Source organism: Pinus tabuliformis, chromosome J (genome assembly GCF_031772625.1).
Source record: "Pinus tabuliformis cultivar Carrire ecotype Pingquan chromosome J, CPIR1, whole genome shotgun sequence".
Taxonomy (NCBI): domain Eukaryota; kingdom Viridiplantae; phylum Streptophyta; class Pinopsida; order Pinales; family Pinaceae; genus Pinus; species Pinus tabuliformis.
The window spans coordinates 1,122,138,672-1,122,210,760 of NC_142295.1; positions in this window are offsets into that span (position 1 = coordinate 1,122,138,672).

The window sequence follows — 72,089 nt, forward strand, 5'->3', positions numbered from 1 at the left end:
CCGTCCCTGTTACCCCTCACCTGTACACTAGAGGACTCATTCAGGGACCTGTGAGAAGTGACATTACATGAAACCATTTGCATTATATTCCTCTGAGTATGAGCTTCATTTGCCCTGAGGACATCTCCTGCAAAATACTCATGAAAACAGCTCTTTTTGCATTAGCGCGGGTCCACAGTTCACTGCCCGTGCCAATGAGGGAAATCCTCTAAAAAGGGCGTGCCATTGGCGCTCTGTCCCAGAGTCGCACTCGCGCCAACCGAATTGAGTAAAGTTTTTAACCAACAAACTCCCGAAGGTTCTCTACAACCCATTCACCAACTGAATCTATGTTGAGCTAGGATGGTTTGGCTTCGAATCTCCATAGAAAGGAAAGTGGTTTGCCACCTTTCATGGAAGTTTCCAAGTGATAAAGCCAATCCCATGAATAATTTGGTTGATCCTATCTCTTTCCTCTCTATCTATAAAAGCTTGCCTCTATGCCTTGAGCAAGCTAGTTACAATAGTGATAGTCACAATAGTCAGTAGTTCCAGGAGTTCAAGAGTTTGAAGCTGCAAGAGCCTTCTTTGCACCCATAAGGCCAAATCTAAGTAAGGAGATTCTTGTCACCCAAAGAGAGAGAGGCTTGTTCCTCATCCCAACAAGCTTTGCAAGACTTGTGTAGCTAAATACCCAGCCAAAGGAGGATTTGACGTCAGAACAATGGTTTTATTCTTCTTTGTTATTCATTAATAATAGATGACTATCATTATGGTTCCACTCTCATTGTCTTATGTTTTATGTTGAGTTATATCTTTTCTGACTGGTATATAATTGCATCTACTGGATTTTATGCTTGTTTTCGTGTTGTTCTTTGCATGTGCAGGTATCTAATCACGGAGATCGTGTGGATCGTGACCGGCCAAAGCAAAGGAACGAAGGCGACATCTCTTCGACGAACACTAGCGTTGGAATCCAAGTAGGTTCTCACCATCTACTTTTATTTTCAATTAGGAACTTCCGTGATAGCATTGTGTGATTGTTGCTAGACCCGGTCTGGGTTAGTAGGGATCGTCTCTGTCCGCAGAGAGGATTTACCTCCACAACAATTTGGCGACTCCACTGGGGAAATCTTGTTGTTTGATTTGTAAACTTTAGATGGAGCCTGAAGTACGGCCAGGTAGCCTTCGAAACGCTATTGCTTTGCATTAGCGGAGTAGATCAACGCCACTTCAGTCAATCTCTGGTTTGGTTTATGGACTAAACAACTTGGAGTTTGTCTTGTCTCTTTGGTTTTTTCTCACTTTGATTGCTTAGATAGCTTTTTGGGTCGAACTTCTTGCTGTTTCTTGCTTCCTGGTTTGCTTAGATACTGTTCTCAAGCCCTGGGTCGCTTGCTTTTGTTTTTGATTTAGTTAACTTGATTAGCGCGCTTTTTAGCCTTACAGTCGCGCTATTGGCACAAGTTGCTCAAAGACAACCCGCGCCAATCCTATAAAGGCGCGAGTTGCAGCCTGATAGTCACGCCAGGCCTGTCAACTTTTCAAGTTCGCTTGTCTTTAAGCCCTTTGAGCTTGGATTTGTGTCTTGCTGTGTCTTTTTCAATTACTGGAGTGTGTTTGATCTTGGTTTGACTGGTTTTAGACCTTCATCATTCGGGTGTTTGCCTTTTTCTATCGATTTCACATTTTAGCCCTAGGGCATCTAGTGGCTTCGTGTGTCAAGCCTCCCGGAGCTGTTTTGTGTTCTTTGATCATCCGGTCAACATTGTGATTATTCTTTTGCATTCGCTCAGTAGTTGTCAAATTTTTTTCTTGTTATTCAAGTGATTTGCTTCTTTTCGCTTGGGTTTCACTTGGCTTCGTTTGAGCTTGGATCACATAGCTCATAAGAGGTCTTTGTGCTTTTTTCTTGGTTTGAAGGAATGTTTTGGTGTTTTTGGGATTCGATTGTGTTCTCATTGAGTGAAATTGATCTTTTGCTCGGTGTTACTGTCTCTCAAAATTTGTTTAGTGCACTTTGCCATTAAAAAGAAAAACGAATAATCTCTTTTGCATTGCATTAGTTAATTGGAATTAGAAGCTTTTCATTGATTAAGTGATTTAAAACAAAAGAAAAGTTTCGTTTATTTGTCATTAGCTGCATCAAAGTGATTCGTGCTTGTTTGTGGTCATTTTGTTTGAAAAATCCTTAACTCTCTCGTAGTTAGCATTCATCGAACGAAATGATATTCTTTGGCATATAGTTTGCATTTAGGAAATTGTGAGAGATTACATACGGTAGGACCTGAAACTGAAACTTAACTGAAGATCAACCATAAAATGAACTGAATGAACTTAAAAACGCATTGGAACATAACGCTCACTAATTAGAGGTCTAGGCTAGAGACGTGCTCCGGCGTCGTTAAACCTAGTCACTGTTGTTTCACACTACGGTTGGGTGATTCCTCCTTTTGTGACTCGATAGTGGTCTAGCACGGACTTGAGCTCCCACGTACCGTCGCGTATATAGGGGAGACCCCACTAGGTTATCATCCTTTATCCACAGGAAGCCGTGTCTGCCGCCTTACAAGCCGTAACGCACCGAACACAGCATTCGGGAAGATTGACTGCCGTACGGGAAGTCCTTGGTTTTCATATGACGGCCAAGGTGTATATGCAGTTTTAAGGATTTGTTTGGTAAACCCTTTTGCCTAGTTCTCCAGAGTAGTCACTTTTGATCCTTTTCAGACTCCTTAAAAGAAAAGGCTCACTTGAGCATTTTGTCACTTCGGGCTCACAAAACATTCGAAGGCGACTAGAGTCACCTTTTTGTCCTTTTCTCGACTCTTAAAACATGAAAAGGGCAAGTTGTGTCCTTGCGTCTTAAAATTTATTTGGCCGCGATTAACATTACCTGGTTAGATCTTGTTTGTGTTAGCTTGAGTAGGCTTCTTTTCGTTCTCTATGGCAACTTTTTCGGGGTTCACCAACCCAGGGATCCCCTCTGACGGGAACCCTGGTCATTTCGCTCCTTTTGGAAATGTTGGTGCTCCTTATATGGCAACGTTGTCCCTCCCAGGGTTAACTGTTGGGTTGCCGGTTTGGTTGTTCTCAACCTCTTTGGTCCCTGCCGTCTCGTTGTCTAGTCAATCCGTCCCTCCACCTGAACAACATCATGTCGAGTCTAAAGTGGACCTCTCCCCTTCTACACCCACTTCTACATCCTCATCTTCTACTTCACCTGGTGAAAGTCTCGATTCAAGTAACCAGGTGGCTAAGAAGAAGAAGAAGAAGACGAAGAAGAAGAAGGTTCCTAAGGGAGAGGTTACAAGTGCAGCTACCCCCTCAAGTACACCTGAAGTCGGGCCCCCTTCCGCTCCTCCGTGGAAGGTCAAGTTTCCTTGTTGATTATGCAAGGAGGACCATCTTCTTCGCGATTGTCCTGGCATTCCCAGGGTACTAGAAGTATGGTCTTGCGATCCGGCCCGCCCCTCATCATCCTCTGAAGCTCACGGTGATGCTACCTTGTCAGTTGGGAATGGTAAGGGAAAAGGGAAGATTCGAATCCCCTGTAGAATTTGTGAAGGCAATCATCCCCTCCACCTTTGTCCACTCATGGATAAAGCCTCCCTTGTCTTGGAAAGTCTTCCAGCTCCTTCACCCCAACTTCCCGCTGGTTATCAACGTCTCTCTTTAGCTTCAGATTGTTCCCCTGCTGACAAAGAGATTGATTCATATTCTTCTCTTGTCCAGCCTCCTCTTCCCGAACCTGGTTGTGCCCAGCCTGTTCCAGACCAACCATTGGTCAAAAAGAGTGTCGACTCGAGTTCACCACTGTCGATCACTCTGTTTCGGAAGAGAATCACGCCCATGTTCTTCTCGTCTCTTCAGATTCTCCTGAGTCCCGAAATGACTCTCCTAACCCAGCTGCTCCAGAAGGTTCTCCTTCGGTTCCTTTAGCACATGGGGGCAATCATTCGATTCCCCCACGAAGTAGTCTGGTCACTTCCTTTGATTGGAATCGCCTGATCGCCGGTCGCCTTCCATCCCATATGCCTTTCCAGATCACAGTACATGCCTGTGCTAAGGTAGTACCTGGCACTGTTTTGGATGAAGGGGCGTCTGTCAGTCTTATGCCGTACATGACTTGGAAAGCTTTGGGTTCCCCGCAGCTTGGGCCAGTCACTCAGAATCTGTTGGCCTTCGACGGAGGAGCCTATCCATCTCTAGGAGTTCTCCCGAAGTTCCCTATTACTTTGGGAGGCAAAACCGTCTATATCGACGTCTTGGTTACCCAAGGTGTTTTAGACTATAGTCTTCTCCTTGGTCGCGACTATGTTTACGCCATGGGGGCCCTCGTCTCTTCAGTTTTCCGTGTGGTTTGCTTTCCGCATGATGGAAGAATTGTGACTATCGATCAAGTGTCATTCGTTAGTCCCCCGATGCCTCCTATGCCGTTTTCGTCCCCTCCTAGTTTTCATCCACCAGTTGCATCTGCCCCATCACAGATCAACTACATGGCCACCTATCCCGTGCCTGGATCCAGTGATGTCGCCGTCGTGCATAGTGTCCTGGAGGCATTGGGCCCTGACTTCCAAGATGTTGGCCTGCCATCAGGAGTGGCAATCTTGGAAGCCCCGACTTTCTATTCATTTTGATGAAGTTCGGGTGGAGCATGGTTCCTTTCCTATGTCAAGATCCTTAAAAAATGAAACTAGGCTTGGTCGGAGCATAGTTCCTGATCTTGTTGCGACCTCGTTAAAAAACGAAACAATGTGTCTCGAGGATAGTTCTGATCTTGTGTCAACCTCGTTAAAAAACGAAACAAGGGGTCGAGCATAGTTCCTGATCTTGTGTCAAGCTCAATGAAACAAGGGTTATGAGGATAGTTCTTTTACTATGTCAACCTCATTAAAAAATGAAACAACTCCTCCTTTTCCAAATCGAGTCTTTGATTAAGATCTCGTAAAATATAAGTCGAGTCTTTCATAGATCTCGAGAGTGAACCTTCATTCCATCCACTTTGTTGAATGCAATGAAGCTTGGGGGGCATGTACCTCGTTTTGCGTCATTATGCCTGGGGGCATGCGAACTGATAATAAGCATAGTTTTTCGTTTCAAGCTTGTGTAAACATGAAACCGAATCCAAGCAGAGTTCTCCATGGTTCAAGCTTGTGTAAAAATGAACCCATACCTGATTTACATCTCGTGATTGTTTTTATCTATTGAATTCTGCTAGATGAGCCTTGGTTGTTTCATTCCATTGCCACCATCTCTTTGGCCGATCATATGCTTTCACTTGGTTGTTTTTCCTTTCCTGAGGAACCGCAGCGATGAGTGGTTTTCTTAGCTAGCCTCTTGACCATTACATGTTTTGAGTAGTTCCACCATTGCTGGAACCAGTTGCTACCCTTTATACCACTCGTTCCTCTAGGATGAGTCTCCTTTAAGCTCTTTTCTGACTTGTAAAAGATGAAAAGATTGTTGAGTTCCCTCTTGACTCGTTAAACGTAAATAAGAGGCGGTCGTCTTTAAACTCTTTTCCGACCATGTAAAAAACGAAAAGATGGTCGGACCCTTGTCGTTTCAGGTTCGTTAATGGTTACGAAACGACGTGATGTTGATCGCTTTTTTACTTTTTCAGATCGGTGTCACTAACATGAAAAGTACTCCTCGATCGAAATGGTCGGGCGATTCTTTCGAGCATTGTTTTATACTTTTTCAGGCTCGAGAGACACAACTTTACGAAAAAGGACCCCCCTAGAGTTTTTCTTTTCTGCTGTCTTTTCAGACTCTCTAAACAGGAAAAGGCGCCGAGTTCTTCCTTTGTCAGACTCGTTAAAACTTAATGACATCGGATTCCGTCGAAATGATGCTCACAAGCATATGCTATCCCCGTCAAGCTTGCTAAAAATAACTGGGGTACTCGCCAGAAATGGTGGGGAGAATGGATCCATAATTGTCGTCGTGTCGGCAGTATGTCGCTCTTGAACATGGCACTAGTCTGCGTTCGTGTCGGGGTGGGGACATCTCATCTTGTTTTACACTAGCCTCCGTGGGTTTGGGTTATCCTATTTGACCTCTCATCTGCTCATTTCCTTGTCACCATGACCTCTGCTCATTTGATGTCAAATACTGCCAAATCCACTGTGGCGCCGCCGATATGTTCAAGAGAAGTTGACCTCTACAGCAATACCACCTCCTCTGATACCTCACATAATTTTGCATCACCACAACATCTTTCCTCTGTCTCGTGTCAATGATGTGGGAAACACTATGGCCCACCTTTGATCAAGATCACTTCCTGTCGACTTCAACTCATTATCCAAGAAGCTGATCTAGAGACTCCCTTCCGGTGCCTTGGAGCCTGCATGCCTCAATGGCAGGTTCTTCGTGTTCGACGAGAGGTTTTCATCATTGGCCTCCGATCGAATGATTCTACGGGTGTTCGACACCAGCTCATTGATTCACATGCCGTAGATTGTACCTATAGTACCTTGAGGGCCATTGTCATTATTGGTGGTACCTCTCGCGTCTGTTAACAGTTTTCTTCATTGACTGGTAATCAGACGATGTTCATGCATGTTCGACTTCAACTCATGCATTCGCATGCTTGAACTTGTACTTTGTTCGGGTCGAGAAGGAGTGCAAGACCCTGGATTTTGTTTATTGGAATCCAGGCTGTGATTTGTGGATTATTATGATTATTACATGACTCATTCACTGGATGGCTGTGACCATGCCTGAGTCTATTTATCGATCTTCTCTGGATGGCTGCGCCCATACCTTGGATCTAGATTATTATGTACTCTATTATGGATGGCTGCGCCCATACCACTTATATCATGTACTTGAGATATCAGTTGTACTTCTTACGCAGGTTCTCCGGCAGCCGTGTTTTTAGTCACGCATGTTCTTGTAAAGCATTTCACCCCTCTCTCTCTCTCGGGCCTCATGCTTTAGGGGGCATCTGTTACACAGCAATTTGTCACTGTTTGTCACCGTCCCTGTTACCCCTCACCTATACACTGGAGGACTCATTCCGGGACCTGTGAGAAGTGACATGACCTGAAACCACTTGCATTATATTCCTCTGAGTATGAGCTTCATTTTCCCTGAAGACATCTCCTGCAAAATACTCATGAAAACAACTCTTTTTGCATTAGCGCGGGTCCACAGTTCACTGCCCGTGCCAATGAAGGAAATCCTCTAAAAAGGGTGCGCCTTTGGCGCTCTGTCCCAGAGTCGCACTCGCGCCAACCGAATTGAGTAAAGTTTTTAACCAACAAACTCCCGAAGGTTCTCTACAACCCATTCACCAACTGAATCTATGTTGAGCTAGGATGGTTTGGCTTCGAATCTCCATAGAAAGGAAAGTGGTTTGCCACCTTTCATGGAAGTTTCCAAGTGATAAAGCCAATCCCATGAATAATGTGGTTGATCCTATCTCTTTCCTCTCTATCTATAAAAGCTTGCCTCTATGCCTTGAGCAAGCTAGTTACAATAGTGATAGTCACAATAGTCAATAGTTCCAGGAGTTCAAGAGTTTGAAGCTGCAAGAGCCTTCTTTGCACCCATAAGGCCAAATCTAAGTAAGGAGATTCTTGTCACCCAAAGAGAGAGAGGCTTGTTCCTCATCCCAACAAGCTTTGCAAGACTTGTGTAGCTGACTACCCAACCAAAGGAGGATTTGACGTCAGAACAATGGTTGTATTCTTCTTTGTTATTCATTAATAATATATGACTATCATTATGGTTCCACTCTCATTGTCTTATGTTTGATGTTGAGTTATATCTTTTCTGACTAGTATATAATTGCATCTACTAGATTTTATGCTTGTTTTCGTGTTGTCTTTTGCATGTGCAGGTATCTAATCACGGAGATCGTGTGGATCATGACTGACTAAAGCAAAGGAATGAAGGCGACATCTCTTCGACGAACACTAGCGTTGGAATCCAAGTAGGTTCTCACCATCTACTTTTATTTGCAATTAGGAACTTGCGTGATAGCATTGTGTGATTGTTGCTAGACCCAGTCTGGGCTAGTAGGGATCGTCTTTGTCCGCAGAGGGGATTTACCTCCACAACACCTCTCCATTGGTAGTTTCATGTTTTAGACACCTTGGGTGCTATGAATTATTGTGAACAGGTTGAGAGAGTGCAATATCACCTGGAGCTCACTAGACTTTTTGTAGCAGCTAGGCAAGTGTTTTCTCCACGGGATGTGGAAGGGGCCTTACCTTCTACATCGACAAAACAGGTACAAGTTGAGCAGCTGAACAAAGGGAAGGAAAAGGTACAGGAGTATGACTTGGATGATGAGCAAGAAAGAGAGTTTGAGTTGGAAGAACATGATGAGCCTGAGCAGCATGACACTGAGGTTATTGATCTAGAGGCTTAAGAGAGGGAAATTGTCAAAGATATCATCATTTAGGAGAAAGAATCTCAAGTACAAGCCTTGATGGATAACTTAGAGAGAGAAAAGTTTGTCATCGCTTACCTGGAACAGGAAAACAAACAATTAAGTGATAAACAGGTCCTCATGGAGCTTCAACTATTGAAAGTAAAGAGGCAAAGTGACAAGGAGGCTTATGTCACTTTGACTCCTATCGAGCAAGAAATTGAAAAGGATAGGGAGAATTTGCTTGAAAGGGTCAACCTACATCTTGAAGGGCTCATTGAGAAGGCCAATAGGGACAAGAAAATTCTTAGACACATGCCATACCATTATATGACCCGCAACAAAATTTGTAACATGAGGATTAGAAAGTTAAAGGCTAGGCTAAGGAGAGATTTGGAAGGAAAAAAGGAGCAAGATATATTAAAGATGTTGGCTGAAGCCTACCTAACCCATAAAATCATTTTATGGTGGTGTCTCATGCCAAATTTGGGCAGCTTTTGAAGAAATTTTGTCATTTTGAAATTTTCGAAATTCAAAACACAGAAAATCTGCCCAGAAGCGCAGCACCACTCGCACTGCGCTTTTTCTAGGGAAATCTAATGAACAAATGGTTTGCATTTTTAGATTCAGGGCATTAAGGACATGCACCCTACCAATTTTCAAAATTTTTGAAGCACATTTAGTCCACCAGAAGGTCCAAAAATACCGAAAATTTGACATTCCTGCCAGTTTTTAGACACACAGAAGCAGCATTCGGAGAATTGGTTTTTTAGGAGGAAAATTAGCGCCAAATGAAAAAATTCTAGGTGTTCCAGAAACTAGACATGAATACCTTTCCAATGAGCTATTATGGGCTCAATTTGGATGTTGGGAAGGCCTCCAAAAGTGGAATCAAAGTGGCACTGCGCGTAGGGCATTTTTCACTCAAGATGACTTTTTGCCTAATTTCGCCTATTTTTCTTGATTTCTATCTCATGCCAGTGAATTTGCTGATGTAATTAATGCCATGTATTGTAAATGTAATATTCAAACACTAGTCATTGGTAGATTCATTAGATTAAAAGTGGTTTTGAGGGTAATGAATCAGTTTCCCCTCTTTTAGAGGCAAGCAGTTTGGTTGGCTAGATTCTAGTTCCTTGTTTAGAAATGGTTGTAATAGCTTCACTTCTCATGGATTCAACCCTTATTGCTAGGATGAGTGGTTTGGATGTCTATATCATGTATTCTCTTTGTCATTTGCAAGGGTTGGATTCAGATGGATGCTCATATACTAAACACTTAACATTTTGTAGTAGTTTTGGCACGAAACTAATAAAGTTGCAGCTATTTTTATGGGATCCTTGTGGTATGGCCTTTAGCATGTGTTTCTCCTTCTGTTAATATGTTCTCGTGTTATTTATGTATGCCTCTTTCATATAATTGCTTCTGATTGGTTGTTTTCAAGTCAGATAGGTGGAATACATTAGGTTTCATCGCTCTGCCTTGGGAAAACACCAATATTTCATGTTTTTCTTCTGTTTAGGAAGGATTCTTGACTTGCGCAGGCCCTTCTTAGCTCCTCACTAGTCTAGAATTTCACCCCATCAAGCCTAAGGTGCTAAAGATCATACCTATCTTGCCCCATAGAATCCCCTGCAATTTTGACTTAGCTTCCCAAACCTAAATTTCCAAGCTCCTCCTGATCTGGTAAACACCAACAAATTCAATCAAAACCTTTCGAGCTACTATACCTAGCCTAAAATCTTTACCTGATTTAGTCATCCCGACTGATATTCTAAAGGAGAGAGCCCTCTCCCAGCTTTGTAGGGCTAGCTACCAGGCTAAGCTTGGTTTGCGGTTACCCTGGAATTGCCTCCCTTCAGCCTGAGGTCAATCTAGGTGATAACACAAGGTTCTTTGCCAAGAAAATTGCACTTTGGCTGTCACAGTCTATCCTTATAGCTCCCTCTACTAATCCCATACTTGAACACAATCTCTACAACCAAATTTCTTTCTTTCTTGCATGAGTGGCTTCCATGTATTCTGCCTCTATAGTTGATAGTGCCACTACAGATTGTTTCTTACTCATCCAACTGACTGCACCTCCAAATAGGTTAAACACATACCCACTTGTAGATATTCTTTGATCCAGATCTCCAACCCAGTCCAAATCAACAAAGCCATATCCAAAACCCTGTCCAATCCCAGTCTTCCTTGGTAGCGCAAACCATAATCACTAGTGCCACGCAAATACTTGAAAACCCGCTCCACTGTTGTCCAATGCTCCTTCCATGGTTTTGACATAAACCTGCTCAATACTCCCACTACATGTGCAATTTCTGGTCTAATACAGACCATCGCATACATCAGGCTACCGACTGCACTTGCATATGGAACACGAGACATGTCCTCTTCCTCTTCTTATGTCTTGGGACACTGTTCAATAGATAACTTTACACCTACCGAAATAGGAACCTTCACCAGTTTACTATCTCGCCTATTAAACCTCTGCAGTATTGTCTCGACATACTTCCTCTAGTTTAACCAGAGCTTCCCCTTTGCCCGAACTCTTTTAATTTCCATGCCCAAATATAGTTTGCAGAACCAAGATCTTTCATGTCGAATTTGGAGGACAATTGGGTCTTCAAATCCTGGATAATTTCTTTGTCATTTCCAACCAACAACATATCATCCACATACAAGACCAAATAAATAACACGATCACCAATAATTTTAAAATACACACAGTGATCTGCTTTGCTTCTGGTGAAGCCAAGTCCCTGTATAAATGTATCAAATTTATGATACCACATCCTTAGTGACTATTCTAACCCATACATAGACCTTTTTAACTTGCATACTAATTCTTTCTTACTCTTCACCACAAAGCCTTCATGTTGCTTCATGTAGATCTCTTCTTCCAAATCCCTGTGAATAAATTTTGTCTTCACATCCATCTTTTCTACCTCAAAATCAAAAGCAGCAACAACAAATAAAAGTGATCTAATAGAAGCTACCTTGGCAACAGGAGAAAAAATATCACCAAAATCAATTCCCGGCACTTGGGAATAACCTTTTTCTACCAATCGAGCTTTGCATTTCTCCACCTTTCCTTCTGCATTTTCCTTCTTCTTAAACACCCATTTGCTTCCATTGGGTTTCCTTCCAGCCGAAAACTGCGCCAAATCCCAAGCCTCATTTTTGTGCAAAGATGCCATTTCATAAACCATGGCCTCTTTCTAAAGTTTGCCATCCTTTGAATCTACTTCTTCCTTCACAATTCTGGGATCATCATCAGTAATAGATAAAGCAACATTTGAACAAAAAGTAGATGGACTATACCTTTCTGGATGCCTTCTTTCTCGAACAAATCTTCTCACACTCGGAGTTTGTGGCACTTCATCTTCTGATTCCTCTTCTGCTGCAGAGTTTAATTCTTCCTCCTTTAGCTCAAACTCTATCTTCTCAGGTTCCTTTGCTTGGACTTCATTTTTAATAACATCTTTCACCTCTTTGAACACCACATCTCGGCTATACATAACCTTCCTTGTTACTGGGTTCCAAAGCTTATAACCCTTTAAACCATCCTTATACCCAATAAGGATGCACTTTTCAGATTTACTATCCAACTTTGTTATTTTCTCCTTTGGAACATGTACATATGCATCACATCCAAATACCCTTAGATGTGAAAGAGAAGGTTTCTTACCAGTCCATACCTCTTGTGGAGTCTTATCCTCCAACATTGATGAAGGTGACCTGTTGACCAGGTAACATGTAGTCTCCACCGCCTCTGCCCAAAATTCTTGTCCTAACTTGACACCACTGAGCATGCTTCTTACCTTTTCCATCAATGTCTTGTTCATTATTTTGGAACTCCATTTTTCTCAGGTGTGTAAGGAGTATTCTTATGTCGTGCTATACCACACTTCTTACAGAATTCTTCAAATTCCTTTCTGCAAAACTCTCCATCGTTATCTGTCCTCAACACCTTTATCGTCTTCTCTGTCTATTTTTCCACCAGAGCCTTAAATTCTTTAAACCTGTCAAATACTTTATATTTATTCTTGAGGAAATATGTCCACGTATTCCTTGAGAAGTCATCTATAAATGATACATAGTACACAGACTTACCCAGTGATGGAACCTTCACATGTCCAAACACATCACTGTGCACAAGCTCTAATATTTGTTTCACCCTCTTACCACCAGAGGGGAAACTCACCCGATTCTGCTTCCCATATACACAATTTTCACAAAAATCAAAATCCAGAGAGCTATTACTCATACCTTCTACCATAAATTTACCATGAAATATTCGAAGGCCCTTCTCTCCAATATGTCCAAGCCTTTGATACCATAGCATGGTCTTCTCTCCAAAGACCACTAGGTTTTCTGCTCCACTTTCAGGAACCACAGAACTGTTGCACCCATCAACAACAATGCTACCTTGCAGCTTGTACAGAGTTCCAGTCTGAACTCATCGCATGAATACTAGTGCTCCCTAAACCATCTTCCAGGTATCTTTCTTGAACACTATTTGTACACCTACATCATCCATCTTGCTTACAAAAATAAGATTTCTGGCTAATGCAGGAATATGCAGAACACACGGAAGTGTTCTAATCCTTTCACCTTGCAACTTCAACTTTACTTTTCCGCAACCAATGATTCTAGCCTTCATATCATCCCCTAAGAAGACATCACCACCATCATATTTCTCATACTCGGAGAACCATATGGGGAGTGAAGTGAAAGAATGCACCTGAGTCAATCAACCATGCCTCATGAGCTACATGTGTACTTGAAGAAGAAGCCAAGTACACATCCCCACCTTCATTTGAGGTGGTTTTTGCCTCTGCAGAAGGAGCATCACCAGGTCCCTTTCCTTTATCAGAAGCTTTATATTTCCAATCCCTTTTGTAGTGCCCTTCCTTTTCGCATTTCTAGCACACATTTACAGGTTTTCCTGGAGATTTAGATCTCGCTCTATATTTAGATCTCCCACTCGATGACTTATTTTTGTTTCTGTTTTGGGACCATTGTCATATAGACAAGGCATCACCATTATGGCTCTCCATATTTTTCCATCTCATCTCCTTTGCCAGGAAGGATGAGACTATTTCATCAAACTACAAGGAAGTTGCATTGCTACCTATTACAATAACCATACTATCCCATGAATCTGGTAGAGAACACAACAAACCGATGCACTTATCTTCATCTTAAATTTTAATATCAACAGACAATAACTGACTTACCACAGTATTAAATGCGTTCAGATGCTCTGTCACCAAGTCTCCATCTTTCATCCTCAGGTTATACATCTTTTTCCATAGGAACAGTTTATTCACCAGAGACTTAGATTGGTACAAAGTCCCTAACTTGTCCCACAAAGCCTTCATCGTAGCTTCCCCTAATACATTAAGCAATACTGAATTTGAGACACACAATCGTATTGTGCTCTTTTCCTTTCGATCCAACATCTTCCATTCTTCATCAGACACTCCTATTGGTTTAGTACTCGGATCTACAATGATCCACTGATCTTTATCCACTAATGGATCCTCTATCTTGATTTTCCACAACTCAAAACTCTAACCATTAAATTTCTTGATCTCTATCTTTCCACTGCTCGCCATCTTCTTTCACCACCAGAATCGATCCTGTAGATCTTCCACTAAACAGGGTCTACCACAGGCCCGAGCGAAAACCCTCAACAATAAAGGCGTCCTCTTGAAGCCAAAACTTCTCTGATACCAAATGTAGGTTTTAACCCCATACAGAAATTAACTGCATACGAATTCTAAAAACACAGAAAATAAACAATAGCAAGAGCATAACACATAAAACAAATATACACAAAGATTTTCCCCTGGATCCCAAAATCGGGACTACCAGATTGATTTTTCATTATGTTCCTTTCAATGTTACAATACATATATATACATGGTGAAGCATCCAATACCATGGACCAAAAACCATCGCACCCAAAACCATGTATGAAAACCATGCACAAAACCATAGGTAGGCCTGCCCACCTAATATAGGGTCCAAAAAAAATTTCCCCGGGGCGCTGCCCCAAACCCCATATAGGGGGGCTAATCGCCCCCCACTACGCATTGGCACATTGAAGGGAGGCCTCCGCCCCCCTCTAACCCCTCTGTTTAACTATGTGAGCTAGTCGTGGAAAGAATATAACACAACCCAACACAAAAGAGTATTGGGGAATGAAAATCCTATCACAAACTTCAATTACATGATGAATGACAGTGATTGGAATGTTGTTTCTTAACATCCAAACTTCAACAACTTGACCCAAATTTTTAGCTTCAACTACAAGCCACTTGATACATATGCATCTCTAAGTAAGTAACTCAATCCTTTTCCCCTATGTTTTCACACTTCACTGTTTCTAACAACACCTTATACATTTTTCATTTAAATGCTAATAAGTTAAGATATCCCCAGACTTGTTTATGTCTTTGATGGTGCCTTTACATATGATAATGCATTATTTTGGGGAATCAAATACTACAATGATATGCCTTTGGAAGCTGAAGTAATGGGGAATGTCTAGTCTGAATTGCTACTTCAAAAGAATACACAAACATTCACTCTAAAACAGTGGGTGTTCCCTCGAAGAATCTACTTCTATGGTGAGGAATCACTCTTCATCTATGCTCTTTTTCATATGCTACCAACTTACGATGTTTCTCTTCATCTATGCTCTTTTTCATATGCTACCAACTTACGATGTTTCTATTGCAACATTTGGTGCAATTGCTAGCTACAATTATAGTAGAAATATAATGAATGTTTAAGTTTTAATACAAGCTTAAATATAGTGAATATACACTACAACATTCAATGAAAGAGATAAATAAATCAAGTAATTGTACACTCATCATTTCAATTTCAAATAATGTACAATTTCAATGAATATTATGTCTATCTTTGAATATTTTACAATTTTATACACCATCTACCTAGCAATCTAGGAAATAAATTAATCTTTTGTTAATATAATATAATAAAATTCTACGAGAATGAATGAATATTCATTACAAAATTATTCTGATCAAATATAAAAATGAAAATTAAAGTGTCCCTACACTACATTATTCTAGTTTATAGTCTCATTTTCTCATAAAATGACCAACACTCTTTCATAAACAATAAACTTAAATTAATTCTTCATCCCCATGAATGAGAATAAAAAATATTTTGTCCCTAAACAGTTTATAGTTTCGTTTTCACATAAAATGACCAACACTCTTTCATGAACAATAAAATTAAATTATCTCAACATCCTATTGAAGTTGAATAATTAAAAAAAATCTTAAATAAACAATTTAATTTAAAATTTTATGATTTATCATCTATCATTTTAATTGAAATTTTAACATCATGTCTCATTTATCATTTTTATTAACCTTGACCCAAAATTTAATCAAATATAAAAGATTGAAAAGTAATGTATACAACAATATATTCAAAAATTTTATTAGAGGAAAATATATATTTATAAACCTCTCATTAAAATTATATTCAAAAATTATTTTTAAGAGATATAAAAAATGGAAATGTGATAAAATAAAAAATATAGACTAGTTTTTATTTTATAAATGGTTCCATAAAAAATCATAACATGAAAACAATTTTCCTAATAAATCCTTGCACTAATTATTTATCAAATTTTAAACACTATCAATAAACATGTCTTGTTTTCTTTCTCAAGGCTTATAAAAAATTGTTTGTAATTGTTCCCAACCTTTCAAATCTATTATAGTTGTTTGAAGAAGTAGATAATATAGAGAATTTGTAAGATTGGCCACTCATTAAAAAATTCAAAATTGTATTATTTCTTGACTTTGAAAAATAATGATAAAAAAAGTCATTGAAATATTCTCGATGAAAATCAATTATTTCAAAATTTTGCAAAGAAACATATTATTTCAGGAGTAATTTAGAAGAAAATTATTACAATAATATTCTTGAGGAAGTAAATTATTAAAAATTATCCTCAAAATATATTTAGTAATACCTTAAGGAAATTATTAAAAATTAAATTAATTATTGACAAAATATCTCACTTCTCGATAACATAGACATATAGAAATTACAATTATTTAGTATTTTAAAAGTGGTTAATATTTTAAAATATAATGATAAATACAAAACTAAAATTATTTACAATGGGTTAGTGTTTTATATTATTTATAATAAAGTGGAGTGGAAACATAATTTTAAAATGATAATTTACAATTATAATGTAATTGTTTAAATTAGTTTTAATTGATTTTAAATTATATCTATATATATATATATAAATTTAAAAAATTATAACATTTTAAAATATAGTTATGAAATAAGAGAATAATTTTTTTTGAGATGAGTGAAAAGTTTGAGATATAAAAATCCATTTTGTATTTTAACATAATTAAATAAGAGGGGAAAAAATTGAAAAAAATCACAAATTATTTTACAATTAATATAATTTATTATTTTTAACAATTGTGTAATAGTTGCTCATGAATTAGATCGAGAAACAATTAATCTCATTAAGATCATTATGAATTAAGTCTAGCATGGGTGCTTCAGATGAATAGTAGTTATCTTTCTCACCTAAATTTTATAGAAAGAGATATTCCTTTAAAATCATTTTTCAATCTTATTTTTTTTAAATAAATTAACTTTAACTAATAAAAAAGAAGATAATATTAGATAACTCATCATAGAATATTTAAAAGTGGAAAAATGTTCTTACTCTTAAATTGTTTAAAGTAATATTATTGGTTTTTTACTATTTACTATATGATTTTATTGACACTTATCACTAATTAATGTTGTCAATGAAGCTAGATGTGTAATTGATTGGTTTTGATTAATTTTGAATAAAATATTTTTAATATTTATCCGTTGAGTTTACTAATCTAAGCGTTCATATTCCTAGGGTTTAATATTATTCCCTTGGTTTATTGATCTTAGTATGGTTGGTAATTGGACAACTAGCTATCCAATATTACATGTAAAAAAAAAACTCATAAAAAATTCTTTTAAATATATATATATATATATATGTGTGTGTGTGTGTGTTTGTACAAATATACATCTATTTTAAAATAAACTCATTTTATTTTAAAATCTTTCAAATATATATTTAAAAAAATTACATTTTAATTTAATTTTATTCATTTTAATAATTAAAATAAATCTAAACTAATAAATTATACATATCAAATATACCATTTCATAATTAATAAATTTAAAACTAGCAATTTCACTAGATGTTGCAAAGGAAAAACCGAAATGCATAAATTAAATTATGAGATATAAAAGATCACTACATTTCATAGAATAGAATACTCATCAAAATTACAAAAATCCAGGAAAACTTCTCTCCAATATTTATGATCATAAAAACAAATTTCTAAAACAAAATAATTAATTTGTTATCATTCTCCATAAGGCTAGATAAACCAAAGTTAATCTATTTCAGGATCAGCATGGAGAGCCAAAAGACAAGTAAGAGGAAGTGCAACAAAAGCTTTGGCGAAAGTTCTCGTGGTAGATCTAGTTCCATATTCTGTGTGGTACAATATGCAAATTTACCAACACTTCACTCAGAAGGCATATATTCTGCCCACTTCACTCATAAGTTATATATTTGGCCCAGAGAGGCATTTGAAAGCTGAGGACATGTGGAGAGTCTAAGCATCAAATACTTCACTGAGTGAAGGGGTTTTACGACCAAATTTACAGAAATTTACAGTCCCATAGTGATTGAAGGAAAGTCAGTTTCTAGGGTTTGTAGATCTAACAAGAAGGGTTGTATCTAGTTTGTATGGTAACTATTAATGCCCACTACCCATTTCCTCTAACTACTAATCTGATGACACACAAATATTCAATAGTTGACTTTGCAGAGTTGTACACACTAGAGCTAGGGCCTAAATATAATAAAATATGTGATTCATTTTCTTTGTTTAATTATTTTTATAGTAATGAATTTTTGTTTTCCTTTTTAATAATAGCTTTTATTATACTTTATTATAAAAATGTTTCCAATAATCTGTTTGGAGGTTATAACATCCAACGCCATGATGTGAAAATATCCATTTTATCCACTTTAGCTAAAAGTAAAAGCGCCACTCCTATTTAAAAATAAAAGTTTTACAATTATTAATTAAAATATTCTTTAAAAAATAAAGCACCGCCCACAATTCATTCACATTTATGCGGGTCATGCTGAACCCACCTTAGGCGTTTTAAGTCTCGCAATAAATACAACTAATGCATAGTATACATTTATGTGGGTCATGCTGAACTCACCTCAGGCATTTTATAGTCTCGCAATAAATAAAATTAATGCATGGTATAATCCCAAGAGTGAAATCACCCGTTTCGAAATGTTCTAGCAAAAGGGCAGAGGAAAAATAGATGTAAGAAATCCTCTGCTGTAAACTTACAAAGTGTACATCTGCGAGGACCAACAAAATCCTTTTTCAAAAGTGAGTCCCAAGCAAGAATCCAATTATGAAGGGTTCACCATGTGAAACATACAAACTTAAGTGGGACCCCCCAGCTCCACATAGGATGTGAAAATATCCATTTTATCCACTTTAGCTAGAAGTAAAAGCATCACTCCTATTTAAAAAGAAACGTTTTACCATTATTAATTAAAATAATATTTAAGAAATAAAGCACCACCCACAAAAAAAAATAAGAAATGGAATTTCATTCACATTTATGTGGGTCATGTTGAACCCACCTCATGCGTTTTATAGTCTGGCAATAAATAAAACTAATGCATAGTATAATCCCAAGAGTGAAATCACCCATTTCCAAATGTCCTGGGAAAAAGCACAGAGGAAAAATAATAATCCCAAGAGTGAAATCATCTGTTTCCAAATATCCTGGGAAAAAGGGCAGAGGCAATATAGATGTAAGAAATCCTCCGCCGCAAAATTACAAAGTGTACATCTGCCAGGACCAAAAATATCCTTCTTCAAAAGTGAGTCCAAAATGAGAATATGATTATGAAGGGATAACCATGTGAAACATGCAAGCTTAAGCGGGAACCCGCAGCTCCACATAGGATCAATTTGATCAACAAAGGGAAGGGATAGTGGACAAGAAATAATGTGTTCATATGCTCGCTGCAATACAACCATCAAATGTTTTTCCTCCCCATTCCAGTCTGCCTATCTGGCGTCAGACAAAGAAATACCAAACTAACAAAGATTACATCTATATGCTTCCCATTCAGCCTCCATAAACACATGAATCCCAAATTCGCTTGCATGTGGCCACAAATCGAGAAAAGAGGCAGCAATTGACCCTTCCCAATACCGGCCAACTAATTTTATCATTATATCATTATAAATAGTCAAATTTTATAAAAACCCATTATATCATTATAAATAGTCAAATTTTATCAAAACCTACTGAAAATTCATTTAAAAACAAATGTTAAACAAGGTCTACGTTTTATGGGACGGCGGCTAGAGACCTTGCTGAAAGATATGGGAATACTTTGAGATTGTAATGCCCTACTTAATCTTATCATGCAAATTTTATTAGTGTTTAAATTACCTGAAAATATTGACTTATAATTATCAAGAAATATTGGAATATACCTACATTTGTGAAACTGTAATTTTATTTACTGATATAAATTTTATTATTGTTATTATTCAATTCCCAACTTGTCTTCTCAAATTTAATTTTGGATAGGATATGGTCTCATTCCATTTATTCCAAATTAAATATCCATATCCCAAGGTGTCTTATAAAAATATACTTGGGAGAAAATATGGTCTTCTCTAATTAATTTCCAAATTAAATGTCCATATCTTATCCCCAAAATGTCTTCTCAAATCTACTTGAACAAGATATGGTAAGAAAAGTCAAGGATACTAAATGAAAGGATGAGGGGGTAGTTATGACATTAATGATAGGTGGATGATGTGGATGGGAGGAAGGGACATAAAAGGGGAAGGATGATGAGAGGAGAGGGGGAAATCCTTGGTCTTGGCTTTGTTTTGGGGGAGGAATGTGGAAAAAGAGAAGGGTAGAATGGAGAGATAAATGAGGGAATACAAACTTGGATCTGGAGAGTGTGTGTTAAACTTGGACACACTACATCTGTGTGGACTTGGGCTTGGAGGGCTAGGAAACCCATGTAGGTTTCCTGGGCTAGGAAATACTTCCTAGTTTTCTGGAGGAAAATCCAATCGAGTAGTCAAGAGGAGCATCCCAATAGAGTCAGGAGTTTAGGAGAATCTCAACTAAACTATTGAAACAAGTATTCCTCCATTTAATGATTACTTATGTATATGGTTGCAATGAAATTATTACTTATTTAATTTGTGGTAAATAAATTTTCACGGTATATTGTCATCAAATAAATGTTTGGATATAAATACATTATTTCTCTTCTTATTGTGTTTAAAATTAGATCAATTTATTTTTTAGTTAGAGGACCCTAGGAGGGATCCTCATATGTGGTATCAGAGCCCAGATTCAAAATCCGGACCCAAAACCCACTAGACCCAAATCTCCGGTAAAAGAGTTTATAACCCTCATAATTACTTGCAAGCATTTTTATTATAAAAATTATGTGGAACTGATTTTGTTTAGGACTAATTTAATGATTTTTTTTTCATTTTACCAGAATTTTAGAACTTCTTTTATCACTGTCGTGTGTATATTTAACTGCATCACTCTGATCTCTTATCTGAAGCTCACAATATTTGTTGTTAAAAAGCTCATCAGTCTGCTGGGGTCTCTTGTTTTTTGGTTCTCTTTATTTTCCTTGGCATCATTCACTAGTAATAAACCTTCCATTACCAAGCCATTCCCATTTTCACCAATTTTCCTCACGTGATCAAACTCATTGGTAATTTTACCCATAGGATCTTTTTTTTTGAACTTATAACCCTTTCCTTCCTTAGCAGCTGATAAATGTGTAGTTTGATCACTTGCACATGTGTGAATCTCTTGTTGCCCTGTTTGATCTTGCTTATTTCCTACATTCGTACAATCAAACGTCTTGGATTTATCTTCTTTTCTCTTCCTCTTCTTGGAATGTTTTTTTGTTCAATATTTGGGCCTTTCTTGAATTAGGTGTAGTATCTTGCTTGTGATCAATAGAACCCAAAATCTCATCTTCCTCATGTTTAACCACTGTATGCTTCTCCTCACTCTATCGGTGCACAGCATTTGGTTGTTCCTTCAAGTGAAGGACACTTCCCTGATTACCAAGAGGAATGTTTTCGTTTGAAGATGGCTCAACATTTTGATTCGATATACTGCTAGCCTGAAATGCCTTGGCTTTTGATTTATGTTTCTTTACCTTTGAATGTAGTGACCAAGTTTCCCTGCTTGTGGTCTTCATATTGCAAAGACTGCAAGCCCAGGGAGGGCGAGTTGACAACCCAACACTCAAATCAACATCAACATTCTCACTTGCATTAGGTTTTTCATAGTAACAGTTACCCCAATTCATAGTACTACAAAGCACAAAATGATCGATGTGGAATTCAAACACTTGGGCGTGAGATTGACAGGCCATTAAATTGACAGCTGTGGGATTTGAACGCACGCCCTTTCGGGCCAGAGCGTAAATCTGACGCCTTACACCAGTCGGCCAAACTGTCATTAAAAATTCTAGCCAACGCCATTCAGCCCATGAAATTCTTTCGCATTTTCACATGGATCTGAGATTACCAAACCTGGAATGCGAGGGCACAAAACTACAAAAAAAAAAGACTTTCGTTCTGTTCGTATCGATGTGGGAATCGATCCAGTTTTCCCAAGTAGTCATTCCTTTCCTGTAAGCTACCATGAAATCCATGCTCATGTATAAAGTATTCCCTTTCTATAGGTAATCCCAACTATTTTTTTTTTACTCGAACAAAGTGTCAACCGTTCAGTCTGCCATTAAAGATCACAATGCGATAGAAGATCACTGTCTAAATCTAACATGTATCATTAATGGCTTACATAAAAGTACCCTCTGAGATTTCCTGTGTGATTCCACCAATGGCCGAAGTTAAAATCAAGAATATAGGCTACCTTGCATCCTCGATCATTACTCTTGACCAAGTCCAGACGAAGCACCACTTTTTGTTGTCCTTGAACTGTAGTGGTCACCATATCTACCAGGTATGGAGCTCAATAAAACTACACTATAACTCAGTAATCCTGCCAATACCCAAATCATAACAATTTAGATTAACATAATAACATCAAAGAGATCATATTATCTAAGTATCCAGTACCCACCATGGATCAATGAGTGGGGAAGGATGTAAGTAAAATCCTTCATCTGCAATTTCTGAAGAGGGAAGAGCCATAGTAGAGAAAGCCAAAACCCTCTCCAGCACTTGCAGCCAAACAAAAATAAATGAGAGGAGAGGGTGGGGAGAAGGAAGGTAAGTCAAAATATTGTTTCCAACTCTTCCTTCTAGCTCTGTCTCTCCCTCTCGTGAAGAAGCTGAGAACTTGTCACATTCAAAATCAAATCGTTTTTTACAAGCTCGAGCATGGGTCTGAGTCTCAAAGACTTGTAGTGCAGAAAATTATGGAAACATATGATAAAAGGAAGGGAAATGAGGAGTTATAGAGTAAGAGTGTAGCGAGTGCACAGGTGTAATGTAAGGGGAGGTGGAGGATGAGCCATGGCCGTAGGCGGCAAGGAGGATTAATTACAGTAGAAATGCATTTAATGAAGGTGTTGCAATTGCATGATGTGTGGGGACGGGTTTGGAAAACTGTCTACCTCCTTAGTGAATGAAAGGCAAGGAGGGAGTTAATGTGCCACACATAAATTGTTGTTCCTCCACCTCCTTTGCATCGCTTCTGGTGCGCTACCAGCAAAAACAGTGAAAGCGCATTTACTACGTTGGAGGATGAAAATCGATACACGAAAGTAAGTGGATGGATGGAATTGGGAAGCATTGGATACTTCAATATCATATCGATACTTACGACCATCATCGCCTCAACGGCATGACGAGACTTCACGCAAGTAAGCACGACATTTAACATTCTAATAACTCCCACACTGAAAAAATGCAATCTTCCTAATTCACTTAACGCCACTCTCCAAAATATGGAAAATCGCCTTCACCATTTCAACAATCTGTTACCTTTTTAATACTATTACAAGTGCTATATAAACACAATTTAGGAGTGTAGCAGGTATGTTTCGTTTTGGCCTTTACATAAATCATACATTTTCCATAAAGTTGAATATATTTTTTTAATTAGAATTTGGCCAAGTGTTTCACTATTTTAATATTATATATGGATTTAACTTTATCAAAAAATTAAAAAGAAAATTTCACAACTTTACAATTTTTTTTTATTTTAATCTGATTTAACTAAAAATCTATCCAAAAATCAAATTATATAAAAAAAAATATAAATAAAAATAAAATTAATTTCAATACAAATTTCAATACCATGGGCTAAACCCTCTTAGTTGAAATGATTTGAATTTTAGATTTCAAATGGACTTGTTTATGCCGAGAAAACTTTACTATGCCATGTAAAATGTAGAATTGTGTTTGTTAATCCACAGTTTCATGTTCTTGCATAATTTTTTTTCCTTGCAAACCATTATACATTATTACAGAAAACAACTACTGCGTGAGAGACAATTTCTATGTGTAAAATATTATGCTATAGGAAATACAAATATTTTGTGTGACACGTATTATGACTTAAACTTGTAACACTCGACTTACAAACTATATCATGATACATTGTGGTTTCTTTTTTAGTTATTTTAGTATAGATTTGTGGTTTTATTTTTTAAGATATTTCAATATAGATTTACAATCTTGAAACAATTTTAATCACTTATATATATTATACATTTGAACTTATACATATTATACATTGAAACACCAATTTTGAAGGTTAATTTGAATATTTATTAATTTCAACATAATTACATATCTATTCATAAACGGTATTCATAAACGGACAGGGGGGTTATGGTTCTCTCATGAATATACATTATATGTAATGAAGGCCAACAACTTGTTACTTGTTTGGTTTGGGGTTGGAATCAAAACAACCTCCCAGAGTCAACGATGTTTAATTCGTGTTCCCATAGTATATATCTAACAATAATGTCAAAATTGAGTTGATTGAGACAGTTAGGTGTCTACTTTGAAAACTAATCTAGCATTGTTGATGGAATTTCAAGAGGATACCTAGTTATAATAATGTGATTAAAAATGGTAATTTAATGTTCATGTGAATGCCCAAAATATATAAGATGGATTTAGGATGATTGTTTAGGGATATTTAAAGATATTTGAGGGTGACTAGCAGTGCATCGTAGCACTTGCTTAGATAGAAATGGGAGAGGATTTAGTAGATCCTTGGGAATCTGCTCAGTATTAATAATACTTGTTTACGAGCATATTAAAAGAAAAACTTATGACTATCATTATATACATGTGTGTAAGTCACCTAAGAGTACACAAGTCCTAAGTTGAATTAATAAGTCTTGCGTATCATACAGATATTTGAACAAATCAAAATGGTGAGGATGTGAAGAAATCAAGGTCAAGGAGGGTCATCACAAGGATCTCCTACAAATAACCCATTACCATCACCAGAGTTGGCTCTCATCTTGCATTCCCTATAAGCAATTAATGAGACTTTAAGAGGGTGCCAAACAATTGAAGTGGAAGTGGAGCACCCTCCATCAAGGTTGGGAAATCTCGAGGGATCAAGAGACTCTGTTAGAGCACCTACAATCGAGGACATTACTAGGGAGATCCGAACGATTAAGCTTTCAAAGTTTGTTGGAGGTTGTGCCAGCGAACGTGTAAATGCCTAGTTAGAAGGAATGAGAAGGTGCTCTGCACTAAGGGATTATACTTCCAATTCAAAAGCTAAAATAGCAATATTCCAACTCAGAGATAGTGCTCTGAATTGATGGGGTGACATAGACGTTGTCAACTACACCTCACTCTAGACACAATTACTTGGGAGTTATTTGAGGAGATATTCAGGAAAAAGTACCTACCAGCATATTATGAAGAACAACAAGTAGGATCCTTGCATGCTTTGGTACAGATAAATTGTACGGTAGAAGAATATGAGATTAGATTCATGGAATTGGTCAAGTATGTCTCCTACATGGATACTGCTCAGTGCCAAGCATATCGTTTGATTTATGGATTGAACCCTAATATTAGGGAAATGTTGCACATGTGGAAACCATCCTCAGTTGTAGAAGTTGTAGAACATGCTTGTTATGTTGAAGAGCACTTAGAATTAAAGGGTGGAAACAAAACCATTTTTCCACAACAACCAATGCTTATGGGGAAGGCCCCTCGTACATTCCTAAGGGGAGGAAGTTTGAGGCCACCGCCATATGGAAACATGGTTGTACCCAGAGCACCAACAATGGGGATTTCAATGGTTACTAGTGCAGCTTCATCTGCAGTTCAAGGATTTGTGCAAATCAAGGTCATACACGAGGAGAACAAGTAGGGGTAGGGGTCCCAAGGGAAGGAACTCTTTCAAAAGAACTCCACAACATTATGTTCAAAGTATACCATGCATCACTTGTTGGGGATGTGGAGGACCTCATTACCAGCGTGATTGTCCTGAGTTACAAAATGGTAACAACCATGGAGAAGGAAAAGCACAAATGGGGGGAGCAAGTGGCCACCATCGAATCTATGCAGCAGTTGATAACCAATATGTTGAACACCAATCTGCCGTGGTAGAAACCTTAGGTATGATAAACAAAGTAAAACATAAAATTTTGTTTGATTCAGGTGCTACAGATAGTTTCATTTCACCAATTGCATTAGAAAAATGTGGGTTGGCAGCCTATGAACATGATGACTTTAAGCAAGTTGAGATGGCTTCTAGGATAAAACAAGTAGTAGGACCTAGTGTTGACTAATGTCAAGTAAACCTCGAGGTGTGTATAACTAAGTTGAAGGCATACGTCACAACATTGGGGACGCACGATGTAATTATTGGAATGGGCTGGCTAGAAGCTCATCGAGCTTTGGTAAACTGTTTCAAGAAGAAGGTGATTTGTTTAGATGATGAAGGTAGGTCAATTGAGATTTGTGGAATCAAGAGAGGAGTGTAACTATGATTCATATCCATGATGATGGTAAAACTTTTTCTCTGAAAAGGTTGCAAACTATATGTGGTCGAGGCTATAAGTGACTAGAAAGGACCCTTCCTAGATCAACACCCAATTTTGTCAGAATTCAAGGATGTTTTTCCTAAGGAATTGCCTGGATTACCTCCTGCAAGGGAGATTGATTTCACAACTGACCTAAAACTTGGTGCAGAACCAATATCTAAGACACCCTATAGGATGACAACTCCAGAAATTTGTGAGTTGCAAATGTAGTTAAAAGAGCTTTTAGACTTGGGATTTATCAGACATAGTATTTCACCTTGGGGTGCACTAGTGATTTTTGTCAAGAAGGATGGTTCCTTAAGGCTATGCATAGATTATAGGGACTTGAATAGATCCACAATAAAGAATAGGTACCCGATACCCAGAGTAGATGACATATTTGATCAAATGAAGGGAGCAACGTTTTCTTAAAGATCGATCTAGGATATGGATACCACCAATTGAGGATTAAGGAAGGTGACATCTCAAAAATTGCATTTCGAACTCGGTTTGGGCACTACGAGTTTGTAGTTGTTCCATTTGGTTTTACCAATGCAACAACAGTATTCATGAGCCCCTTGAATAGTGTGTAAAGGAAGTATTTGGACCCATTTTTGCATGTCTTTCTGGATAAAATTCTTGTGTATTCCAAGAATGAAAAAGAGAATGAAAAGCACCTAAGAGTTGTATTGACTTGCTTAAGGGAAAATAAATTGTATGGAAAATTGTCAAAATGTTCCTTCTTTCAGAAGAAAGTTCATTATCTTGGGCACATCATTTCAGGAGAAGGGATTCCAGTTGACCCGGAAAAGGTAAAGGCCATAATGGATTGGCCAATACTGAAAAATGCACATGAGTTGCGTAGTTTTGTGGAGCTAGCAGATTATTATCGCAGGTTTGTGGAAGGGCGCTCGAGGATTTCAAAACCCATCATCACATTACAGCGAAAACGGGTCAGGTATGAATGGACATATGAATGTGACACTGCATTCACTGAACTAAAGAGTTTATTAGCTAGTGCACGAATACTTTGAGTACCGGACATGGGAAAATAATTCATTGTCTGCATCGATGCTTCGAAGCAAGGATTGGGAGCAGTACTGATGCAAGAAGGTGGAGTAATAGCTTACACATATAGAAAATTGAAGAAACATGAAGAGTTGTATGCTACCCATGACTTAGAGTTAGCAGCAGTGATGTTAGCTTTGAAACTGTGGAGACACTACCTCGTTGGGAGAAGATTTGAGTTAAGAACAGATCATCAAAGCCTGAAGCACCTCTTCATGAGTGAGTATGATTTTGATATCTCATACATTAAAGGAAAGGAGAATGTGGTGGTCAATGCACTAAGCAGGAGGCCACGAACCTTCTCCCTAGTAGCCTTGAGGGTCAATTTGAGGGAACATGTGTTGAAGAAACTCTTTGAAGACAATTGGTATCTAAAGGTTATATCAGCACTCCAGAGTGGGAAACAGATAGAACCAAAGTTTGAGAGATATGTCCTTGAACCAGATGGATTATTGAGATTTCAAGGGAGAATGTACATACCTAAGGAAGGGGGTATAAGAAGAACCATCCTCGAAGAGTCACATAGAGCACTCTATTGTGCACATCCTGGAATGAAGAAGATGTATGCGGACATGAAGAAACTCTTCTTGTGGGCAAGCATGAAGCGTGACATAGTTCAGTTTGTAACCAAATGTCTTGAATGTCAATGAGTGAAGGCTGATCATCGCCATCAGCAGGACTTATACAACCACATGACATCCCTATGCCTAAATGGGAGGCATTTTCTATGGATTTTGTTGTGGGTTTTCCACTCACGTCGCAGAGGCACAATGCTACATTGGTTGTAGTTGATAAATTGACTAAAAGTTCCCATTTCATCCTAGTAAGAGACACTTACGATGTTACTGATGTGGCACGAGTTTTTATAAGTGAAGTTATTCGACTACATGGTTACCCACAAAGATCATTTCTGATAGAGACTATCGATCTACATCTAGGTTTTGGAAAAGTTTACAGTCAACACTAGGGACTCAGTTGAACTTGAGCATTGTATATCATCCAGAAACAGATGGGCAGTCTGAAAGAGTAAATCAGGTTTTGGAAGACATGCTTAAAATGTACGTCATGGATAATCAGACTCAGTGGGAAAGTTACTTACCATTGGTAGAGTTTTCCAATAATAACAATTACCATAGTTCAATCAAGATGCCTGCTTACTAGGCTCTATATGGGAGGCCATGTAGGATGCCATTGAGTTGGGAAAAGTTGGAGGACTGAGTAATAGTTTGGCCAGAATTAGTTCAGGAAATGGAGGAACAGGTAAGACAGATTCGACAAAGGTTAAAGGAAGCACAAGATAGACAGAAGAGTTATGTTGATTCACATAGGATTGATCACGGTTATGAAGTAGGGGACCAAGTTTTTATTTGTATCCGACCCAAAAAAAGCACCATTCGGTTTGGGAAAGGGACGAAGTTGTCACCTTGGTTTGTAGGACCTTTTAGGATCAAGGAGAAGATTGGACCAGTTGCCTATCGTCTTGTACTGCCAGCCCATTTTCATAAAACTCATGATGTTTTTCATGTATCTATTTTACGAAATTATGTTTCTGATGAATCTCACAAACTGGATTGGAGGGAATTGCAGGTCTCGGACATGGGAACCATAGTGGTCGAACCATTATGCATATTGGATTGTAGGGTTCGATAGCTCAGACGTCGCATGGTGGACCAGGTTAAGGTCCAGTGGGACAAGTATAGCCGAGGATCTGCTACCTAGGAGGATGCAGAGACTATACATCGTGACTACCCCTCATTTTTTGAGCATATGTGATGCCCATTTTGACTTTGATAGCTACCTATGCTAAGGCTCTATTTTTCAGTTTCATGTTATTTATTTATGAACGCTAATATTGAGGCATTTAGTTGGACATGTGAAACTACTTATAGAAATCATTAGATGGATTAGGTATTGATGATGGAAATGTTTGATGTATGACCTAATAGATGACTTACTTGGTGATGATTTATCTAGTGCATGACTTATCAGAGTTATTGTTGTTTTATGATTTATCTAATGTAAGATTTATTTCCAGTATGAACTACAAAATTGACACGTGGATATTGACTTAATAACATGATGTTGAAGATAACTTATATATATATATAGTTGTTATATATTTGCATGAGTGAGAACTAACCTGCAAATTGGAAAGAACTATATGATAGTCAAGATCTACTCTTCCATTGCAGAAGGTTGAGACATCTAATGAGGAAAGGTATGATGTACATTGTTCTATTACATTTTGTATCTACTTGATATGCACTCTTATGACATGGGTAAAATGTAAATGGTAGGTGACAAGACTACCTGACTGGATTATTCGATGACAAGTATCCAATCAATGTTGTAGTGTGGTCCATATTAGGGTGTTGACCCTAGTTGTAAGGAGGGGTGGAGGTATTTCCCACCGTGTAACCTCCAAACCTGCAATCATGGGAGCACAGTGATGGACACACTCCCCTAGACGTGTGATGACGATTGCTAGTTGCCTGCTGGGGAAGCTAGGTAAATATAGTCGATGCTTCTGCCATATTGGTTTTATTAGTGGTTATATTGGTATAGCCGATGCCATAGTATATAGCAGCAGAGGATGGATAGTGTGGAAATGAAAGTATGTTAGGAAGGATAGGAGGATATAGATTAGTTGGAGACTCTTGATGGGAAGTGTTATCATTGCTTGACTTATTAAATTTTACTACTACAACTCCCTCTCTATTTTGTTATGCCTTATTGTCAAATTGCTTTCGAACTTCTTGTATCTTTTTCACTCTAACTTCTAGAAAACATTTTCTGAAGGACGGGTGTATGTAATGTCCTACTTAATCTTATCATGCAAATTTTATTAGTGTTTAAATTACATGAAAATATTGACTTATAATTATCAAGAAATATTGGTATATACCTACATTTTTGAAACTGTAATTTTATTTACTGATATAAATTTTATTATCGTTATTATTCAATTCCTAACTTGTCTTCTCAAATTTAATTTTGGATAGGATATGGTCTCATTCCATTTATTCCAAATTAAATATCCATATCCCAAGGTGTCTTCTCAAAATATACTTGGGAGAATGTATGGTCTTCTCCAATTAATTTCCAAATTAAATATCCATATCTTATCTCCAAAATGTCTTCTCAAATCTACTTGAACAAGTCATGGTAAGAAAATTCAAAGATACTAAATGAAAGTATGAGGGGGTAGTCATGACATTAATGATAGGTGGTTGAGGTGGATGGGAGGAATAGACATAAAATGGGAAGGATGATGAGAGGAGAGGGGGAAATCCTTGGTCTTGGCTTTGTTTTGGAGGATTTTGTTTTGAGGGAGGAATGTGGAGAAAGAGAAGGGAGAGAATGGAGAGATAAATGAGGGAATACAAACTTGGATCCGGAGAGTGTTTGTTAAAATTGGACACACTACATCTAGTTGGACTTGGGCTCGGAGGGCTAGGGAACTTGTGGAGGTTTCCTGGGCTAGGAAATGCTTCCTAGTTAGCTAGAAGGAGAATATAGTCAGGTAGTCAAGAGGAGCATCCCAACAGAGTCAAGAGTTCAGGAGCATCTCAACTAAGCTATTGGAACAAGTATTCCTCCATTTAGTGATTACATATATAAATGGTTGCAATGAAATTCTTACTTATTTCATTTGTGGTAAATAATTTTTAATGCTATATTGTCATCAAATAAATGTTTGGATATAAATAAATTATTTCCCTTCTTATTGTGTTTAAAATTAGATAAATTTAGTTTTTAGTTAGAGGACTCTAGGAGGGATCCTCACAGAGCTGGAGTTGAGCGAGGAGTGAGAGCTACGTAGAAAGTATACTTTAGTTAGCAGGTAGGGAGATAGTCATGATGGAAGGTTTAGTTAGTTTACAGATCCATATTCCTTCAACAGTCTGCAATCTATTTATCTCCATTTAGTAACTATTTTAAATAAATTAAACAAATTATCTATTAGATATAGATTAGTTGACTACTATGAAGTTAGCCTCACCAAATATTTCACCACTTTTAGGAAGTTAAACTATGCTAAAAAACATTCAAAACATTTAAACAAAACAAACTTTACACAAAATCTTTCAATAATCTTTAAGAAAACATCAACTCGAAATCATGGCTTACTCCCATATAATTTATGGTTTCGGTGCTTCTCTAAAACACGTAATTCTGGAACAGAGAAAAAACATTTACATCTTTAGGTTACTGTGAAAAGTCAACATGTCATGATTCACTGAACTCTCAAATACACATTGCAAAATATTAGGGGGGTCTTCTCGTGTGATTACCGTTGCTCTGCATGGATGTTGAGATTTCTATCACAGGCCCCAAATGAATTGACCTCTTGGATAGACATGGTTGTGAACGAGATCTGGGTAGTTAGATGATGCAGGAAGCCTCAGATGCAATTGCAATTATAGGGAGAAGTTTTTGCAGATATTTTTGCAAGCAGTGCCTAGCAAGGCATGATATAGAAGCCATCTGGAATGAAAGAATTAATAGTAACCAGATATTATTCACAGTGATATAAGAATATGAAGAAATCGCATATACCAATCACAGTGGTGTTCTTCCTTTCACCTGTAAGGCCACCATGACAAGTAGTTATTAGTAACGCCAAAGATCCTCAGATTTGAGAATGTATAGCTAACTATACACAAATATCCAGATTCAAGCTTGATGGTAGAATGAATCATATTTTAATATATTGAGAGAAAAATTCAAGCGTTGAGGTTTGTAATCATACTTTTACACACGTTGGGAAACCTACCACTTCCGAGGCATTTGTCGAGCTGCGTGGAGCCATCGCTACAATAGCATAAAAACTTTGCAGGTTCGGAAATGTTATAACCAAAAATCCCCTTAGTCCCCAAACAAGCGCGACACTTTTGATCTATGTTCCGGTGGACATCCCATGCTATCTTCACCTCATAAGAAATGAAATGTACTATAGTCTATAAGGTATTAGTTAGTTACGGTACTATTCAACTTGTTCTCAAAATCCTGGAGCTTGGAACAAAGATCTTTGATATAAAGCAGAGAAGCTTTGTCCATTTTTTCACGCCTTTTCCACTCAGCCTTAACATGATTCAGAATATTTTCACGACCATTTGCAAGCTTTCTCCGGCATTTTCATGGCTTTCTCTCTTCTCCAACAGACCTTGAGTCTTTAATTGAGGCAGAGGGTTTTACTGCAGCAAACGTTGAATATTTAATTCTCTCTTCTCCAACAAACCTTGAGTCTTTAACTGAGGCAGATGGTTTTACTACAATAGACGTTGAATATTTAATTCTCTCTTCTCTAATAGACCTTGAGTCTTTAATTGAGGAAAAGGGTTTTGCTACAGTAGACGTTGAATCTTTAATTCTCTCTTCTCCAACAAACCTTGAGTATTTAATCGAGTCAAAGGGTTTGACTGCAGCAGACGTTGAATCTTTAATTGTGGTAGAGGGTTCTACAACAGACAACTTTGATTCAATGCTAGAGCGCAGGGTTTTATGGATTGGACGGTAAACCAATGGTCTCATCTTTTATTGCTATAAATAGCTAAATTCCTCTCATTCCAGCCATCATGAAATATTTAGGAGAGTTTGAATCAATGTAGATATATGCACAACACATGTTAAGTGCTGAACACACTAAACACACAACACTCTAGGAATTGTCGAACAGTTAACTACCATCAAGGAGATCTGCAAACTAGATTATCTGTATAAAATAATGTTGTTGGGCTCAAGGTTCTAAAATGGTATTTAACTATTGAAATGAAGAAAACAATGAACGAACCAAATTGTATTTCAACGAATTATTCGCAGATCGAATCTAATGGACAAATTTCCGAGATTTTTTCCCTGATTCGAGCGAATTTGGTAACTATGTTTATAATCATAATAAATGAAAAACATATTACAGAGGAAAAGATTAAAGGAAAGGATGATTTAAAACACAAAAGAATGACCATATGCAAAATTTAACACTTTCTGGCTTTAGGGGAGGCACTGTTATCTGTTAGGTGGACTAAAATACACATAAATACACAGAATAATGCTGAACTTTTAGAAATGACAGTTCCAAGTCTAAAAATCAAAATACAATATGATCACTTTATCTGGCTCTCAAACAGGTTTTGCTTTCTGGGACAGGTACTACTTCAGTTGCATGGTATGCATAGCCATTTATCAATATGAGCGTGATCATTTACCATACAAAGAAGCGATCTTATACCATTATAGTGAAAGAGACCATTCGAGTTTCTTGCGGTTAGAGAGAGACAAATACCTGATCATCCTAAACCGTTTTTTCTTGTTATTCATTAACTCATTTCAGTTGTGGATCAATGATGAAAATTCTTTCAATCGTCTAACACATAAATCCATGATGCAGAATAGGACACGGGGTGGTTGGGGGAATTCATTTCAAAGGGAAACACCTTACCGCGTAACTAGCCAAGTGTGCAAAGTTTTTAAAAAAAATTATACCTTAAAATCTTTAAAAAAAAACTATATAATTTATAGTTAAATGTATTTTAATTTCCAAATTTATTAATTATTGAAGGGTGCAAAATTTTTATCTAACACATATTTATCATTAGAAATGGCAGTGGCAAGTCTAAAAATCAAAATACAATATGATCATTTTATCTGGCTCTCGGATAGGTACTATTTTCTCAGGCAGGTACTGCTTAAGTTGCATGGTATGCATAGCCATTTATCAATCTGAGCGTGATCATTTACAATACAAAGAAGTGATCTTATACCATTATAATGAAAGAGACCATGCAAGTGTCTTACGGTTAAACCATTTTTTCTCATTATTCATTAACGTATTCCAGCTGTGGATCAACGATGAAAATTCTTTCAATCGTCTAAAAAACAAATCCACGATGCAGAATAGGACACGGAGGTGGCTGGGGGCATTCATTTCAAAGGGAAACACCTTATCACGTAATTAAACATATTATATAATGATAAATATATCTCACATAAAAAATTTGCACCCTTCACTAATTAATAAATTTGGAAATTAAAATATATTTAACTATAAATTATATAGTTTTTTTTTTTTTAAGTAGGAAATTTATTTAAAAACTTTGCACACTTGGCTAGTTAATAAATTTGGAAATTAAAATACATCTAATTATAAATTATATAGTTTTTTTTATGATTTTAAAGTAAGAAATTTATTTTAAAATTGTAAACTTTTTTCACTAGTTTTATTTATTTTTAATATGTAAACTATAAAAACTACAATAATTTTATTATAAATTATATAATTTATTAAAAAATACAAGTTTATATTAAAATAAGAAATTTTGTCCAATTTTTAGACCTTAATATATAAACTATTAAATAATACAATAATTTTATAAAAAATGAAAATTGTAATAATATTTATAAAAAAAATTGACTAATTTATAAGCTATTAAATTACACAATCTTATAAAAATCAAATTTTCAATAATTATAGTTTCTATAAAATTTTCACCTTCTTAAAGTAAAATAAAAAAGGGAAAATAAGGCAGCCACAAAATTTAACCCTATTCTGGTAATTATTACTTCGACAAAATAAATTTCACATCGCAGCTATATTTCGTAAGCAGACCGGTAGTAATTATTACTTTTACAATATATAGAAACGAAAAAATAAATTTCACATTGCAGCTATATGTCCTAAGCAGACTGGCCTCATTTTTTTCTATGAAGAAAAAAACACACTGTTTTTATATATAAAGATAAAAAACAGTATATCCAGAGCATATACATTTTTACTCCAATTTGTTTTGTTGTTCTGTGAAGTATCAATCCATACATTTATGCCAACTGTACCTAGACATTTCTAGTATAACTTCCTATGTACCAGGAGACCGCGCTCATTTACTGTGTATCAGACGACTATATTTTATTAACAGAACTTTGTTACTGCAAAATGCAATACAATGAAAATTGAAGTAATGTAAAATCCTGAACCACAACCACAGCGCCATAAACTTGGTGATTATGACTTTTGACTAATTGAAAAACTCATAGTCGAACTATCAGACTGCTCCATTGGATTGAAGATTCAGGCTAATCTTAAGTATGACTATAAATTGTTTGTAGATTCAGGGTAATGGAAGATTTCACAATTACAGCGCCATATAATCCATTATTACAGTATTTTATTTTCAATAATTAAAAAGTAGAGAAATCTAAACCGACTGTGAATTTGGATCATCGGAATGCTTAGCTTCAAAGCCACTGGTACCGTTGTTTTTTTCAGTACCATTGGTACCGTTGTTATTCTCACGGACGGTACTTGCCACCGTTTCCATTGACAGGCTTTCCAAATGCTTTATGATTTCTGATTCCGACGCGTAGCGATTTAGGAGTTCGATAATTTTGCGAAGTAGCCCTTTGTTCTTTCCGATCTTAGCGCGGTTGTCGGGGTTGTTGGCCAAGATTTTCAATATCCGTAGCCCCAGCACACTGAAATTTGAGTAATTATACTCGTCGTCTGGGTACTTAGTCCGGTGATTTCCAATATGATTTCCATCATACATCAAAGACTCCATGGATTCCATGGACTCAGGAATGGCCATCACCCGAATGCGATTTTCGGGTATCTCCACCAATTTGCAGATGATCTCTCCAGCCACTCTTTGAATCTCCTGCTCGTGAGGTCTCTCGCAATTCGGCAACTCGATCAGCCTCTCCAGCATGCTTGGCGTTGTTCCGATCACCCTTAACTTCTCTGAACGAAGCCGATGTGACTTCAGAAGCATGAATAGTAGTCGAGCACCCTCCAGTTGTTCATCATCATCGATGGACTGCAGCAGCTCCACGCTGTGTGACAGAAAATCCATCTTCAAGCCGTCGAAAACACTTCCATTGAGGCACCGACAATATGTATCATATAAATAACTCAGAACCATATCGAACTGAGAATCATCGAAGCCATCGTCGTTTAACGCGCAGGACCAACTTTGTCATACGACACGAGAGAACATAAATTTCGTAAAAAAATCAAACAGTTTGGAAATGATGCTCCCGCCGGATGATGTTTCTCGGTTGGGAGGGAGAAATCGCAAGTGCCTGAAGTAGAATCTGACAAGAACTCCGGACAGAGTCAGAATCGATTCCACTGCGGACAGCCAGTAGAAAAGATTGAGAGCCCGATTGCGATTCTGATTATCATCACTCCCGTACTGTTGCTTATGTATACGAAGGCTAGACAACACGATGCATGCAGTAGCCGAATATTCTTGTATCGCAAGCGCATATATATATATATTAATGGGAGACTGAAATCGGAAGGCCGTGACCGTGTGGTCGCCAGCTCGCCGTGTCGGCATATGATGTGAAGACCTTCTACCACTAATGTCACGCCCCCAAGTCTTTTTTCGTTTAATTGAGCAGGTGCGGCACCGCCTAAGTTAATAACTTGTTCACCGTTAGTTAACTTTACGAACTACGCCTTCAACAATTCATAATAAACATGAATTCATATTATTAATGTGCGGAAACCATCAACAATATAAAGATAATAAATCAAACCCGGTAATAATAATAATAATCAATCTTTTATTATATATGCGGAATTTACAATGACCGGGAGCCGCGCTCCACCGGCGTTAATAAAACAAGAGGGCGCCCGCCCGTGCAAGAGCGCACGGCGGTCTGCCACAATAATCCACCGAAATACAATATCACATACACAAACTTAGCGTTGGGCATGCGCACCCGTGCACGACCTGTGCCCAAACCTCAACCTAGTCCAAGTGTATACCGGCGTGGGCGCCCATGCGCACCACCACCCACTCTACAACTTGCGCAGCACAGGATCGTGTTGTCGTGCCCGACTCGGCGGGCGCATCCCCAACATACTCCAAACTGCAGCTAAGTGTTGCCTCGCACCTCTTGTGCGCACCTATATCAAGTGTGTAGATGCCATGCGAAGTTGTCTCTCCAAATGAGCGTGTGCATCAAGAGTTTATACCATTGCTTCGTGTGGCGACCAGCTCCATGGCCGACCCTTCAAACGCCCAACCGTTGTGTCTTTAAGTGTTTTATGCCGTCGGCTTGCTTAATCCACCCTTCGGTCGGCTTATGTGTGGGGCGAGCTACCAAGTCGCCCTATAAACGTGCGGGCACTCTCCCACCTCCGCGCGCATATGTGGATGCCTTCGTCGATTATGTAGCGCCTGCGTTTATACTTTTTTCACACTTCGTTCCCTCTCGCCCGAGCTGCGCGCCCATCGTTCACCGTGCGCGCGTGCACGCGCTCTTGGTCGCCCGGCGCTTGCCCGTCGTATCACAACGAAGGCCTTACATTCTCCTCCACCTGAAGTCGTTGTCGTCCTCAACAACATTCCATCCTCCAAGCATCAATATCCATGATGTCGACTCCCCTCACATATGGCAAACATCCCGGCAACATATGTAGGACTCCATCTCCACCATGTCTCATCTTAGCAACCAACTGTCACCAAGATACTCCATACCAATGTATGTCGTATATCAGATGTCCATGATCATTGACCATCCTGTCACAATCTCCCCATGGTGCTCTCCATCATGGAAGGGGTTGATCCCTCCAACTCAAGCTACATGTCTGTCGCAACAATGTGTCAAACTCCATCATGTCATCACCACCATGTGCAAAACTGCCCATGATATGTCAACAAGTGCTAACACACCTCAACCATGTGCCAACATCTCATCTCAACAATATGTCATCTATCGGAAGTCATCTCAATCCATGATCATCAACCATCATGTCACAATCTCCACATGCTGCTTCATTGTGGAAGGCTGGTCCCTCCATCTCAAGCTGCCTGCTCACTGCAACATATCGTGTCGACCTCATCATGTGTCGTCCTTATGTGAACTGCTGCCATGATACTCCAACACAATGCTAACATATCTCTGCACACTGTTAACCCCCATGTCTGAACTAGTTGGGTAGCTAATCTAACCGTCATGCCCAAACCATGAGAATGCACATCCTCATGCCACCATCAGTCGTTCCTCAAAGCATCTTGTCACATCCTGAACTCGATCAAGAATCCATCCATATAAGTAAACCATGCTCAGGTCCATGAAGTAGTCCTCATCTCAACTGCAACATGTCATCCATGATGTTTGGTGTCAATGTGCTACATGAAGTCAGCCACATCTACTCCAACATCATCCACATGTGTATCTCCTCCATATGAAGAGATCATCTCATCAATCTCCAACTCTCGGTATGCCACATCCAAGTCCATGAAGCTACCTCCATCACATCTGCAATGTGTCAACCCTCAAGTCTCCATAGAAACAAGTATACACCTGCCTCATCTATCCATGTGTCAAAAGGTAGTTGAGTCTCGGCTCAACTCATGCCCCAAGTGTTGCTACCAAGGTATCATCATCATCGTAACTCCATCACTCCAAAGTGTCTCATATCGATCCTCCACATCAAGTCACTCTTTCAAGTCACACCCATGCATGTACTTGAAAGTATGCACCTGCATCAAAGTCCCTGACCTCAGCTCCTCAATGCACCAGATCCTCCACCATATATGAAGTCCCTAAAAGTCACAACAATCTCATGTCATCATAAGCTCCATGAGTCATCCCCAACCAACATCTCAACAAGCATACAAGTCTCGACCCAAGGGTCTCTACAAGATGCCTCAGCTCTCCATGTAGTAGGAATGCTCCATAGTCTGCTCACAACTCCATCCAAGTCCATGGTCTTGTTGCACAAGAGTGTACAACCTCTCCATAGGCTCATAAGTAATAAATCTCCATGTCACATCAACAAATCCATCTGCACAACATCCTTGCCTTGGCACTCCTCATTGGATGTCCATGACACCTCTACAAGTGCTCCACATAATGTCCCTGCATAAGACTGCCATGCTTCATGTCTCCAACCTGATGTCCATGACTAAGTTGCCCATGTAGTCCAACCAAGTAGACTCATCACAACCATCAGTCATCCTCATCCAAGTTTACAATCTTCGGTCTAGTGAACTCGGTCACTCAACCATATCATCATCACATCATCATGATTCCCTTCCATCATAGCTCCTCCTCCAAAGGTTCCACCAAGACTATCTCTTGGTCTCGGCCATGAGAAGTCCACCCAAGCATCATCAAATGTGTGCCCTCCTCAACCTGTCCATGAGTCATGCCAGGCACTTAGCCAAAGTGGTTAAAGCATGACCCAATCCTCCACAACGATCATCAAGTTCCACCCTTGTCACGGGCCCTTGCACCTTTCATCACAAGGTCACAAGCAACCCCAACAAGTCCTGCAACAATCGACAATCCTTGCTTCTCCATAGAAGGTCTCATCATAGACATCCATGGTAAGATCCTCCCTAGCATTGGCAAACTGGCTTTGCCCTTCCCTGCATATGGTCCATCCACCAAATTTCCAAATGAAACACAAGTATCAATACTTACTTCATCATCATGAGGCTCTCCCTCATTCATCCATGTCCGTAAACTGCACGATCCTGGTCCAACTTGATCAATCTCAAGTTCATCCTTCATCAGGGTCATGTCTGCAACATCTTCAATCATCATCACTTCCTCTTCCTTGATAGCACAATCTGCAACTTCACCTTGCTCCATTGTCCAACCAAGTTGAAGAAGCTCTCCTTCAACATTCTTCTCCAAGACTTCAAGTTCTTTTCAGATCCGGGGCTTCTCTTCCTTCAACCTTTTCAACCTGTATAAGGTAAGCAAGAGCTTCCCTTCACCTTCTCCCAAACTTTCCATGCCTTGTACTTCGTCTTCCCCGGTTCGTACTTCGTTTGGTCCACAGACGCCCAAACCGTGTGTACCTGCCCACACGCAGTCCCACTTGCCCACTTGACAAGTGCCCAAATCATATGACCAGCACGTAGTACCGCCTGCCCAACTCTACGATACCCGGTTCCAACCTTTACCAGCTTCACCAAGTTCCCTGCAACCATGAACCGGCTCTTGTTCCACTTGTATGTGAAACTAGCTTCCTTCACCTGCAAGTACCTGCTTCCACTGTCACGAGCAACCTTGCTCAAATATCAACTTTCAAGTGTATACACACCTGCTTCACCCAGCTTCCTGCAAGACTCCTCCAAGTCTTCAGACTAGCTCTGATACCAACTGTCATGCCCCCAATTCTTTTTTCGTTTAATTGAGCGGGTGCGGCACCGCCTAAGTTAATAACTTGTTCACCGTTAGTTAACTTTACGAACTACGCCTTCAACAATTCATAATAAACATGAATTCATATTATTAATGTGCGGAAACCATCAACAATATAAAGATAATAAATCAAACCCGACAATAATAATAATAATCAATCTTTTATTATATATGCGGAATTTACAATGACCGAGAGCCGCGCTCCACCGGCGTTAATAAAACAAGAGGGCGCCCGCCCGTGCAAGAGCGCACGGCGGTCTGCCACAATAATCCACCGAAATACAATATCACATACACAAACTTAGCGTTGGGCAGGCGCACCCGTGCATGACCCGTGCCCAAACCTCAACCTAATCCAAGTGTATACTGGCGTGGGCGCCCATGCGCACCACCACCCACTCTACAACTCGCGCAGCACAAGATCGTGTTGTCGTGCTCGACTCGGCAGGCGCATCCCCAACATACTCCAAACTGCGGCTAAGTGTTGCCTCGCACCTCTTGTGCGCACCTATATCAAGTGCGAAGATGCCATGCGAAGTTGTCTCTCCAAATGAGCGTGTGCATCAAGAGTTTATACCATTGCTTCGTGTGGCGACCAGCTCCATGGCCGACCCTTCAAACGCCCAACCGTTGTGTCTTTAAGTGTTTTATGCCGTCGGCTTGCTTAATCCACCCTTCGGTCGGCTTATGTGTGGGGCAAGCTACCAAGTCGCCCTATAAACGTGCGGGCACTCTCCCACCTCCGCGCGCATATGTGGATGCCTTCGTCGATTATGGAGCGCCTGCGTTTATACTTAGTCATTTTTCACACTTCGTTGCCTCTCGCCCGAGCTGTGCGCCCATCGTGCGCGCGTACACGCGCTCTTGGTCGCCCGGCGCTTGCCCGTCGTATCACAACGAAGGCCTTACAACTAATATTATGCTGACGAACCAGAAGTCTATACTTTTTAATGATTGTGAGAAGCCTCCAAGCAGAACGACAGTAGCCCAAATGAAGTTCATCGTTCCAAGCGTGCTGGCTGCCTTCTCGATAAGAGCTAGCTTGAAGGCAAAGTTTCTCAATTTCTTGTCCAGAGAGGTCTCCTTTTCATCGCACAAAGGAGATATCAGTGGATGAGAGCCGGACTCTATATCTTCGGGCAATTCTGCCATCCCGTTCTATTCCAAAGGAGGAACAGTATATGACAGTAGTGGGCACGACCGGCTGCCGGAGGTGGATTCAGACGATGGAAATTATTCCTGAAACTATGCAGAATCCTATTCAGTTGTATCCATCTCCCCCAAATTGAAATGTATGAGATGCATGAGTCACTAATGTATAATATCCCCGTATACTGTTCACGCGATTGAGAGTGTAACTGCGATTGTTGACATTCAATAGGTTAAATCTAATAGGTTTATTATTAATTAATAATTAGGTATTAGATTCGTTTTCATTTATTGTGGTTATATTTTATAATTTTGTATCAAGAAAATGTGTAATTTTTTATGTTTAATAAAAAGTTTGACATTTATTTTTTAAAAATTAAAAAAAAATAAATATTTAATTAATTACATTTTTTTAAACTATATACATAAACAAAATATACTTAATATCATAACATAATTAATATCATAATCATCTTTACCATTGTTAAAATTGCAGGGATGTAGAATGGGGCTCATAAGCCAAACAGACCTTGTCTGCTGTCATGGGCAGGTGATGAATATGACTTTGGTCTAGATCAATAGGGTAGAAGGTGTTGATGGAGGCCCCAACTCTGATTTGACTGGCAAGTTGAGTGTTTTGGTTTGGAATAAATTTTTCCAATAGTGTGGGCCTTTTTTCAAGGATTTCAATTGGTTAAATTTGAACGGTACAATTGGTTTATTTCATTTATATATTTTAAATAATAAATAAATCATCATAAAATAAATAAATAAATAAATATATATAATATATATATATAATATTTATTTTTTTTTTTAAAATCTCATATAGTCAAATTTAACGTGCCTAAAAGTAAAATAATTTTCCTTTGGCTGAGTTTTATAATTTTCCGGGATGGGGTCGTGTCTTGCTTTAAGGGTTTTTCTCATAAAGAAATTCAAAATGGGAGTTACTATGGCCATATAAAGAGCTTGGTCATTCTTAAGAAAAGAAAATAAAGCAATGTGTTAAGAAATTAGAAATTAGGTAATATGTTGGTAAACTACTGAATCAATGTCTGAGGGAATTCCCATTTGAAGTAGCATTTTGTAAGTTTGAAAGTTGAGAAATGATCTATAACTCCAATTATTTGCCATATTCAAATTGGAATTTCTCAAGGAATATTGTGAAAGCTTTTTAATTGCTTTCTTGATAATGCATGTGATGGAAGATTTGACACTGGGATCATGAAAGAGATGTTGATGGATATTGTCTAACAAATATTGTTTGAAATTGTTGATGATAGTATATTTTATATTTATATTTAATATTTAAGTGATAAACTTGTTTATTTAAATAATAAAAATTGTATTTTTTAATAAAAATATTTATTTTGAAAAATAAAAATTAATAAAATTATAATTAATATATTTTATATTTATATTATATGAAATATTTAATATTTAAGGGATAAACTTGTTTTTTTAAATAATAAAAATTATATTTTTTAATAAAAATATTTATTTTGAAAAATAAAAATTAATAAAATTATAATTAATATAAATTTATTTTAAATCTGGATTTATTATAATTCATTAAATTTTTAAGATAACAAATATTACTATAAATATTAAAAAAAGTTTTTTATTAAAAAAATGATTTTTTAAAATAATGGTCCATTTAAAGAAAGACATATCACATAACTTTTTAGATATTATTGTAAATGTATTAGACTTGAAGTGTGCTATTTTTTTCTAACCCTTTCTCTTTTACTTAACCTATATATAAAGAAATCTATATATATATATATATATATATATAATGATAAAATATTTTAATGTATATAGAGAAAAAGTAAATGAGAAATCAATATAGATCCATTATTTCAATGTACATAGAAAAAAAGTAAATGGGAAACCAATACAGATCCATCTTAACTACAGATTTAGCAAAATTCTTTTTATAGTAGAAAAATTACAAAAATTGTATATCTAAAGATTGCATCCCTCTAGACACTTGATAGATGATGGTTAAGATGAATTTCTCGCTCAAAGAAAGAAACTAACATAGAAAGAATGAACCTATCACTCAAAATTTCAATTATTTTCTAATAAAAGTAATAAGAGGGGGATGCATAATTCATTCAATTCTTAATACAAAATTAATAAGCATTTGTTATGTTGTTGTGATAGAGTTTGTATTTAGGAATTAGATACTATTTTCTAGGGGTTTGCTTGATCTAACTAACTAAATATATTGATTTAAACTCATGTATTTTTTATTATTTATGCAATGAAGTGACAACCCTAGCCTCCCGGTGTAGCTAGGCTCACCTAAGAGCTACGTGATTCATTCATAGGTATTCTTTTCTTACAAATTTCAAATTGGTATCCGAGTAGCAAAAGTGAGGGCTTGATTTTTTTTAAATGTTCTATTTGTTATTACTTTCACTACTATTTGATGTGGTTTGATTGCTTGTTATAGGGACAAACGTGCATGGTGACAAAATTTGAGTTTGACCATTCCAACCGGAGATCAGACTTGCCGATCTATATTTCTTGTGAAACCAACGAGAACCTCAACGCTTGTAGCATTTTTTTAGTGATTACAGAGTCAATTTATGATTTGGTGATTCCATGTTATGACTAATGTGGAAGGAGAGAGTTGTGAATACAAACATTTATTCAGCTTGATAACTCGGTGACCGACGACAGTGCGTGTAGGATTTAAACTCGACTCAACTCAACTGTGATTATTGGGTAATCTCTACAGTGGAATGCCTGCTCATAAGGAGACCCCGAGCAAAATTTTCTGCTGAGTTTCTGAATAGTGCAACTATGTTTATCGAGTAATCTCTAGGGTGGAATGCCTGCTCATATGGAAACCCCGAACATAATTTTCTGTTCAGTTTTTGAATACAACAGGTAAGTAGAGTGATCAACAATGTGAAGCCACGCCGGGAAGAGGCATGACTTCTTCCCTGTAGTCGGTTTCAAATCTTACACAATAGAATCAGTTTTGGCTCATGTATTAATCATGGCGCTCGTGTTGTGTACCGGCAGTGAGCCATCGAGGAGAAAGGAGATGTCAAAGTGCAAAGTGCAGAGAAGTGGCAATGTTATGAGATTGATAGTGTGGTTGAGGAGAGGCTGCAAATAAATTTATTTTTTGGTTATTTTTTATAGGATCATAGCACACAACAATAATCGAAGAGTGCGATGGAGATGCCACACTTATAAAATTTTAAATTCTCGCAGTGCAGTTCACGATATATGCATCAAAAAGTGTGATGAGCCCCATTTCTTTTAAGTTATACCTATCATCTCATTTACAAATTACAATCCACCGAGCTTTTGCAGCTGCATTTTTTTCTTCCTCGGATTTGTATGGAGACTGTGAGAGGTGGGATTGGACACCATGTTCCCTGCAAGTGAAGTTTCTTGTCTTGGGCTTCATATGTTTTTACATATATGAGCATGCTATTAGGGGTTTCATGGTAGCCACATGGCATCCTTTTTTTGAACTCTAAGAAGATGCATATTTGTTTATAAGGCTTCATTCTTGTGTATGATATTAATTGAGCTCCGATTTTGAATCTATTGAGAGAAGTGCACTCTTCGTTGCAGTATCTTTCTAGATTTGTTTTGCATTTATATATTTGGAGTGGTTAGTGGTGCTTGTGAAGTAGCAGGGCATGGTTTAAGATTGGTATTTTATGATAGGATGACTAATGAGACCTACCTGAATGAGGTTAGTAAGCTGGATTGCTCAAATTATGTCAATTAGAATTTAAGTTGCAGATTTTGATGGAAGGACATGTTGCTTGGACAATCACAAAGGGAGAAGAAGAAAAACCAACTGTGGCTGAAGGCACAACTGGGAGAAGCGTGAGAATAAATCAAGTGTATTATTAAGGATATCTAATATAATTACTCACATTTGTGACTGTAAAACCTCTAATGAAACTTGGAATAAACTAAACGAGTTGTATGGGACTAAAAGTATAAATTGGTTCCTTGTAACACCATCTCCCATATTTAGCCACTTTCACTAACATGCTTGGGTAAACATGACCTTAGGGATACTATGACATGACTCAACCTCCAAAATACAGTTAGGGAACTGGAATTGACAAACTCGAACCATACTAACCTTCTTTAGGAGCTATAGGACACCTAAGATCCAACCAACCACTCCCAGTGCTCAAATCCTGATTGGAATGATCTTTTACTAACCTGGGCTCCCAACCGCATGCATGAAAAGGAATCCATGTGGTTGAGGGCCTCAAACCACATGCACAACCCTAGTTTCTAGTGGTTGTGACCTAAAATGTTCAATTCAAAGGGTGCGGTCACGAACTCTGAGCCTAAATTCCAGGTCAGCCTCCATACCACTGCCCAAAACTCAATGAAACTTTCTAGAATGATGAGTAGCTCAATGAAAGAGATAAATATACAAATTTGAACGACAGACTTGACCTAACCAGGCCTATCCATGATAGTTGTTTTGTCAACCACATTGAAAACATGTAATCTATAGGTCATGAATGCATATCTAAACATAGGGATTTGATACTTATATGAGAATCATCAAGAAGGTCTAATGCCCTCTCATAATAGTTGCAACAACATCTATTAGAATATGCATTCATTAACCAATCATCAATAAATAAAACATATAGAGAGCCATAACAAGAACCTATTTTGAAATCATGCTTATAACCAACATGTAACTAGAATAATAACCATGATAGAACAACCATCAAATACACATAATAACAAGTACATATACTCATGAAATAGAACATGAAAAGAGATACTTTTAACATATGCAAAAACGAACCAAGTTAGGGTCTTCCACGTACCACCTGACCATAGATTGGGCTGAACCAAATATTTCTTTTAACTAATCACCCCCGTGCCATATTCCAAGCATGAATGTGGGATTCAAGACCAAATCTACCAGGGCTTCCTAGATATCAAACCTCCTATACCCTTAGGATTTACCGTAATCTTGCCAAAACCAGTCAAGGGAGCCATAGGCCCAAACAAGGGTATAAACAACTAGGATTTAACACAATCCTACCAAAATTGGTCAAGGGATTCCTAGGCCCAAAAAAGAGCATAAACCAACAAGATTTACTGCAATCCTGCCAAAACCATTCAAGATATCACTAAGCCCACAACAAGCTTGGATTCCTCCAAATTTATTCATCAATACCTTAAGGAATTTGCTCATCTCCAAATTAGGATTTACTGCAATTCACTAAAACGGGTCAAGGGATTCCTAGGCCCTTGGGAATTTTTCCTGGGACCACCTCACCTGATTCCAAAACCATCTAGCATCCAAAGGTTAACCAAGAAAAAAACCCCATCACACCATTACTATCTAGAAATGGCAAGGCAAGGCTGAAAACATTTTCACACCTAGAAAAACTCATGCCATTAACAACAAGAGAACCAAATATATGCATGCATGTACCATGCATTCACAAACCAACTAGGAAATCACACATGCAACCTGTTACTTGTAATTATTCTATAACTGCCCTCCTCCCACATATACCCAAGTAACAGGCCAACTAGGGTAAACATGCAACGAAAGAGGCCACTATAAGGGATTCAACCTCCTTGGTGACCTTAAGGAAATGGAATCAATGGAACACATCAACCAGACCTTACACATTAGCAACAACAACCCCGGGAGGCATCTTAGCCACTCATACATCCTGCCCCTAGGTCTCACTGATATTTTATGCCTCTTAACCTCTAGAAGCTCTCATGCTACAACTATACCAGCATCCAGGGACCTCTGGATGCTCTCCAAGGCCTACAAGCCAATGTCTAGGGAATTTCCCAGTTTTCTAGCCTAGAATTTTGGCCATTGCCCAGAATTTGTTATAACTTCTAGAGTCCAATAGAGACATGATCACAAATCTAATAAACTAGAAATCAACTTGAGGACTAAGCCTAACCATCCCCAACCGGGATTAACATTCTATCAAATAGTTGGCATCAATGCAACTTACAGGTCTAAGATACAAGACAGAGCATGAATGACTGAAAACACTTATGAAACATGACAATAAGGATCACCACCTTCTCCATTGAACTGTTATAACATCAATTAGTTCTTGCATCCAACATTTTATCATTCAGAAGTAAATACATGAAATAACCATGACATGAACCGGTCGATTAACCATTCTTATAACCAACATAAAACAATGTAAATATCAAAGATATAACAACAATTAAATCCACATATAAACAAGTGAAAAAGAAAGAGAAGATAGCTTTAATTAATTATTGGAAAATCCGATTAGTTTCGGGACTTCCATGTACCACCCAACCGTAGACATGATTGAACCAAATCTTTCTTTCAGCTAGTCACCCCTGAGCCATATTCCAAGCATGAATGTGTGATCTAAGGGAAAAACCAATCCTAAAAAAACCGAGGGAATTGAGAGGTTAAACTACCTCCACCCTCACCAAACCATGATCACACCAAAACCAGTGCTCCAATCACAACTGAACCAAACTTGGAATGCCATCCAGAATCCATCACTATCCCTGAGGAATTTTATGTCTCCTTGTCTCTGAGGCTTTACTGCAATTCAATCCCAAATCACTAGGCCCTAAATTGAGACTAGTCTCTCACACTTTAACGCAATCCAAACTAGGATCACTAGGCCCTAAACGAGACTCCTCCCTCTGGATTTACCATGTATCCTACCAAAACTGGTCAAGGGATTCCTAGGCCTTTGGGAATGAACCTTGAGAGCACCTCTGCCCCAGATTCTGAAATCCATCCCGCAAACTAAAGCTCAAAACCAGAATAAACATTCCAACACACCATGGCATCCAGAAAAAGGCAAGGATAGGCTTAAAACCACTATCCTAACCCAAGAAATCATGCCACTGGAAACAAGAGAACCATACACCAACATGCAAAGACATGCATGTCTAAACCAGCTAGGAAATCACACATGTGATATGTTACCTGCAAGTATTCCTGCTAAAGGTGCCTGATACTGTTATTCTTCCTTGATACTTGCTTTCCTTTATCGGTGGAAATCAATATTGAATACTACACTACTACTCCTGGCTGGGAACACTACCTACAGAGTAAGTACTTGCACTTCTTGCCTTAGACTACTTGCTTGCCATCTTATCTTAGTTGTAGGTTCCATGGAAACTAGCCTTAACGGACACTTTCGGAGTGACAAATTACAATGGAAAAAAGGTAGGTAAATATAGATATGGGAAAAGGTAAACGTAGATATGCAAGTATCCTAGTAGGAGTCAACCCTGGAGATTAGTCCCATTCTTATTCCCTTCCCAACGGAAACAACTAGTAGTGTAGTTCTTACACTACAGCTAAGGAATCAATATCTATTCTATCTTTATTGTGGAAATATGGAGAATAATTACATCTATAGCTTACCCTATCTCTTACCATTGTTGTATTAGCATTAGTAGCCTAGGGGATTTATAGCGGATGAGAGTAGGTGGATTATTCCCAATTAGCGGAGTATCCTCTATAAGGAGGGGTATGTTCCCGCAGTGCTCCAAATAGTCATGTAGACTTCACCTCTCCTTATTAGTCGAGCCCCCTGTCGGGTCCTCTATGTGATATGTTACCTGCAAGTATTCCTGCTAAAGGTGCCTGATCCTGCTATTCTTCCTTGATACTTGCTTTCCTTCCTTGATCCAAAGCTAGAGTGCTCCAAGAAAAATCTAAGTGCCCAATAGTGAGTGAGAGAGAGAGAATAATTAGAGATCTCAAAACTTGAACTAACAAAAGGTTACCAACTGATCCTTGGAAGCCTTTTTATTAATGAAGCCTCTATTTTCTTCATTTTCCATTATTTGCCTTCTATTTCCTCCTCACATGTAACTTGTGACCTTTCACCTTACTTTTATCCTAATTTCTTTATTTTCATAAATAAATGTTCCAACAATGCATTTTTACCTTTTAATGCCTTTGCCTTAGCCTTTGCCAATTTTCCTTAGCCAGAAACACATCCAGTGATGCCCACTAGGATATCTTTGCCCAACATTTAGCTTGGAATAAGTGTCCCTTAGCCGTGGTCTTATTTTGCCTTTATTAACTTTTATTACATGAAATTTTCACCAAGTCTATTACAGAACCATCCCCCTTGGGGAACACCAACGTCAATGTTAAATCACACCAAGACCTCAGCAAAACCACTGAAAATAAAACAAGTTCCCATGGAGATTTATAACTTAACACATTGCAATATTTACAATTAAAGACCTGCTCAAAAGAAAAACATCATGACAAGATGACAAGATAACAACCATACTGCTTATTAGATCTTTATAACTTAGCTCATGGTAGTATTTACATCCATATACATATGCATACATATACCAAAACATCAGCAAAACATATTGCAAACATATACCAACATCAAACCAAAACAGCTTTGCCTCAACCAGAAAACAATGAAGGATACAAGGCCCGCATTTGTTCCGTCATCTCCCATGTAGCTTCTTTAGGACCAAAGTGCTTCCATTGCACTTTACCTTCCTCTATGGCTTTGTTCCTAAGCATGATATGTTTCTGCTGCAATATGCATTGAGGCTTTGACTGGAACTCTCCTCCTTGAACCACCTGAAATATAGACCAATCAATAACATGATCAACATCCTTTATATAATTCTTAAGCAATGAAAAATGGAAAACATCATGGAATTTCACTTTTGGAGGCAGTGTAAGTCGATATGCCACTGGTCGAATCCTCTTAAGGATCTTGAATAGCTCGCAATACCATGGTGCCAACTTGGCACATGATCCAATCCTCAAATAGCTTTTCTTGGGCTTGATGCACAAATACACATGCTTCCCAATATGAAACTCCTTGAATACCCTGTGTTGATATGCATAACGCTTCTGTCTATCCTATGCTACCTTTATATTCTTCTTAAAGGTAGCACAAGATAGACAGAAGCAATACCCTCTGAGATTGGACAAGTGAGAAAGCAATACCCTCACTTAGTCGATGCTTGAAAACCAACTTTTGGTGGTCCAAAAGCTTTTTTTTCAGTGGGAAGGCCATGATCCAAATAGGATCCATAAAATATTGTCAAAGAACCATGACTGTATTAGGTTGGGACAAATCTAAAGAATTCAGAACCATGATCAAAAACACCCCTGAACCAATGGCAATAGCAGCCAGCGTGGAACGACGAGGACCTCGGTCAAAGCGCGTTGACCGAGGCCCATGGAGACTGTGCAGGAGGTCAAAGTAGCCCTTGGGAGCCTCGAATCGAGAAAAGGAGGTGGATTTTGATGCACGCTAATTGTGCATCGCTGGGCAAACAGGGCCAAAATGGAGGAGCCTCGAGCACTCGATTGCGTCGGGAGTCGGAGAACCACGGGTGAAAAGCGAAAAAGTGCTAAAGGACAAGGTGGGACCCATGCTCCAAACAACTAGCGGTATTGATCGGGGTGCCCTCAAACGATAAGCGGTTTTGGAGAAATTGGAGTGATCCCATATATCGATCGACGCGTGGCAAGCGGAGGTGAGAGAAAACCGTCGTTGATCGTGCACTATCGGTCGAGCAAGTCGACCGCGCGGAACGTGCTTATGACGTTGGATCTGGGGGACCCAGATCAGACGGCTAAGATCATGCCCGATGGAGGAAGCGGAATTGACACAAGGACATGCCACATTTTAGAAGGATTTAGAATCAGTTTGACCACCACGGTGGAGGAAAGACTTCATACACGACGTAACTGAAGAAACAAACCGATGAAGCAGGCTAGCGCTATTTAGAGGAGGACATGTGGCCACTCCCTGAGCGTTCATGATGACGCCGAATAGGAAACTCCAAGCGCAGCTGCAGAAGGTGAATCGATAGAGGCGAAAGAGGAACCGAATAAGCATGAGTTTGAATGGCTTCAAAGCCATGAACAATGAAAAAAATACACAGTCAAGTCGGAAAAGAATACAGAGGGACCAGAATCCCAAGAGGAGGATGGAATACACAGAGAAAGAAGACAGTGAAGCAAGAGCATAAAGAGGACAGAGGGCCAAGCTGATTAGAGGCAGCGTCGAGCACCAGAGGCTTGAGAGATCCGAGCCATCCCATAGAGAATCTGTCCGGGCTGAGCACCACATTGGGCTCTCCACTGTAGACCAGAAGGTCACAGAGCTGGTAGGAAGAAGAAGTCTGTGTACTCAAGTGGCTTGGGAAATCCAAGAACCACCCTGCCAAGCAAACCTGCTTCAGGAGAACTCACATTGAGTCCCTGCATTGTAATTCTCTGCTTAAAGACACAATAAAGCAAGGCCACCACTAAAGGCTGGACCAGAGATGTAGCCCTAGAGAATAGGGTGAACTCCTTATTAAAATTATCGTGTCTTTGTGTTTGCTTACTATATTTCTCTGTTGTCTTTCCATTTAAATGTCTGTGTGTTGGCAATCTGATCGATCAGTTGCTTAAATAACACAGAACACACACCAACACATGAGTTTGTAATACCTTTATTTAATAAATCTTCAACTGGTGTCCCTCATAGGGTGATTATCAGATCATTACAAAAGATGTCCAGACTACGTAACAGCAAATCCATCTACAGTAAATATCGATTGATTGTTGATGATCCAATTGTGCAAAGAAGAAAACACAGAAAATCTCAGAAGGAAGGTCATAAACCGTTGGCTAAAATTCATCCTCATAAGTCAAATTGGCACAAGAAATGATCACATAAAATAGTGCCCAGAACACATTACTATGAGTCCAAAGATATCCATCTTAAGTCTCAAAGAAAAAATATGATTACCTATTGGTTACGTGGACAAACTGGAGATACTGCAAACAAATCTCCTCAAGGAAGAGAGTCAAGAGAAAATAGAGGCAAAAGGACACAAGAATATGCCTCTAGAAGGCCTAGAATCCGCTTCAAAGAATAAGTACACCTGATGAAGAAAAATTGTTGCAGTTCATCAGAATCATCTGATTTGAGTTTATCTGAGTCTGAACATATTGAAGAATAGGGGAATGTCCAACAGTGCAATTGCACAGATACTGATGAGTGCAACTGTAGCCCTTCTGAGATAAACTCAGACTTTAGCTCAGAAACAGAAATAGAAAAGACACCAACCAAAGAGAAAGTGTGTATGGCACACACTATTGATGATGATGAATCAAAAGTTCTGGTAGGCATCAAGATGCATGCAAAAGGAGAAATGAAAGAAAAACTTCTAGAAACTTTTTTACAAATCAGACACAGAGATCTTGGTAATACCTCAAGAGGTAATATTTCTAAAGCATTGTTTGTTGATGCTTCTTATGAGAAAAACACAAAATATTTTCAAAGAAACCAACAACATACAAAACCAAGGTCTTTGACTCTAGGAGAAGTTAGTCATGAGATTCATCATTTAAAAAAGGAAATAGTTGAGTTGAAAGCAAAAATCTCTCAGATAGAAAAGGGAAAATGGCAAGAACTAGAAGAAAACCCTAATGTCGAGATTTTTGAAGATATGAAAAATAGTGGCATAGGGTTTGGCAATATGAAGATCATGACCATTCAGTATCAGCAGCACCATGTACTATTAAATGTTAATATACAAGGAGGAAACTTCACTCTCAGAACATTAATAGATTCGGGTGCAGACATAAATGTTTAAAAAAAAAGTGATCCCAACCAAATACTGGACACCTGCATATAGGCAAGTCACTGGGGTAGGTACACAGGATTTCCAATATGAAGTCTCAAGCGCAACTCTTTGTTTTCCAAGATATTGTATGATAATGAAGTTTGCAGTCGGAAATATTCCAATTGACTGTGTTTTAAGCAATATTTTTCTTATTGCTGTTGAACCACATGGATCGACGAGATTACAAGATGTCAAAGTTGGTTATTTTATACTTGTCCCTGATAACAAAGGTTTCTTACAAACCATCACATTGCCTTTTATTTCAACACCAAGAATATCCAAATTGGTATCAGAGCCAGTAATGTCTAGTTCATACAGGTATTTATCTTTTACACTCTCTCAAAAGATAACATGGAACCTGGAAGAAAATCTGTTTCATTCAGAGAAATTGAGAAAGAAGAAACACAAGAAAATAATTTTTATTTGGAAAATCTGTTTCATAGTGCATCATCTTCAATGATTAACTTTGCAGAAATAGAGTTAATAGAAAGTCGACCATCAACCTGATGGGCTCTACCTTCCATAAGCCCATCAGAAGTTTATGGTGATTTGTCTGTGTTTCATTTGAAAGCTATAACTAGAGTCATTGTTAAAGAATGTGTCTCTCAGATCCAAGAAAATGTTGAATCCATTCAAACCATTTCCCTTTTAGATCCTAAAAATCTTCAGGAAGAAGCTCGAAGACATGGTACTTCTTATCTACATCTTGGCTGTATCTGGGTGGCCATAATTCATTAACCCACAGAGGGCTTAATACATATGTGTTGGCTACTATTAGAGATCTCATGCATAACAGATATACTGATTCATTAATTGGTGGTATCGTGGCTCCTTTATCAAATGGTCCTGTATGGTTTGATTGCCACCCAAATTTCTCAATATATGTGTATGATGAACACATTAAGGAAATCCTCCAATTGCAAATCAAAACTAGTGGTTTTGATATGAAAAGAAATAGGACAAACATTTTAGTTCATACTAGAGGGTGTTTTAGGCACACAAACACATTATATCTGGCCATTCTACATACACCCAGTCAAGAGTCAAAATCCAACAGCTTGGTAATCACTGATGCTCACAATCAAAAAATTGAGCATCAAACCCTCAAATGGGAAGATCTTAGCTTTCTTGAAAACTAGGTAGTATATCTACCCCAGTTGCCCAAAGTTCAAAGTATCACGACTGCTCAGATACAAGAAGGACCAACTAAAGCTACTTTATCCTTCCCTAGAAGATCTACTTTGGATTGCAAAAGAATACAAGAAGCATGTCAAGCTACAAAATACCATATAAACTCAGATCATATTTCATGTCAACCATTTAATTTCACATCTGTAAATACTCCATTTGTAAGCTACTCACATGTTGATTTATTTGAACTCGCTTAGTTATTACATTTTTCCACTCTCGAAGTAAAATGTCATGTCTGCCAAACAATAGTTTGCTTACAATCTCTCGCAAATCTTGTTCTCCACAAAAATCATAATCCTAGGACTGAAGAGGCCCCTTCTACTATTACTACAAATTCATGTCCAAATCCAAAATGGTCCAAAATTCCATTTCCTCATGACATTGTCCTAATGAATCATGAATTACCCACTCTGGAGAATGAAGACCCCCGTCTCACTGAAATGTTTAGCAAGATGAGACCACCTGGGATGCCAAAATATAGCTTGGGATATATTGAAAGGCTAGATAGTCTCATTCCATCTTCAAGATTTCAAAATCCTATTCCACTAGACTAAAAAAAGCCATCAATTCCTGAAATGTAAAAATTCTTCTCCTTCATGGATGGGAGTCCTAAACATAAGATTAATAGAGACTAGATGAAGAACATGCTAAATTGGGATCTCTATACACATCCTGAATTCAAATAACTTAGTCTCAGCACATTTGTTGATGAAAAATATGCTCTTTCTCTTGAATGGAAAAAGTATATGGAAGAAAAAAACTCATGGATTTATTTTTATGTCTAGAAGAAATTAAAGGAACAACCAAAAGTACATATGGCCGATGCAGAAACTTCATCTTCATAGAAACATTTCTGGACAGCTTGTGATGGAAGCAAGTTAGAAACAAATACCGCATTCCCTCCATACAAGGGAATCGTGCTAGGAGAAGCTAGCAACTGAGCCAATGCCATTCCTTTAGTATTAAGAGATGATTTAGTCGTAGGAATAGATGGAAGGACCTAGAAGGCCAATGAACAAATAAACTGGACAAATACAACAATTAAAGGGCTAGAGATGAATATGGTAAAAACTTCTAAACAAAAGCACTGTTTTGATTCATTATTAGTCATTGTACATAGTGTGGATAAAAATTTGAATGATGTCAACTTTTCAGTTTATGTGTTAAAAGGTTTTTTCAGAGAATCAACAACACAAATTGAAAGCATGGAGAGAAAGGTAGATTATGAGTTTGAATCTACTAAGACTCTTATGGGTAAACTATCTGAAAAATTTGAACAACTTGCAATATCTACCAAAGATAGGGATATCCCTACTTCCATGTTGTTTAACCACCATGTACCCATTCATCATGCCACAAAACATGTAGAAAGGTTTCCATTTCTGTTTCCTCAAGAAAAACCAAAGAAACACACTGGCACTAAAGAATCTTGTAGTGAATCCTATTCTCTTTTCACAGGGACCATGACCAAAGAAGAAGGGCAAAGATCCTTAGGACAACATCTTCTGCCTATATATGAACCTTTGTTTAGACAATTCACTAGATATCCAACTCCCGATCTCAATGGCAAGGGAAAGATGCCAGAAACTCATATATTTCAGTCTAGATCTTATAAAGAATGGAATATTGATGGCTTGAGTGCTGGTCAAATCTGACAAATGATTGATGAGATGTACAATGAATATAAGCTTATGTGTATGAGAGGAAAATATGAAATTGAATCGTGCAAAACTCTCATCCAGTGCTTTACAGGTACCCTATAGAGATGGTGGCAAGTAGAATCTTCACCTAAATTACTTGCAAAAGTGGAAGAATAATTTGTTAAGGATGAAGCTGGAGATTTTTTCCACAATGAAAATGGTGACCCCCAAAATAATATGATTGGAGATTTAACCTCATTCATCCTAGAACATTGGTGTGGAGTAGCAATAGAAATTCCAAATAAACATGAGATGATCCAAATGAATCTCAAATGTAAGAAAATGTCCCAATATGAAGATTTCCACAAAGATTGGACATAGAGAATTTATGAAGTAAAAGAAAGCCAGAATGACCTGTGGAAACAACTATATTTAGCAGCATTACCCTCCAAATTTGATATGAAATCTGGGTTTTGGCAAGTTGCAGTAAAAGAAGAAGATAGATTCAAAACTTCCTTCAGCATTCCTGTTGGTCATTATCAGTGGAATGTTATGCCCTTTGGCCTAAAACATGCACCATCCAAATTTCAAAAGGTCATGGACCAAGTTTTCAAACCGTACTTTGATTGGCTCATTGTATATATCGATGATGTCTTAATCTTTAAATCTGTAGAAGAACATTTCAAACATGTACAAATTTTTACATAGGTAGTTAAGAGAAGTGGGCTCATACTAAGCAAGAAGAAAATGGAATTGTTTCACACAAAGATCAAATTCTGAGGACATACTATTGAGGATGGCCAAATGACATTACAAAAGCATGCACTTGAATTTCCTGATAAATTCCCAGATATGATAACAAATAAAAAACAATTGCACAGATTCCTCGGCTGTTTGAACTACGTCAACACTTTCTATGAAGGATGTGCCCATGACAGAAAAATGTTAAATTAAAGATTGAAAAAATATCTTGGACTTCAGAGCATACCAAAGCCATCAAAAAAATAAAATCTAAGGTAAAAAATTTACCTATTCTCTACCTTGAAGATTAGGATTTGCCAAAAATTGTAGAAAGTGACACCAATTTGGCAAGCTTTGTTTGCAAATTTTGATTTTGATGTCGAGCATATAAAGGGAGAAAGAAATTGTCTACTAGATTTTTTGAGTAGGGAGTATTTGGAAAAAGAAAATCATCTAATGGTTGTTGTCACTGAATTAGACCCTAAAACACAACAATAAGAACTTAGAAATATTCTAGACAACACCTCATGGCCAATCTATGCTGAAAAATGGAAACCCACTTGGCAATTAAGAAACACCAAAGTTATGGATGCAAATCTACAGCCTCATCGGGGCTTACAACACCTGGTGCCAAAAAGAAAGATTTACCCTAAGTCCATCACTTAGATACATGATATGGTGTATAAGAATTCAATGGTGTATTTTGATCTTGCAGACGAAGCATTAAGGGAAAGTTTTCATGATATCAGTCTGATATGGAATGCGTGAAGCAATAGAACCAAAACATTTCATAAATATTATACTATTAATAGAACCAGATATCCTGAACATCTTGCAAGAATAATGTGGCCACAAAAGGATCCAAGGCTTGTATTTCCTGACACTACCTATAATTTCCAGGGCTATATAGATCTGTGGTGGGATATCTTATGCAGAGAAGAAAGATCAAAAATACATTATACATTATTAAATTTTGGACCTGTTTCATTACACAGTTAGTTACAACCAACTTGGTTATAGGAATGGTGGAAATGGTATGGGATAAATAAGACTGCTATGGATCCAAGGTACTTTGAAAGAGACTTTCTATGTGATTTCCAAGAGTGCATGGAGTGCTTTCACCTTCCGTGTAAGACTATTGCAGATCTAAATTTATCTAAATTTTATTTTATTTATTTATTTATTACTTGTGATGTTCAAATTTTAGGCTACTTCATGAGATGACATCATCATTGGTTAGTCTTAACCAAAGTGAACCATTAGATTATCCTCGGGATTAACTGAAGGATTTATACAAAGGCATGGGAAACTAGTGGAGCATACCATCATAATTTTAGGCTACTTCATGAGAGGACATCATCATTGGTTAGTCTTAACCAAAGTGAACCATCAGATTATCCTGTCTCAAGGATTTATACAAAAGCATGGGAGACTAGTGGAGCATACCATCATAATCCATTGGGAATATAACTCAAAAGACTCCAAGGCTTTTGAGGCTTCTCCTGAAAAGCATCCACAATGTACAGTAATGTCTTGTCAGTTGACTTTGATAGTGACCGATTTTCGTGAGATTTTAGTGTGATTTGATCCATGTCACAAAATCTAAGTTCAATTGTCTGATGTTTGTCCCCTTCTCATCCTATAAAAAGGGAGAAGTAAAGCTCATTGGGACATCCAGGGTTGGGAGAGTCACATAGTGAGAGTCTTGTTGTTTGAATACTAAAACAACTAAATAAACATTTACTTCAATCATATTTAAGTAAATTAACTAAATAATCAATTGGTTCTTTATGACAAATAAAATAATAAATAATTTCGTATGGTTTTCTGTGTTTATGGTCTTCATTTATTCATTAAAAACTAGAAACCAGTAAATTCATTATTACAATAATTTCCATGGTCTACCCTAATCCGACACAGTACATGTAATCAGTGAATGAGATTATTAGCACTAAATGTTGTCAATACGTTTGGCCGGTCTAGAATTTGAAGTTGTGCTGTTTTGTGTGTTTATGGTCAGGGGTTAAATTTGACGCCCGTATGCCCGTATTTCGCATTTTTACCCGTAAAATACGTTTTAGTTTTAAACCTCCACGTCATGCGCAACTTGCCATTCATTTTCAAAAACATCATATTGACGGGCATGTTTAAAAATTAAAAGTTAAAAAAAAAAAAAAAAAATTATAATTTTTTTTATATATATATTTAACCTTACGTCATATATTTTTTATACCTGTAGGCTGTAAGTTACAATGTGGCGACTGGATTGTTGAATAATTGTTTGTGACTAGATCATGTCAAATGACTCAATGAGACTCGGCACAGTACGAATCTCTCTCCTCATCTCACGAGTTGCTACAGCCTACAGGGATCTTGACGATGTGGCGATTTGGTTGTGAAATAATTATAATATTAATAATGACAGCGACTGGATTGTTGAATAATAATTACTATAATTCAGAACTTTTTGGAACGACTATGGCATTTTTAATATGGTGTGAATCTGTAACAGTGTAACCTTATAAATTTATAATCTCCAGACTCCGGCCGGGGCAACTTGCAAGTTTAGCGTTTATTGACAAAGTACAGTGATCGGATGGCTATCAGATCTGCGGATTTTGCATTCAATTCGCATTCAATTCACATTCGGGTTTACCGCTTGAGCATTTAGAATGAAACTTACCACTGTTACCAGTTACCAACTTACCACCTGTAAACTTTAATATGTACAAGATTCCATTAATGAGTCCTGTCGCGGCCCGCGGGGAAATAATCCATCGCTTAAAGCTTTATCGTCAATTTACCACCGAATCCCGATCACTTGTGAATCTGTGATGTGCTGTAGCCTGTAAGTTGTAACGTCTTACCTCAATATTCCATATGAAGAGAGCAAAAATAGTGATGACTATGACAGCGAATGATAGTAGACGCGCCATGGGAAAAGAAACAAAAGCACCTGCAAGCTGCAACAGCTACTTAGTCACTCCACTGAGTTGATATGAGGTTATGAGGAGGAGCATTATATAGCATATGGTGTAAGTCGCAGAGGACTTCCTGCTAACCTAGCGTAGTGCTGTTTGGTTGGTCGACTCATCGAAAATTTAAACAGAAAACTTCGGGTAAGCATGCTCAGTTGCCGCTGACAATGAAGAGTCCCAGCTCTCAGTTGGATTTTCATTAAAAAAATACAATTCTGGGAATGTATGCCCGAGGCCCCGAGTCGTCAACTATACAGATACTTTTGTGCCAGAGACGCTACACACAGTTAAAACCAACATCAACCCCAACAACGTTCGCGTTCTCGTCGTGTGTTTGGTGCGATTTCTGTTGAGTTTTCAGCGTCTATCATCAGTTTATATACATCGCCGTGGCGGAAGAGCAGTGCCCAACTTAAATTTTGCGTTGCCAGGTTTTTGAAATCCCTCCCTCTCTCTCTGTACAAATAAAAACTACACTGTTATAGCTGGTAATTTCTTGAAGTGATTCATGGATGATATAATTGTGTGGTGCCAAATTTTACATAATATTGAGTAAACAAATTAGGAATTCAAATGTAAATTAGTGGAAGACATAAACTAAGAAGAAAAAATTACAAGCTAAGCACAATATCATAAAACCGCAAGGGATAGTCAGCCTATCGATAAAACATCCAGAAATTGATATAGGCTATAAAACTTACATTGGATAGAACCTAGTTGAGAACTTAATCAGTTTCTGACCTCCACGGGTGCCTCTAAACAAAATATTGACAAAAACCTGAACCCCTACTACAGAAAATAGAGGAAAACATATTACGAGACTCGATTGCTCACGTTGAAAGCTCCGATCTCTGTGCGAACTCCACCGAATAGCCGAAGTTGTGTGTATCGAGTGTTTTGAGAGAAGAGAGTAAACTGCAACCCTGATTAGGGTTTAATGGGTTTTCGGATCTTGCCGCTTCAAACCCTAGTTAATCGTAACCGTCCGTTAAAGCAACGATATATATTAAACACGTTTTTTCTAAATTTATATCATTTAATTAGTGAAATTGACATCCATATAAGGTAGCCTGCCTCTCTGTTCAATACGATGATATGAATGAATGATATTGTGTTACTTTTACTAGTTATTTTTGGATAAATAAAAATATTTAGAGTTTTTTTTTTTTTTTTTTTTTTCAGAATCAACTTTATGAAGGTCGCTTGTCACGTTTTATGAATATAAAAATAAGTTCTGATGACCTTTGTGGCTTTTTTCTCGTATGTATGTTTCCTTATTTTATGGCTTTTTTCGTGGTAATATGTGTTTCCTGGTTTTACGACTTTTCTAAATATCGTTGTTAGCTTTTTTTTAACAACATAAACTCGCACCAGCATTCTCACTGTAATAAATTGTATATGTAAAAGTTTTTTATATCAATTCATGTAAAAGTTTGTTATATCATTTTTGATGAATTGGATAAATGTCCTTGTAACAGCTCTGTTATATTGTTTAGTTTTGGATTTTTGTTGTAAAATTTCATTTGTTGGATTAGTTAATTGAATTTGTTAAAGATGTATTTTTATAATTTTATTAAATGGTTTATTTAGATTTATTTTTAGCCTTTGGGATTTTTAGCGCATACCAATGCAAGATTATTTTTTTAATATGGTTTTAGTTGATAAAATGAAATTCATATATACTAAATACTTTATTTTTATTATATAGATATTATATATCAAAAATGTCTTAAAAAAAGGAACCACCTTTCTATCAATTTTTTTTTTGGATGGTCTAATACATCTCAAGCTTCATTCCCTCATAAAGAAGATCATGATTTTGATCTAAATGAAGATTTAGATGTCTTAGCATAATGAAGGATATGCTATATTGGTGTTTTGACAATTACCTCTTTTGGTGAAACTGTCCAAAATTTAGTTTGTGTACATGGTGATATTGAATCTACTTTTTGAACATTTACATAGTTTATGCACATTATGTTTTTGGTTTGAAAATTATTTCACAACTATTGTTCTTTTATTGTACAATTTGAAATTAGATAAAATTTGTACAAATAAATTTTAAAAATCATATAATAGTCAATTTAAAAATAAAAACATCATAAAAAATTCCAGTATGGTCACCCGTCAAATTTATGGTCTTCATTTATTCATTAAAAACTAGAAACCAGTAAATTCATTATTACAATAATTGCCATGGTCAACCCTAATCCGACACAGTACATGTAATCGGTGTATGAAATTATTAGCACTAAATGTTGTCAGTACGTTTGGCCGGCCTGGAATTTGAAGTTGTGCTGTTTTCTGTGTTTATGGTCTTCATTTATTCATTAAAAACTAAAAAGGTAAATTCATTATTACAATAATTTCCACGGTCGACCTAATCCGACACAGTACATGTGATCGGTGAATGAGATTATTAGCACTAAATGTTGTCAGTACGTTTGGCCGGCCTGGAATTTGAAGTTGTGCTGAACGTTTTTTTTTAAGGGATTTTTAAACTTATTTGACGGCCACCGAAAATTTTGAAACGTTAAAATAATTTTTAATTGACGTCTAATTATCTAGGCGGCTGGTCGTAGTTTAAACTTTAATGAGTAGTTGAACTCAGACAATTTGTACTCATGCACCAGCTTTATCGTACCATACATTTCATAATGAATTATTTCACTTTCGAAGGCCAACTTGTTAAGTGATAAAAGTTATTAAACACGGCCTTTACAAGACATTTGATGTGATGCAACAGTGGCCATTGTCTCGTTTCATATCAATACTCGAGAGCATCTTATCTTGTCTATATTCTAAGAACGCAAGTAGATTGGGGCACGTCTATATTTTAATGTTGCATCAAATCAATTTAAATCGTAAAATATCAAACCAATCAAAATTAAACTTTTATTTTATGTCTGCCTCTTCATAATCGAACTAATCTCCAATATCGATTTGTTAGCTCATATGTATTGTCTTATTCTCACATTTGTCTTTACAACATGTTTTAGGTATGCTACTTACTCGTTTTTCCTCTTTGAAATAAATCTTCATTTCTAGATTTCAAATTTTGCAATAAAGTCTCTGTTTTGTCCTTTTTGCTTTTCTTTATTAAATATCTCCGGCCTGTGATCACCATGTTTCGGACAGATTTAAAAAACAAGCAAATGTACAAATTGGGCGACTCGAATGGACGGGAGATTTAGGTGGAGGTTAAGAAAAAATAAATAGGAGAGTTAGGTGGAGGTAAATGGGAGAGATAGGTGGCCGTGGAATGGACGGGAGATTTAGGTGGAAGTTAAGAAAAAATAAATGGGAGAGTTCGGTGGAGGTAAATGAGAGAGATAGGTGGCCGTTAGGAAAAATAAATGAGATATAAATGGATAGGTCAAAATGTTATTGCATATTATTTAATAGAGAGATATTGATGATGTATTCTTGTTTTGATGTTATAGTAGTTGGTACCAGGAAATTAAATATTTATTTTGGCATATGATAGAAAACATAAAAAGTAATGGAATTAAAAATTATATAGATATTTGTATAGTTATATAAATTAAATTAAATTAAATGGTTATAAATATAAATAGAAATTAAAATATTTTAAAATTATAAAATATAAATAAATTATATTATTATTATTATTAGTAGGTATAGTTATACATTTAAATATTTTTAGAAAAAAAATACATTCAAAAATATGTAATAACATTTTAAATTATGGAGATTCATTTCTATTTTATTATGCAGATTTTTAATGTGTAAATAGGTTTTTTTACAGTATCATGGGCCAATAGATGTGAGTAGAGGTTAAGGAAAAATAAATGGGAGAAGTAGGAGGAGGTTAAGGAAAATTAAATGTGATATAATGATGATGGGTTTGTTATAATGTGATTGCATGTGACATAATAGAAATATATTGATGATGTATTGTTGTTTTGATGTTATACTAGTTGGAAATACAATTGTTTGCTTTGGGGTATGATAGAAATCACAATAAGTAATACAACTAAAATCTAGATAGATACTTGCATAGCCATATAAATTAAGTGTCTGGTAAATGTTGATAGACATCAAAAAACTTACTTCATGATACATCTCACATCATTAAAATTAAAAAAGTTCTAAAAATAAACTAAATTGTAACATTATTTAAAATTATTATTGTTATTTAATTATATAAAAATAATATATAAGTTAATCATACATAAATTAAAAAAAAAACATTTTGGAAAAATAGGCATTTGAAAAACATGTAATAACATTCTTAACTATGGAGGCCTATGGGGCGTAGAATAGATTGTGACAATGTGTTATGTTAAGGCATTCCATAGTGAAAAGGCCATCGGTTTGAAACCTTATGGGCAAAAATCCAACTATGCTAAGGGCTAGTGTGGCCTAGGCTAGGAGTGATCCTAGGTGATTTTGATGACTTAGATGCCTTTGGGTTGCGGTTGCTCAAACCACAAGTTAGGTGTGCTAGTCATCTCGGGATTCACATTACTAACAAACAAACAAAAAAGCATTCTCAACTAGGGAGATTGATCTCCACATTACCATGAAGATTCTAATTTGTAAATAGGCTTTGTTATAATAGCATGGGCCAATAGAGGTAGGTGGGGGTTAAGGACAAATAAATAGAAGTAGGGGGAGGTTAAGGAAAAATATATGTGATATAATGATGATGTGTTTGTTAGAATGTGACTGCATATGACATAATATAAACATGTTTATGATGTATTATTGTTTTGATGTTATAGTAGCTGGAAACATAATATTCACTTTGGGATATGATAGAAATGACAAATGGTAATGCAACTAAAAATTAGATAGATACTTTCCTAACCATATAAATTAAATTACTGATAAACGTGTATAGGAATCAAAACACTTACTTCATGACAGATCTTACATTGCTAAAATCTAAAAAGTCATAAAAATAAAATAAATTATAACCCTTTTTTTGTTTACCAGGTTATGTGAGTCCTGAGATAATTGGCATGTTGGGTTGTGTTATATTCTTTCCACGACTAGCCCTAATAGTGAAACTAGGGGGTTAGAAGGGGCGCAGAGCCCCCCCTTTGTTGTGTCGATGCGCAGCGGGGGGGCGATAGCTCCCCACTACAAGGTTCAGAGCAACGCCCCAGGGAAATTTGTTTTGGACCCTATATTAGGTGGGCAGACCTACCTATGGTTTTGCGCATGGTTTTTGCTCATGGTTTTGGGCACGATGGTTTTCGGTCCATGGTATTTTGTAGATCCATTCAAGGGAACTACAATTATGTTCTAATCCAGGGATAATGGATTGGGGTTTATGGATGGTTCGACATGTATATATATGTATTGTAACATTGAAAGGAACATAATGAAAAATCAATCTGATAGTCCCGGTTTTGGGATCTAGGGGGAAATCTCTGTGTATTTTTTTTTTATGTGTTATGCTCTCGCCATTGTTTATTTTCTTTTTTTAGAATTTGTATGTAGGTAATTTCTGTATGGGGTTAAAACCTACATGGCACACATAACTTGTGGCATGAGTAGCTATGACCTAGGAGCATCTAAGCCGTCAAAATCACTCAGGATCGTACCTAGCCACACTAGCCCTTAGCATGGCTATATTTTTTTCCCACAGAGTTTCAAACTGACGATCTTTACAGCAATGAGTGCCTTAACAAAACACCTTATCATCATTCTCTCTACGGCCCATGGGCAAACTAAATTACAACTTTATTTTTAATAATAATAATAATAATAATTATTATTATCATTATTAACACAAATGAGTATATTTTTCTTTAAGTTTGCACCTAGATTCAACAAAATACATTAGAGATGATTACAATGTTTTTCCATGCTTTGGGTCCTTTAGAGGAGGACCCATAATTGCATCCAAAATTTCAAAATGAAAATCTACTACAACAAATGATCAACATACATTCATTTTACAATGTTGGCCCAACAGAAAGACAAATTTACAATGGGAATTCATAAAAAAAAAGAGAGGGGATCTTTTTTCAAGGATTTGTTAAGGTCGATATGCAAATTCTCAAGAACATGACTAGGTGCATTGTTTGTGGATATTTTGTTTTCAATTGGCTCCATATGCATCTGCAGATCATTTAGTTGTCAACCCAAGGCACCAATTTCATCATCTTGGCGATTAAGTTTGTCTTTAAGTTGTGAAGTTCATCCACTAGAAAAATGATTATATAGATTTGTTGATGAATTTTCTAATTGAAATCCATATTCTCAAGGTGAAATTCTTCAAAATGTTGGGGATTCTTCTTTCCATCTCTACGACCATCTACCACTATTGGGGGATCTTTTTTAACACCACTGAACATTTACTAGGGAGAGGGAGCCAATTTGCAGTGAAGACAAGGAATGAATGAGTCCAAGGGTTAGCATAGAGACAATAAGAAAATGTGAAATCAACAGTTTTAGAGGAAAATCCAAGCCATATAGACGAAGGAAATTTAATAACATAGAAATATCATGGGAATGGTCACAGGGCACACAACACAGGTAATACCATAGAAAAAATTGATCATGGGAAGAGCGACAAGGCACAAGCCATTGATAATACCATTGACAAATAGGAGAATGTTGAAGTGGCTAGGACTAGTGAAAATATTATCGCCCCAAACCAATAGGGGTCTCCAAGACGAGTTAGAGAGAGTAATTACATTATCCCAAACAAGGATAAGATGAATTCCAGCTTCACAGGTTCGCAGAGAGACTTGTCACCCAAAAAATTCTCAAATATCCACCTACAATGCAGTCAACTAGACAATCAACCCAGATTATTCCCCCAATGCAATAATTGAAATCTTAAATTGAGAGAATAGACTTTGTGCTCAGAGAGGTGTCCAACCGACACCATTGTGTAGCAACCACCATGAAATTTTGATACAATAAATGCCATTGCTATCCATGAACTTAATCCCAAAGCCAATGAACTCACCCGCAACATAAACGTATTCCCCATTAAATTCCATAATATACCACTTCCTTGAAGCCATCAAATTTGTAGATGCAAAATCAAGAAATTGATGTAGTACCATTTGATTACCTCTCTTAGTGCATGCGAGCACATTGCGGGGCTAATCTATGCATGGCTTGCATGTGCACCATCCACCATCTCACCTCATATGAAGTGCCTAGAATATGAAACAAAACCTTTGCTATTTTTTCGCATGTGAGGGAAAGAGGGCGTTATGGGAGGGTGGGATGGGGCGGGCATTAATATTATATGCTTTATTTTTTATAAGGTCTTGTCTAACAGCTCTATAAAAATTAATATGAGCTGAGGATAAAAAAAAAGATCATGGGATGTTTCACCATCCAGACGAGTCATTGATGTCGGTTTGGCCCAATTTTAAGAGGCACACAAAATTTGATTATTTTTCTACCTCTCTATTTTGAGATTTGAGGATATAATAGAAGGTATTACTATGGAAGTGGTCGCGGGCGTCCAACAATTTGTGAAGAAGAAGTTTAAATTTATTGTCCTTAGGAAAATAACATGTATAGAGATATTGGATGGTAAGGAAAGAATCTCCCATTATCACAATCTGAGTAATTTCCTTTTCTTTGCCAAATTTAGCCCAAGTAAGAGGCCATACATTTCCACTTGATTGTTGGTCTTCTTGTTTAGCCCCTAGGAATACTTCAACACTTATTTTCCACCAGGATTAAGGATAATCCCTCTCCCTAAGTTATTATTATTATTATTAATTATAAAAGGAATTAATATATGAGTTAATGACCCCAATGGGAGTATATGAATGGAGGAATTTAATGTTGGAGGAAGAGAGGGTAGCTTGACAAATAATTATGACCATTAAAGCGAAGTGGAGGCCAGGGCACCAGTCGCCTAGATCGTTTGAGAAGTTAGAAGGAAATAAAGTCAGATTGAGGGTTTTCCTATGGAAATGGTTTTTCCTGGTTATGGGAGTGTTAGCAGGTGGTAAAATGGACAACGAGTATGCACAGATTGACAACCTGTGCATGCACAATCCATGGTATACTAAAAAAAACACTAGGTATGATAAGTGGTGGGTTGGAGGCTTGGTTGAGATTAAGGTGTTGAGCATGGATTTGAGACCTTGACGAGGGGTGGCAAGCGTTTCTTCTAGGTGTTTGGAGCAAAACAATGTGGTGTGGCTCAATGACAAAGGAATATCAAGAAAGGAAGCCATTCGAGATGTATAGGGTAAGCTTCACAACTCTTATCTTTGTCTTTCGACTCTCGGTAATAATTAGAGGTGTTGGTGTGGTGGACATATTGTTTTTGGTGTGCATTTCCTTTTGGTTTCTTTGGGGATTTTGTTTGGGTGGTAATTATTCCCCGTAGCTCTAGTCACTTCTTTATGGATATTTTCTATATCAAAGTCGAGTGTGGTAGCTTGAGGCTTCGGTTTTGCTGCGTCTTTCTCATTGGGTCTTGTTCTTTGGTGGTACAGGGGGTTACATCTTGGTGTATGTTCTTGTTACTAGGAAAGGCACATCCAATGGATTTTTGGTCTCGTTCTATGGTTGGGGGTGTTGAAAATAGCAACAAGAAATGATAAAAATAACATTGCTATAAATAACATTTTAGGATAAACTCCAACTCTGTTGGAAATAGAAAAAATTAGAAATGCTAAAAATAGCATTGCTATAAATAGCATTTCGGGATAGATTCCAATTTTAATTAGTCCCTCAATTAAAATTCGAATTTAGTCTCACTAGTTGTTTGAAAAATAATTAATTAATTCATCTTGAGTTAATCAGTTGGAGAAAATCAAACATGAAGTCTACGTGAAGAAATGCAACAATTATCCCTTTGATTGGGGAAGTTATCCCTTAATTAAGGAGATAAGGATGAGTTGTAATTAGTTAGCTCAATTAACTGAGTTAAGTCCAGTTAAATTAGTTCCAAACAGTCAGAGGAACTAATTGTGAGTTCAGTCAGTGAATGCATGCATGCATGCAACTAGTGTTCTCCATATAACTGAATATTGTCTCACAAATAACTCATGCATGTTAGTTCAGACAGAGACCCAGTTGAGATTAAAGGAAGGGACAATGTACTATCAGTTGGAGAAATTTTCATATAAAGGAAACTCATCCATGCAGAAGGAATTAGCTCCTTCAGGATTTTGCAGTTATTTCAGAGGTCAGAGCAGTGTGTGAGGGATTATTACACACAGGTGGCAGCTTGAGGACCCAGGAGAAACTGCGCAAGGAAATAGGAGGCTTGGAGGATTCAAGGAAGGCATATGTGTTGTCTATTCTGTCTATGAGCAGTAGTGAGGGATTGTACTGAGAGCTGGATAACTTGTGAGCTAAAGCTTTGTGTAATCCTGAGATATTTCCACTTGTATGATAATACAGATAGCGGGGTTTTTAGCTAAGGCTTTCCCCTAAGTCTTCTTTTGTGTTTCATGCGTGATTGAATCTTCTTCTCTGTTATATGTGTTTTGTTTGATCTTGCTCAAAAGTGATTACGCTTCCGCAAAGTTTGATAGTAGAAGTAGATCAAGTATTTTTCTTTAATATATTGCACTATTAGGTGATCTATGGTGAAATTTCTACATGGTATCAGAGCAAAGGTGATCAAAGCAGTGAACAGTATATGAAGAAGAGAATTCGAAGTAAAAAAAAAGAAAAATATTGGGCCGCGAGTTTGTAGTGCAGATCTGAAAATTTTTATGCAAAATTTTCAGAAACAAATAACAGATCTAGACTTGCGAAAAAATACCCAAATTCAAAAAAACAATTGGCTGAATCGGAGTTCGGATGAGGGAGTTATCACTAATTTATTATTAGCTCTTTTTCCAGAAAATTTCGTGATGACGGGAAAGATGGAACAGATTGGTGTGCTAGCCAAGAACTTGTATGCACTTGAGGTACAAGATGCATGCAAAGCCTTGAGGAGCAAGGAAAAGGTTAGATACTTGGCGGTTGAGAAGGAGAGTAAATTACCTCTCAACATGCAGCCACAAAAGAAGTCTCAGACAATCGTGGAGGAGCCACAATTGGAGAAGCAGCTTCAGGAAGTTGTGGAGAAGCCACAACTAGAGAAGCTGAGAGGAGACCGAGTGGAGGCATCCACTCATGCAGAGACCTCCAGTAGGGGGAAATTTCGAGCCAAGTGGGCAGAGGGATCACATGCATCCATACCTTCAGGTAGGAGGTGGGGCAATGTGGAGTGACAGTGCCAAGAAGGCTAGAATAGGGGCATGATCATTGAGGTAACCAAGCTCTTTGATTAGACCTTGCTACGGGAGCCCCGACGAGGAGTAGCAGGACTAGATGAGTGGGTAGAGATGGATGCGGATGGCGTGGCAGAGAGAGCTACAATGCAGGAGTCCCAAGACAACACAGAGCTAGCAGGTTGCACCAATGCGAGAGGCATAGGAGTGTTGCACCAGTGCAGGATGACACAGAGAGGTGTAAAACGGTGTGAGATGCAGGGAGTTGTTGCAGCAGCGCAGAGGTCAGAGAGGGAACACTTGTCAGAGGCAAAGGGAGCTTCAACATTAGAGGGTGTTTCTAGCTCAACAGGGAGGTCAATTGGGAGATTAGTTACTTACTTCTCAGTAATTGAGTTGCAGTTCAACAGTGGGCAGCACGATGCAACATGATGAGAGGAGATGCAGTGTGGATGCAGTGCTGGGAGATAGGACCAGCAGCAGCATGGATGCAGTAGGAGGAATCAGTGTGATTGATGCAGTCAGAGATCAAAGTGACGGAGGCTAGAGCAGTTAGATACTGAAGGGCACAGAGGTGCAGAGTTTTCAGTCGACAGAGGCAATAGCAGTCAGAAACTTTGATGACAGAGGCATCCTTCTGATTCAGGTTGGATATTTTTTGTGTTCCTAGAGTTACTGGAGCAACAACAATTGAGAGAAGTGTTGCATGCAGAACATTCCAAAGGTTCAGGATCGGGTTCGAGTTGAATGCCTTTCTTGTTGGGAGGGTGTGTGCAACAAGAAATGCTAAAATAGCATTGCTATAAGTAGCATTTCAAGATATACTCCAACTCTGTTGGAAATAACAAAAAACAGAAATGCTAAAAATAACATTGCTATGTGATGAAAGGAGATTTTGGGGTAAAACCAATTTCCCCTTTCTTTACATATTTCGATCTTGGGACCTATGGGTTATGAGCCCATTACTTATCGGATGCATTTCATAAGGCCTTAAGCCTTTAAAAACCTCAGACCATTTAACTATTGGGATTTTTATTTATAACTAGGACCGCACCACTTTAACGCAAATACACAGGAAACAACGGGAAAACCCGTTGCCGAACCATAAGTTGGATCTCAAATATTATTCAACCGCACCTATAACTTCATTGGGTCTGGCTCATCAAACCACATCCACGGTGCTACTTCTCCGAACTCCGATCTCCAAAATGTCGATACCTCTGATCACCGATCATCGCATATCGTTGATATCGCTTCATCAACCCTCGATCTATCAGCGATATTGCTATCGGCATATCGCAATCACCCATTCCATTGCCCGTTGTGTTTTGACTTTGTCGAAATGCGATCGCCAATCAAATCTTGACCGTCAATCTGGACTCAATCCGATGGTTAACGTAATCGCTTATCACCATACTTTAAGGTATGTGGTCCGCCTTCTTATAACAATCCACTGATGCGATTATAATAGATATCTATTCCGGTGATTGGATCTGGACCGTTGATCTCACAGATCTAACGACTCCTATGCATTCTAGTCAGTTTTCTCCTTAACTTAATCTATTGCCTTTGATGGATTTTACGTTTAAAACACAGTCCTGCCACAATCTCTGTCTATACACGACATCACTCCATAACAATTAAAGATAACACTATTATTCATTTAATCGATGGATCGTCATCGATCCTACAGTGATCGATGGTCGATCAAACTTGCATCACTTAACATTCTGACTATTTATGAAATATACACAGTGCACATATTCA